Source organism: Candoia aspera, chromosome 8, assembly GCF_035149785.1.
Source record: "Candoia aspera isolate rCanAsp1 chromosome 8, rCanAsp1.hap2, whole genome shotgun sequence".
In the NCBI taxonomy this organism is placed as follows: domain Eukaryota; kingdom Metazoa; phylum Chordata; class Lepidosauria; order Squamata; family Boidae; genus Candoia; species Candoia aspera.
In genome coordinates this window covers 28,224,930-28,285,877 of record NC_086160.1, presented here as the reverse complement: position 1 = coordinate 28,285,877, position 60,948 = coordinate 28,224,930, and the positions used below count along the sequence as shown (strand labels likewise).

The following is a 60,948-nucleotide window of genomic DNA, read 5'->3' as shown; positions in this document are numbered from 1 at the left end:
GCCGGATGGTATTGTAACAAAGGCCTTAACCATTTAGATCATTTGTAGATACGGATGTCCTTTTGCATCAAGAAACTTGAACAGCCGATGATCTTGTATTTAATGGCTATTATTCGTACAAGTTGGAGGCAACCGATGGCAGAGGGCCAGGGCGGATGAAAGGTGGACTGGGAATTCTTGTTTCTACCGCTCTGAGAGTAGGCCATAAATCCATTCAGCCACTTAATCAAATAACTATGGCCATATTCTTAGATCTGGGAAATATTTCCTTATTAATTCTTAATGTGTATTTCCCGCCAATACAAAGAAGAGCCAAAATAGAGGCAATGTGGTCAGATCTAGAGCAGTATGTGGATAACCTCCTTTTGGAATATCCTAGTGCTTGGTACTACTCGGGGGGGATTTTAATGCCAGGCTAGGTCCTGATGACCAAACACTGTTCTCCAAATTTCAGCAGTACCCGCCAACCCATGCTCCTAATTTAACAGATGCCACTCTTGTACGCCTCTTCAAAGATAAAAGATCTAACTATGCTGGGATTTGTCTGGCCAAGTTTGCAAACAAGTTTAATCTATACATACTAAATGGCTCCATGAAAAGTGATCACCCAGGAGAATAGACATTTATGGCTGGAACTAGGAAAAGTACTTTGATTATATGCTAGTCTCTATTAACTCATTACATTCAGTGGAGTCCTTTAAGGTGCTTCCGCATCTAGAAAATGACCATCTTCCTTTATGTCTACATTTGAAGATACCTACTAGTCAGCTGTGGCCGGAGACATACTTTACCCATCATTGTACCAGCAGGACAAGTAAGTTGTCGTGCCAGATGGACCTTACAACTTGATCAAAGGGTGAGGAAGACATTGGCAGAGGATGATTTACAAACAATTCGATCATCGTTTATGTCTCCCAATACCTCACAAGACCCATTGATTTTGTATAAAAATTTAATACAAAAATTACAACGGTATTGACTCACATTACTAACCCTGGCAGCAAAAGGGTTGTGACTTTCTCTAAGACATGGTTCGACAAAGAATGTGTTGAAGCTAAGAAAGCCCTCACTGCAGCTTATCACTTATATAAATCTGAGACAGAGTCTATTAACAACGCAAATACAAAATCTTTTGGACACCTCCTTGCTAGCAAAAAACAGTATGGTGGCTGATAAGAAGCAGGAGGATATGAAAACCATGTGGAAACGTCTTATTGAAGCTGCCAAACTGAAGAACGCCTCTCTTTTTTGGCAACTATTATCCAATCAGACTGTCAGATCATCTACTATTCTAGACTCTCACATTTCACCAGAGGTGCAGGAATACTATTTCCAGAAAATGTATGAGGATCCTAACAATGCGATGTTGACACAAATGAACAAAGGTCTGAGTGGCCCCCAGTCTCGGTGGCTGAAATCAAATTTCTTATTGGACAACTTAGAAAAGGGAAGGCTCCGGGAATGGATTTTATTTCAGCGGAAGTATTAAAGAATAATGTTGAATGGTGGTCCCCAATTTTAGCATCACTTTTTACCTATATTGATAATTTGGGGAGAATCCCAGAAGATTGGGGCCTGGCTATTATAGTCCCGATTTTTAAAAAAGGGAAGACAAATGATCCTGCCAATTACCAACCTATTAGTCTACTGAATATAATTAGTAAGCTATATGCTAGACATTTGCAAGGAAAACTCAAAGACTGGCTGGACCAGAGAAATCTTATAGCGGACAAATAGGCTGGCTTTAGAGAGGGCAGAGGAACTATTGAACAATGTCTGATTCTTCAACACTTGACTGAAAAATATTGTTCCAACAAGATAACATCATTGTATGCTGCTTACATAGACTTAAAGGCAGCTTTTGATTCTATATCTAGGCCTAAGCTGTGGGAGAAGTTGGAAGCCGCCTCAATAGATAACAGGCTTCTCTACCTAATACGTGCCCTACACTCAGATACGGCCTTGAAGGTCAGGTGCAATAGATCTGGGTCACTGTCCAAGCCGATTAAAGTACAAAAGGGGGTGAAACGGTTGCATTTTGGCTCCCCTACTTTTTAACTTTTACATTAATGATATGGTAAGATGCCTGTCACCCAGACTTTCATCCTCCTAAATTAGAGGACCGAAGTATTGCCCTGCTGCTGTATGCAGACGATGCGGTCATACTCTCTAGAAGTCCTATAGGTCTCAAGAGAACTTTGACATCCTTGGCCCAATATTTTATTAATAATCAGTTAGAAATAAATTATCAGAAAACAAAGATAATGACCTTCGCTAAAAGGCTGAAACTTCGCTCCTGGCATATAAATGGGCACAGAATAGGGCAAGTGACGAGCTTCAAATACCTAGGGGTAGTTGTGCATGCCACTGAATCTAGGAAACCTCACTTTGAGTATGCAGCTGATTCTGGACAAAAATCAGCCAATGCCATTCTAAAGTTTTTCTGAAGCAAAGGCGGGCACTATATTCCAGCAGCTCTTAAGCTCTTCCAGGCGAAGTTATTAGCCCAGCTCCTTTACGGGTCCTGCGTTGGTGTTCCAACTTCAAGCATTACATTCCTGGAAAGAGTGCAGTCCAAATTTATTAGAGCAGTACTCCAAATGCCCAGGCGTGTGACAAACACTCAACATTGATTGGAAGTCAGCATGATAAAAGTCGAGGCAAGAGTGCGTCTAGCCTCCCTGAACCTTTGGCTAAAACTCAAGCATTATCCCCAAGGTTTAGCACCACTAATTTTTCAAGATTACTTCCAATCCTCTTGGTTAAAGGACATTGAATTTAGCCTCGCAAAGCTTGGATTTTCTACCGATCCAATTCTTCGGATGGATTACGAACAGGCAAAATTGACCCTGAAGCAAAGGATAAAGGATATAGAGACAAATGGACTTACAGAAGGCCTCATTTCCTATCTTCAGAGCACAATAAATATATTGTCAATACTGCTAACTACCTTTCTCAACTTGAAATTCCTAGCCAACGGAAAGCTTTCTTCCTAGCTCGAAGCCACGCACTCCCTTCTGCAGTTTTGGAAGGCAGATACAAAAAAATCCCAATAGCTGCAAGGCAGTGCCCTTGTAACAATGGAGATAGAAACTACAGACCACCTGCTTCTCCGTTGTCCTTTTTATAAAGAGCTCAGGAGTAAACTAATATTACCTTTGATTAGTAAATGCCCTAGATGGAAAGATATAGTATGCAAATGTTACTTATAGATGAATATCCAACTGTCACAGTGCAAGTAGCCAGATTCTGCGCAGCTGCTATGAAGATACATCATATTATGATTGGAAAAATGTAGTAATGTATCCTTGTAATAACTTTGTGGTCTATATAACACATTTTATATCTGGTATTTTACTTTTTATCACTTTTAATATTTTACATATATTTTTATAGACACTGATAGTATATTAGTCATGATAATGCAAATTAGTAAGATAGTTTTTAAACTTAAGGGGCTCACATTGTGATCCAAATGTATTTTAACACTTAATTGGAACTTGTAAACTCAAATTTAGAATTATTTTAATTTAGATGGCTCATATTTTATGGCTAATGGTTAATGTGCATATTTTTATAGAATTGTATCTTGTACTGGTCAGTGACGTAACAAAATCAATTGAATTGGAAATAACACTATAGTAACAATAATGTACATAATTTTATTACAAAATTGTTAAAAAATACAATGCAATATATGCATAAAGGTGACTATATTACTGTTTACTTTGCTCAAAATTAAGCAGTTACGGAATTTCAAAGAACCATTAAATATACCCAAGCATGTGACAATATCAGCTTTTAAGAAAAATCTAACAGCAGTGACATTTTTGCAACTACTTACATCAGAATACAGGTCCCTCTGCAGAGAATCGCTTTATCTATACACAATTCTGTACAGTTTTTTATACTGAAGCTAACATTGAAAAGCACTCGACCACATTCTCAGCAAAATCATGGATTTTTGAGCACAAAAACTTTACAGCAGGTTTTAACATTCTTCATCTCCTTCTTCCTCGTCCTCCTCTTCCTCGTCCTCCTCCTCTTCCTCTACTGGTTCCGCCTTTTTCTTGGAGCCTGCTGGCCTTCCTGGACCCTTCTTCCCTGAATCATCCTTTGCACGATATGCTGCAATATCCTAGAACAGCAATCCAAAGTTTGCATATATACTTAGTTTTATGACTTAAGATTCTATTTTAAAATTGCAAAGCCAGTAGCTATTCTTCCTTCTGTTACCAGGTAAAAAATGCAGGAGCATGAAACCAGACTAATTTTGGGGTTTTGTTGTGGTTTAGAAAACTGACCCAATTTCTCTGCCGAAGTGGAATTTAAAAAAAAAAATCCAGATAATCAGTAGAAGCAGTATCTTATTAGTAATTTTAGTATTAGCAATTAATATTCACTTTTTGTTATTACAATAAAAAAGCAGATCCTTCCTTTATGCTATACCCATAACACGCCATTTTACAATACCTTTTCATACTTCTCCTTTAGTTTTGCTGCCTTCTTCTCAAAGGGTAGTTTGTCTTTAGCTGTTTGCTCAGACCACATTTCACCTAATTTTTTTGCTGTCTCGCCGATAGACAAACCTGGATTATCACTTTTTATCTTTGGGCGATGTTCAGAACAAAATAAGAAGAAAGCTGATCTATAAGGAAAAGAAAAAGTTTATAAATTCTTCATCCACACAATGCTGTTTGTCCACAATATCAGAAAACCATTTGTCAGGTTTTACAGGTTGATGATTTAGTTACCAACTTGAAACTGGATTATCTGCTAAACATCAAGTTTTGTTATGACTAATGACCTTCAACTTACAGTGGCCTTTTGGGGGCATTTGGATCCTTTTTCTTTCTCTCTTTAGAAGGAATATAGTCTTTCATCTCTCTTTCATAGCGAATTTTGTCACCCTTTGCCATTTCTCCAAACTTGGATTTTTCTTTGTCAGAAATAGACTATGGGGGCAAAACGCAGCATTTTAGAAGGTGACTTTATACTGGCAGCACAGTATATATAGCCTACCCTTAAGGTACCTGTTCGTAGCCCATTAATTCAGTATTCTGTATTATAATGGCCCAATAGTCACCTCCTACACAATCAGAACATGGAAACTTCTACCCTTCTCAACTCATAGCAAGGAACTAATATTTTAGGTATGTTGCATTTGATTCAGAGGGAAGCATATAGCCATCAAAATAAATGGCCAGTGATAATCTCATATTTCACAAACTGCTTCAGTTCCCTTAAAAAACTTCCTGAAAAAGTACCAACTTCAACTTTAAAGCCAATTAAGTGTTCTGTACCACTCTACTCAGTGTAGTGGTTTTTAGACACTGTTCTAGTCTAGTCTTACCCACTGAAAATCATTGAGCAACTATGAGACAGTGAGTTTGAGCCCAAGCTATCACATAGGGCTGTTGTTGTGATGAAAATAGGAGGAAAGATTATGTATGTCACCCTGACCTCCTAAATGAAAGCTTCATATAAATCTAACAAAAGTTATTTAATAACACAAGCATCCATGTTACCCCTCTTACTAAAAACAGAATTGACTGTAGTGAACTTGCCAATCTTTGAATCACTTGTTCACAAAAATACAACTTACTTTCTTAGCAGCCATAAAAATGAAGAGGAACTTGCAAGTAGCAGAGTCAGAAAAGATTCATCAATATTTTGCAACTGCACAAAGCCAAGGCCAGAATCAGAACTAGCCAGAACTTTTTCAGAATACATTCAATTTCCCTTTAGTAGGAAATGTACAGGAGGCATAAGGAAACAGATATCCCAATCATGATAAATTTGTTAGTGATTATTTTCATTTCTTCTAAGTGTCCAAGGATTCTCTAAAGATGTGATTTCAAAAGCTCCCATGCAATTTTAAGTAGTACTGCATAAGGATCTACACATTACATTACTCCTATGTTGGACAGAAAGTAACAGTGCAGTTTAATGAAACGAAATACATTTTGTGAACACACAGTTTAGAAGATTATCATCTTTCACTATGGCTTTTGTAATTCCTTAATTTTTGACATTCAAGATAGAAAAGCAAGAGTAAATCTGCAACAAAAGCCATTTTCAAACCAAGATTTCAAATACTCTGCTTGTATTTTACAGCAGTCACTTAAGGTATTGCCTCAGAGGTTTAATGGCATATTCCCAGATATTCTGCGACATTTCTTCATGTTTCCAGACCTTACCGGAAAGCACCATTTTTTTTAGCATGCCTAAACTCATATGCTTGGGACAGAGCGTCACTTTGCCTATACTCCACGCTTAATTCTGAAGACAAGGAAACTCCGAGAGGGGGCAAAACAACCCAAGCCTATTTTGTGATAGCTAAACACTCAGGCCGAAATGAGCGACAGCGATTCCCTTCTAAGTACGCGGGCGTCCGCCTGGGAGAACACCGCGCGCAAGCTGCGCCGCGAGGAGAGCCGTAGGCGGCGGCTCCGTCAAGCGAAGCGGAGTCCTTCTTACCCTCCATCGCTCGGAGCATTTCTTGGAAAACTCGCTTAAGCTGACCGAGGAGTCCGGATGTTTTTTCTTATGTTCTTCACGGCACGTTTTCACGAAATATGCGTACGAGGACATTTTGCCCCGAGGCTTGCTAGGGTCGCCTTTACTCATGTCTGCGATAAGGATACCTGGGGAGGGAGGAGGGTGAGAAAAAGAGTAGTAACCACGAACAATTAGCCGCCGTTTTTAAAACGGCTGTGTTCAGGCCCTCTGTCCACACTCCGTGAATCCGTAGCAGAAACATTTTCCCGCTGAAAATCTAACTTCTTCCTCCCAGAACAAAGTGGGCTTTGCGCCTCCCAGTTCGTCTCGGTGCCGACTATGTCCGTATAAACTCCCCCCACTTAAAAATAAAACTTCGGCCTTCAACGGCCCGACCAACTCCACAAGCCCTCTTAAACAACAGCGTGCCCATTTCTCCAGGGCAAACCCACGTGAATGCTACTTAACCCCCTGCCTGGTGTCGATGAAGAAAAAAAAGAGGCAGCAAAAGTTGGCACCGTGCGGGCCTCAAGTAAACGCTTCCTTTCTTGGTTCCGCAAACCGAACGGATCCGCACCAGCGCACTTGATAACCTGTTGTTTTCCACAGCCCTGCCCGCCACAGAAACTTGACCGGCACAGTGCCTGAGAAGACCCACCCCTAAAGCCTTCTGGTTGGTGACTAGGTAGATTTGAACCTGGTAAAACCACGCCCCCATAACTTTCGGACTGCGTGACTGGCTAAGAGTTCAAGAGACGTGCCCAACAGCTTCTTGTTTGATAGAGAAAGGGGCGGGAAGAAGTATTGGATTGCCTGCGCTTCATACCCGTTGAAACCGGTTGGGTACCGTGGAGAGAGTGGGATTAAAGAGCTTCTCGGGTCGGGGGCATGGATATGCTTGGGAAAAAAACAAAAACTTCGGAGACAGTTATCATTGGACGAGGGAAAACCTCGGTTGCTGCCATTGGTCCTCGGGAAGTGAAATAGCGTGGTTTAAAAATACAAAGGAGGGGGCGGGAAAACAAATATTGTTGTAGAGGACGCACGGAATGCGGGTGTAACGATTTGTGGCCTTTGGGCAACAATTAATACAGCTAAATATTTCTGGCAAGGCTTTTCCTGTGTTTTATTGCTGGGCTTAGAAGTTGTACCAATTCGGGGGATGCGTTGTATGTAATGTAATTTTTCCCCAGTGCTGTTTTTCATCCCTTTAGAATTTATTTCCAAATAAGTGTGTGCAGGACTGCGGTTCATCAGGGCAATCTGAAACATGCTGACTTAGAAGGGCCACTGTATTCAATGAGCTTTCTTTAGGGTTTTGAAAAAGGCCCAATCTGATCAGATTGTTTGTTGGGAAATAACAGTATCAGTTTCTTACCGCCTTATGTGATAGAAAGAGTTCCGTTCTGCCTGGTCACAATGCAAGGTGTCTTTGAAGAGGTGTCTTGTTTTGCAACCATAGACTTAACATCACTTAAAGCTGTGAGAGTCCGTTTGGTTTATTTCCTGTGTATCCATCCTTGCCAAGCTCTAGATGGAGAATGCTTAAAAACAGATTTTTTTCAGATTGCTTTTGCCACCTGTTACTACTTCTAGGTTGTCAGTCTCTCTTGCACCCCGCCCTGCAACATGACTAACCAGCTGCCACTAGCACTAAAAAGTTGCTGTTTTATTTCAGTTACTTGAGAGCTGCTGTCAGTCACTCTTCTGAAGGAGTACTGGAAGTGAAGTGTTGGAACCGGCCCTGGAACAGTTCCCCCAATAAGGATCCAGAGATTAGTGGATGCAAAAGCTTCAAACCCTAATTATCTGTCTTACTCAATTTCACAGGGTTGTTATTGTGGGGAGGATAGGAAGAGGAAGCATGTACATTGCCCTGAGGTGTACAAAATAATAATAAATACCCAGCTTAAACATTGGCTTGTCCCTTTTCCTGTCAAATGGCACCATTCTGTTAGGCAGAAATAGAAATGAAGCAGAGCTACAGTATTGGCACAGTTGGATGTTCAGCAAGGGTAGCTGTTAAATTAACAGCAGAGGGTTGACTTTTCAAGAAGGTCTTGCAACACAGAGTGCCTCTTGTAGCAGTACATGGAGATTTGGCAATACTACAGGAAGAAAGGTGCTACTACCTTCTTTGGGTTTTTTGTTTACCTTTTGGTCTAGGCCTTGAGATTCTGAATGGCTTCCGTCCAAATATTAATGTGGCCTGTCCCTGCTTAGGATCAGCCAAGGTCAGCTAAACCATGGTGTTGTATATTGCAATGTTTTAAAAAGCAAAACAAATTATGGGAACTGAAAACTTGTCTAGTCAGTCAGTAATTGATTAAATATAAGAATCTTTTCTATCCTGAGAAAAGGGGGCAAGGTGATACAGACACAGAAAGATTGATGAGGCACTTCCAAGAGCTATTTTAGTACAGAGGGCTAAGGTGTCGTGTGCCTAGTTAAGTATCACATGCACTTCCTCTGTTTTGTGTTTGCCAGATGTTGAGGCAGAAATATGGTTTAATGTAATCCTAACTCAAGCTTAAGGTTTACGTTGCTGGTTTGAAACCTCACAATAAGCTACTATCAACGTGTTTGACTTAGATAAATTTGGTAGGCAAGAAAACAGGCAATGAGTGCATGATCTCTGACATCACCCGCAGATACTAAACTATGTAACTATCCAGAAATGTGTACTGTATCAGTTAATAAGATTAAGGGGAACCACAGGACAGTTTTTTTTTGGTTTTTGTATATATGCATTGAATCAGTGATGTTATAAATGGAGTAGTAGCTTCTAAAAGCTTTGCTTTAAAATCCAGTTGGATTGAGGTAACATAAATTTTCAATTTACAGCTTTCAGTTATAGAAGTGTATAGTTTGCTTACATTCTTAGTGGAATATAATCTATTTTCATCACGTTAAAATTTCAGAAAACTTTTATTACTACCATGTACATCACAATGTTTATTTCATAGTGGAGTTGAGATCTGGGAGACTGGGGTATTAATAGCTTTGCCAGCATCACAGAATTAAGAATAGGAACTGGATAGAAATCAACTGAATTATAAATAGAATTGGTGAGTTTTCTATTCTTTCCATAGAAAATATAATAAAATGAACATGAAATTAGACAACAATTGTGCTTTTTCATTTTGTTCCTATGTACATACTATAAACATATCTTGAAAATATGATTTTCCAGTCAAGTTTAATTCATGTATGCTTTGCATAGATTTAAATGATAGCCTGTCATAATTTGTATCAGATTAACCATTTGCTACTGATGTGTGGTGCTACTACATAAGTATTCTTCTCCCATGTTAATGACTGCATCCATTGGGACAAGCCCAATATTAGAGTATTGCTGAGTTAACACACATATAGGGGACTTTTAATCAATTACGTTTTATCAAATTGCATTTATTTTAAGAGATTTTTATCCTTAAATATACCCTAAAGACGTTTTAAATATATAAAAATAAATAGATGCTGCAATAATAATGAATATAAATTAATATGCTGTCATGCTCTCACATCAAACATTCTCAGAACACCTGATTGGACTCGCACGTTTTGTTTAACACGTGTCTTCTTGTGAGTTGAAGGAAAGGGGGGGACTTCTTGGAGTGTGAAATCATTTTGTTTGGACTATTGTGAAGTGCCAAGGTCATCTGCAAAGAACGTTGGAGACAGCTGCACATGCTTACACTAACTGGCATGAAAGGGAGTGGCATACCTGAGAGGGGAGTGGGGGAGAATTTTGAAGTCACTGAAGATTTTTAATGGGGAAAAAGCACCGGCTTTTCCATTCACAACTTTTTCTTCTGTACTGAATGCTACCTACCATTAAAGAGAATGATTTCGCAACTTTTTCTTCTATACTGAATGCTACCATTAAAGAGAATGATTTCAAACAACTGTTTAAGGTGTTTTGCTTAATGGAACAAATCATAAACTTCATGACATTGCTTAGGTTCTTCACGGCCAGATTTTAAAATTGTATTTAATGGACAGTTCTACTGGGAATGGGAAACCATGTTATAGTTTATATAGAAAAGTATGAAATTCCTTTTTTGTTTAAGAATCCCTCAGTTTTAATTTCATGAATGCAGCAACCTAGAAAGTAATTAACTGTCCAGAGTCTCTTTTTAGTGAGATGGACCGTGTATAAACTTAAGAAAGAGGCTTGTCTTTTATTAATAGCATTCGGATTAAGACAAATCTTAGAAGAATATTTTCCTGTCTATATTTTGGCATCCTTCACTGAAGATTTGAAGCATAGCTAGAAGCAAAAACAATTAGTAAACCATTAAATAACACTGAATTTTTGAAAACAATTCCACACTGTACAGTTTATTGGAGAAAAGTTTAAATGGGAAGTATACAACTAACCTAAAATCCTACCATTTTTGGACCATATCATATACCATGCATAATTTTAATATTAAAGTTTAAACATCACTGACTTTCAGATGGCTGTGTTGATCTGATGCAGCAAAAATAGTCATAAAATCAGAAGGGCCATGCAGACCTTTAAGTCAAGCCACCGTTCACTGCAAGGTCCAGACTAAACCATCTCAGACAGATTGCTGTCTAGCCTCCATTTGAACACATCTAACAAGGGGGAGCCCAGCTGCATTTGGATAATTAGTTCCACTGTCAAACTATTTATGGTTAGGAACTTTTTATTTAATCAGAATCTGATGTCTTGAATATTATATCCATTATTCTGTATCCTACACTGGAACAAGAAAGCAAAACTTGAGGCTTCTGGTGGGAATAATGGCAGCTTGAGCGGTTCAACTTGCAAGCTGAGATGGTGACACGGCACTTTTGAGGCTCAAGCGGGATCCCTGGAGCTCAAAGCATTCTCCAGAACCAAGGTAAATATAGTAAATCATCCCATCTGTTCTCCGGATGGCCGTTTCTCGCAAGTAGATTGCAAAACACAGCAATCGACAGGTGAGTGAAGTGGCTGGGAGGTGGGGCTGTCACCCTTTTCAAGACTGCGTTGAAGCTGAAATATGGACATGAGAACCAACCACCCCATTTCTAAGACACTTCATTAGTTGCTTATTTTTTTAAGACAGCTTTCTTCAGCACAGAGAACTGGATACTCTTGGTGATTTTTGATATTTTTGGGGATTACTTATTATTGGATTAATTTTCGATTTTGCAATTTATTCAGCACAAGGACCAAAGCTAGGATTATTAAATGACAAAAGAGATTTTTTTGGATGTATTTGTTATTGGGACAGTAGCTTATTTTAAAAACATGCAATACGAATAATCAGTAAAATTATAAATAGAATTAAGTTATGTATGAGCAGTTTGTAAGAGATGCTCAAGAGCGCTATAGGTCTGAAATCCTCCACAGATTTCCCCCATTTGCCAGGTTTTAAGATGGCAACTATTTTTGTTCTTTTAAAGATGTTAACATTAGATGTTCCTATGAGAAAGTGGTTTGTTGTTTAAAGTTCCCTTTGTGTGGATTGGCTAATATAAACAATGGTAATTGGAAAACTTTCGCTTGCCTTATTGGAGTTTTGTTTTGACTTTTACTTTCACATGGTCCTCTGCTTGTACTTTGTATCTTACAACACTACAGCAAGCTATAGACCATGGCATAAAGACGACTGCAAAGAAGAGGTTCAGGGGACATGGACTTTTTAAAAGCTATGTTTGAGGAGCTTACTGTGAAAATTATCCAATTTACTGAAAATAAATTTCTGGAATTGGAGAAACAATTTGATGACAAGTTGGAAAAGACTGCTGGTAATGTTAAACAAGTAACTGACAGAGTGGAAGTTTTAGAAAATAAGATGGAGACCAGTGTCTTGGAGAGAGAAAGAGAACTGGATAAAATTGCATTGGTTGAGCTTAGAGAAAAAGAATTTTGTTTGAGGCTGCAGGAGATCCCAGAACAGAGGGATGAGGATATAAGGGAAAGATTTCCCTAACATTAGCAAAGTCATTAAAATGGAAGAAAAACAGGATGGATGAGGAGTTGGACAAAGTCTTTCGTATTAATTCAATATATGCAACAATTAAGAAGAAACCAAGATACCTTCATTTTGCCAGGAAAAGAACAAGGGATCAAGTTCTGCAAAGTCACTTTGATACAAGATTAAGAATTGACAATGTGGACATAATTGTCTTTAAAAAAAGTCCTCTTAGATTTTAAAGAAAAGAATACTCATTTTTGACATGTTTTGAAGCAGAATAAGATTATATTCCATTGGGATAAGTTGGAAGGTATAATTTTTACTTAGCAGCAGAGATTTAGTCTAAGCTCAATACCAAAAGCTAAGGACTTTCTTGCCAAATAGGGGGCAGACTTGGAACCGTGCTCTGTGTAGGATAAAGAAAAAGCTCTACAAGATGACCAACAGGTAGAGGACACTGAACAGGATGTGGAGATGAGAGCCACATCTAAGGACTTGGATGGACTTTTTGCCAAGAAATGGAGTATAAATGCATTACTTGGAAGATAAATGGAGTTAATGTTCCTCAGAGAAGAAAGAAGATTTTTCACCATTTGAGAAAGTTAAATTATGATGTGATGTGCCTACAGGAAACTCATAAGAAAGAAAAAGATGTTAAACATTTGACAAACAAATTTTGGGGGAAAGAACTTATTTCTGCAGGTTTAAAAAAGATTAATGGACTTGTTTTATATGATAAACCACAACTGAAACCACAGCTTTTAATTTCTGATGAACATGGTAGATATGTGGCAATTGAAGTAGAGATGCAAGGATTCAAATCTATAATTCTTGGAGTATATGTGCCAAATGAGGATACAAGGAAGTTTTTTAAACATCTTATGGATCAACTGTCACGATTCTCATATCAGAATTGGTGTTTGTGGAGTAGTTTCCCCACTCCATTGGAATGGATTAGTTTCCCAACTATTAGATCAAGTAAAGAAATTAAACTTAAACAAGGAAAACTACCAAAGTCCTTTTTTGACCTGATTGACAGTTTGGCTTTGGTGGATTCTTGATGATAGAAGAATGGAATGGCAAGAATATACTTTTTTCTCTGAACGACATAAATCTTTTTCAAGAATTTTTATTATATGGATTTCAAAGAACTTGGCTAATAAGGTTCTTAAAGTGGACATTTTATGTAAGACTTTTTCCAATCACAATTCAGTCAGTTTAGTAATTAAAAGAAATTCTACCGCCTTCAGATGGAGATTAAATGAGGCAACATTACAAAAAGAAGATTGTAGAAGGACATTAAATGATTTTTTTAATATTAATTTGGATAAAGGAACTGATTTAAAGACTGGGACACTAGTAAAGCCATTATGAGAAGTTATTTTATTCAATATAATTGTGATTTAAAAAAGAAATCTCAAGAAAAATATGTAGACTATATTGGAGCAAATTAAAATAAAAGTGACTGAGTTACAGAAAAAGCCAATGGACACTAATATTTTATATCAACTTAAACTTTTGCATCAATAACTACCTATGTTAACTGTGAGAGAGACTTACTTGAACTATGTTAAGTAGAGATATTTTGAATCTGCAAATAAACCAGGGAGATGGCTATCCTATAAATTAAGGAAAGAGACAGAAAAGAAAATGATATTGAAGATTCAAGAAGGTGAGATCACTTTAATAGATAACGAAAGAATTCAAAAACCCTTTCATGACTTTTATTCTAATCTGTATAAAAAAACAAGAGGTCTCTTTGGAAAAGATGGATGGATATTTGGAAAAACAAGTTACCAAAACTCTCACAGTCACAAAGACAAATTATGAATAGCTGTATAACAACTTTTGAAATAGCTGAAGCCATAAAAAAGATCAAATCAGGGAAAGTACCAAGTCCAGATGGGTTGTCAAGTTTATATTATAAATGTTTTGAGGATCAACTTATTTAACCTCTTCAAAGGGTGATGAAGGGTGATTGCAGGGATCTGCAATGCCAAACTCATGGAAAGAGACCAATATTGCATTGTTACCAAAGGAAGGACAGGATCCTACTTTAACTATAGACCAATTTCATTGTTGAATAATGATTACAAAATATTTACTTCATATTGGCTGATAATTTTACAAGATTTTATTCATGATGATCAATGTGGGTTTTTACCTAAACGACAACTAAAGGGCAATGTGAGAATAGTACTGGACATTATTGAGTACTTACAACATCACAGTGAAAAGCAAGGGGCATTGATCTTCTTAGATGCAGAAAAAGCTTTTGACAACATGAACTGGTCCTTTATGTTTAAACTTTTGGAAGACATGGACTTTGGAAAAAAATTCATTCAAGGAATTAAGTCAATATATAGACCTCAAAAGGCATGTACGTTAAAGGTGGCATGTTAATTGTGACTTAGCCAAACCATGTGAGACACAGAAAGGGACAAGGCAAGGATGCCCTCTGACTCCTTTACTTTTTATTCTAGTTTTGGAAATATTAAATAGAGATACTAGACAAAATGAAAAAATGAAGAGTTTGAAGGTTAAAAAGGAAGTTTATAAATTGAGGGCTTTTGCTGATGACCCTACAAGATCCTTTGTTTTGACCCTACAAGATCCTTTGAATGATATTGAGCACCTGACGAAGAAATTGAAAGATTTTGGGGCACTGGCTGGCTTTAAAATAAATAAGCAAAAACCAAAGATACTGGTCAAAAATATGACCCTTCAAGACCAAGAGACATTGATGAATAAGACTGGTTTTAACATTTGAAAAAAAGGTTAAATATTTGGGAGTTATATTATCAAACATGAATTTATGATGTTTCAGAACAATTATGTTAAGGTGTAGAATGATGTAAAAAAAAAAGACTTATTAAGATGGGATAAACTTCAACTATCATTGTTGGGAAGGATTAAGTGATTAAGATGCATGTTTTACCTAGGATGTTTTTATTTCAGACAGTACCAATATTGACAATGGATGTATCTTTTAAACAATGGCAAAAAGATATTCCTAAATTTATATGGCAAAGTAAAAAATGTAAATTTATATGGCAAAGTAAACATCAGATGTAAGTTGGAAATGTTCCCAAGGTGAAGGTTCCTTTTACCACCTTTGGTGGACCTGTAAGAAAGACTTAAGTATAAATTGTTACAAGATGCTAAAGAACCAGCGGGATTAGGATTACCTGATTAAAAATTGTATTTTGATGCTTGTTGTTTGCTTTGGGTGAAGGACTAGGTGACTTTGAGGAATAAGGAACTGGAATTGGAGGGGCATGAGTTGAGATTCAGATGGCACGGCTGTTTATGGTATGACAAAGTTAAAGTCAATATAGATTTTAAAAATCATTTTATTAGATGTGCCATACTAAGACTTTGGAATAAATATAAAACAAGACTATCTCCTGAAGTACCTTTATGGATATCACCCCAGGAAGCTTTCTTTAGAAGAGAGATGAGGGTGAAACCATCTTGGTTGAAATATGCTGAGCTATTGAATTTTGTGGAAGGAGAGCCTAAGCAAAAAACAAGAGAACAACTAGAAATGTAGGGTCACATTTGTCATTAGTTTACTTTTGCACAATTGACAGAGCGATTTTTTTAATGAAAAAACCCAATTTGAAGTGGATTTATGTATTAATGAGCATAGATGTATAAAATATTGCAAATGAACTTGGAGGATAAATATGTTGAAGACTGTATAATCAAATGGGCAAAAAAAATGGGATATAATATGCTTGATCAATGAGATAATATGTGGAACAAAGGTTTGAAATTTACATTAAATTACAATTTGAAAGAGAACTTTTACAAGATAATGTACTGTTGGTATTTAACACCTGATAAGTTGTCAAAAATGTATAAGGGCATATCAGATGTAAGTTGGAAATGTTCCCAAGGTGAAGGTGCCTTTTACCACCTTTGGTGGACCTGTAAGAAAGCTAAGGAATATTGGGAGCAGATATGTATTATAATTCAGAAGATTCTTAAGACGAATGTACAATTGAAACCAGAAGTTTTTCGTTTGGGTTTGATGGACAAACAACTTGAAACAAAATTTGGGACTTTTTGTATATGACAATAGCGGCAAGACTTTTGTATGCGCAAAGGTGGAAGGATTCACAAATTCCCACAGTAGAAGAATGGATTGTGAAATTAATGGAGCTGGCAGAGATGGCAAAACTGACAGCATTGATTAGAGAAAATAATTTGTCTGGTTTTGTTTCTATGTGGAAACCACTTTTGAACTTTTTGCTTGTAACTGAAAAAAATGAAGTTTTGATTTTGGGTTTTGATGATTAGGTTGTTACTGATTATAGAAATGTTTATTATAGTTAGAAGTAGAGTAAGAGGTTGTATAGGTATTATGTATTTGTATCTGCTGGAAAAGGTTGAAAGTTATTCCTTTTGTATATCTATTTCTTTAATGTGTATGTTTTCTTTTAGTCTTTCTTCAATCTTTTTCTATATTTTTGTATTTTACCTATATTCTGAAACTTTAAGTTTTGTTTTTTTTAAAGGAAAACAAAACTTGACCTGTGGAATTTGAATCCTATCTCAGTCCCCCTCATTTAAGTTAAAACACACCTGTACCCTTCAATATCAATTCATAGGATTTAATTTCCCTGATCATCTTTGCTGCTGTTTCTGATCCTATTGCATTTTCTCTGGATTTGTATTAAAGCATGATGCTCAGAAAGGGACATTGTACTTTGAGACTGACCAAAGCAAAGTGGAACAAGTACTTCCTGTGGTCTGGCAATTATACTGCTTTTGCAGTAGTATCACACTGTGAAGATGAAAGTGAAGGGTCCCCTGTGCAAGCACCAAGTCGTGTCTGACACTTTGGGGGGACCCTGCTTTTGCAACATTTTCTTGGCAGACTATAGAGCGGGGTGGTTTGCCATTGCCTTCCCCAGTCGTCACCTTCCCCAGCAAGCTGGGTACTCATTTTACCGACCTCAGAAGGATGGAAGGTTGAGTTGACCTGAGCCAGCTACCCAAGAATCCAGCTTCCACTGGGATCGAACTCAGGTCATGGGGAGTTTCAGTTGCAATACTGCCACCTACCACTCTGCGCCACACATGGCTACTATCACACTACTGGCTTATATTCAGTTTGCAACCTGTTATATCTGAAAACCCTTTTTGTTATGATCCTATACCCTTGCAGTGGATTTCTGTTTCCTAAGGGAAGAATTCTGCACTTTTCTCTATTTTATTTTGTTACTTTCAGGCGATTTCTAGAACCTATCAAGAATGCTCTAAATTTTATTTCTGCCTTTGAAGATATTTGCTATCCCAACTAATTTGGAATCATTTGACCTTTCTTTCTGCCACTTCATCCAAGTCACTAATAAAAGTATTGAAGCTTACAGAACCAGGAATACTCCTTCCAGCATGCCATTTAAATACTTCAATGTGCTGAGGAAGTATCAATGATTTTTCAAGTCAACAGTGTAACCTCCTAAGCAGCATGCTATCCAGCTCACACTAAACTAACTTGATAATCAACTTGTCATGGGATACTTTGTTAAATGTTTGCTGAGCTCAGTGTATGTCTCTAGGATTCCCATAGTCTATTAAAGAAGCTACCTAATAGAATTTAAAAAAACATGCTAAGATTTGTTCTTGAAAAATCCATGCTGACTTCTAATTCTGAACATTATTTCAAGGAGCTAACAGATTGATCTCTTTATGTTTTGCTCTAGGGACTTCCCATGTATCAATTTCTTGTAGTTGGCTAGATCTCCTTCCACCCTTCTTTTCAGAATAGGGACAACTAAAGTTGGAAAAGCTTCATAAATTCCAAAAGCACACAAATATTGTAGTCTGAAATCATATGAGTGCAGGTGGGTTTTGGCTTGTACAGCATTTCAAAGGCAAACATTTGTTTCAGAAAATGCAACTGCTTATGTAGCATGTCAGTAACTCCTTAAAGCAAATGCATCTTTTCCCAAGATTGTGTTGCTATCTTCTGTATTTGCCACACAATCCCAGGAACAGATGTTTAAGGAGTTGAAGATGGGTATTATATGTACACCCACGCAAGCTCAGAAGCATCTTTTTACCTTCAAATTTGAAGTATGGCCTTATCAGATGATTTTATTCACTGGTCCGAAAAGTATTAAGTATAGGAAATTGGAGTCATTCAATGTATAACTCATTTTATTTGCACATATCTATGGAAGTGGACCAGAAGGAGAATCATAAGAAAACACTGGTTAATACAATTAACAGATTTATGATGCATTTCCTTAAGGGATGAGAACATAGGCTTATATTCCAATTTTACTTCTAGTTTATGAAAATTATTCATATCATGGCTTTTAAATGGGTTGCTTCAATTGAATTTACATAGAAATTTATGTTATATAAATATATAAATGTTTATCAAAGTATTTGATTGCTATCCAACCAATTTTATTCTATTGGTATTATACATCACCAACGGATCTTTAAAACAAGAACTGCTGAGGAATTAAACTAGTTCTAGATGTATTCAGTTGACAACTAGGAAACACTTGGAGATATGTTTGAGGATCCATGGTAACATCTTATTGTTTTTCAGAACTACTGCAGATGTCGACATGTTTTTGTAATATCTATGCTGGTTCTGAAGGCAATCAGAGTAAGTATATCCTCACTACTAATGTATATCTTGAACTTGAGCTGTTATTTATAGCTGTAGTATGAATGTGACTTAAGCAGGAAAGAGACTCTCTACCCATCTTTAAGTGACATTGCTATCTATAAGAATACCATTCAAATAGCACTTGCCAAGGTTGGACTGAGGATGTTTCCTTCTTCACCTTGATAACCTTCTTGGTTACCTTGAAGAAAAGGTAGTCTGACACTGCTCTTAGCATGTTTCTGTTCCTCATCAAACAAGAATTCATACCAGGAGGATTTTCCCTTACTTTGCTCAGGGGCATGCCCTGATTACTTTTTAGATTGTGGGAGCATCTACAGAAGAAAATTGGTGTTAATTGGTGTTTTTTCATGGTTTTTATGTTGTATAAAGATCCAGCTACAACTCTCAAGAAAGTTCTGTTCAATGAAGTAGGACATTACTGTAAGGGACTGTGTACTGTAATGATAGTATTTTAAACAGGTTAGCAACAGCAAAATAGAAAATAAAAAACTAAATGATAAACAGTGTCACTCCAGTAATAATAGCAGCAAACGCTAGGGCATAGCTATTCCAATCTTATTTTTATACCATTTATACTGTCTTTTTTAAGAGCTCCTACTTTTTCCTTCAATAGCCCTGAAGACAGGTTGCACTAAAAGTGACTGGCCCAAAGTCACCTAGTGAACTTCTGTGACTAAGAATGTATTGCCTTTTTTATTTTCTTCCATGTCTGTCATTTTTGCTGGGCTCTTGAGTGTTTCCAGGCAATCTCTGTGAATGGTGCAATGTATATACTGGACAGTTGAGAGATAACTCCAGTCAAAATGATTACAGTACTTTACCAGGAATTGCATCTTCTGAATTACTGCTTTAAATTATCATTATATAAAGTGCAGCAAAGAAACTGCCCATCTAATCATAGACAAGCAGTTTCTAGCTTAACAGGTCTGTTGTCCGCAAAAAACAATTTCATGGTTAGTTTAAATGCTATTAGTTCTTTTTGATGAACCAAATTTAGCTATTAATACAAAACAATGGAGAAACACTGTATTTTAATGTTTTTGTGATTGGGCAGGGTTGTTGTGGCTAACTTATTCTGTGCAAAAAATATTCTGCAAATTCAAATACAATTCTTAACTTAAATTCAGTGTAAAAGAAGTGGCTGATAAATAGCACTTTTCAACAGTTCAGTTTAGTCCATCGTTCAGTTTAGTCTACAGTTACTAGTTATTCCTAATTACATGTGCTTTATCCTTTTGCCTGGCAAAGATGTGCTGCAGTGGAGATGTCTCTCTCTTTCCTCACCATACATGCAGTCACTTTCATCTGACAGCTGCTTTGGATTTTGAGAAAGAGCACTGTCCAGACTGCAGTTTTCATCAACTCAAAATCAGCAGTAAATTAAATTAGTGTTCCTTGTACTCCATTCACTTTGTTGCAGTTGATATGTTTTACCTCTTATGCTCTAAATTGAGATGGAAAATCAAGGAAAGGAAAGAACATGTCAGGTTCTCTTTCCCTCTTTTTTCCATTTTTAATGTTAAAACAGGAGTCCTTTTACTGTCAGGGAATCTCTTAGAGGAAAATGAGAGTCAGAATAAGTACCATTTTCAATCTTGTTTAGGAAATAGTTCTGTAGTTCTAGTGCACAACTGTTTCCTGGAATTATTCTTTGCTGGAATGATTTGCAATTCCTGAAGAGCAGTTCTCGGTCACTGCTTCTTACCTGCTCATGTTTCCTGCTTAATAGGAAAATATTTCTAATTTATCTGCATGCTGAAATTAAATAATATGCTCCTCACTTAACTTTTTTTCTCCTTGGATTGAGAATCTATTTCTGACTAAAACATTTTATATTCATAGGGTGCAATCTTGCAGAGATCTACTGTATGAATAGCTTTTAGTGAAAGGGGACTTCTAAGTAAACATTTATAGAGTCAAAATGCACATATTTAAACATCTGTACTACAATGCTTAAACAAATGTATAGTTATTTTTCCCAGGAGACTTAGGCCTGTTTATTATTCAAATTTTGTTACCGCCCATCTTCCCCAAAAGAGGGACTCTTTTGGGGGAGATGGATTGCTGGTTCATCTATAGCAAACTGCTTTACAAATACAAGTTTAGTATCCAAAAGGCAAAGATGGCAACCATAATAACGCTGAAAAGACTACGATAAAGGCCCTTGTATACAATTTGGAACTTTCAATAATTTTCTTTGTTCTTATTTCTATTACGGTATTGTAATTCACACAGACAAGTCTTATTTCACTTCCAACTCTCAATTTTATAAAATACTTTCATGATGTATAATATTTATTTCCAAAAACAGAAACCAACAATTATTTTCCCAACACGTTAGAATCCCTGGTAGAATGCAGCTCCGTTACAGTACAAAAGAAAAACAGGAAGATTGGAGAAACATCTAATAATAAAAGGGTAGTCTAAGGAACATTATGCTTATATCCCTATGTCCTGTAACATTTCTTAAAAGTAATTTTTAGAATTTGGAAGCCTCTAAATTTTGAACAGGAAAAAAGATAGCATCAATCACAACAGTAGTAAAGGTATCATTGCTACTTCCAGTTTTAACTATTTTATCATCTAGCACTTGATAACTTATGATAATTTATTACATCATATTTATGTAGCTGCCCATCTCACATATATTCATAATATATTTATATGATATTCATATTCATGCCAACATACTCATTTTGTAAAGTCAACTCCTGCCATGGCAGCCATTTTATTATTTCAATACCAGATGTGATCAGTACAGTAACTCCAAGAAATTGTGTAACCTTATAGTGTAACTAGAATTCTAACATTAGCAAGTACTTTTTTCCTCTTCCCCCATTTTTTCCTTGGATTTTAACTATCTTGACAGATACAAGTACTATCGTTCTTAAGAACTTCAAAACTATCTTTTGTCCAAAGGCATTACCTGATCATGTTATTTCAAATTAACACTGCTAGGCAGCAATGGGGTTGTCCTATGAGTTTTAATTTTTTCATTCTACATAGCTAATATATTTCATAATATGTAACACTATTAGAAAATACATTTTTAAAAGTATGTACTGTACTATATATTAAAAATAGAACGATTTATGAACAAGTTACTGTTTAGTTGACTAATGGCCTTATTTTCCTATTCAAACGATAGCATTTTGTCTACGAGGAAATAATTCTGCTCTATTTCTGTTAAAATATTTTCTACAAGACCACCTCCCCTTGATCCGAAAAAGAAAAGGCCTCCATAAGGCAGGCTCAAACGAAGTCTACACCAAGCTTAAGCCACGGGTTTAATGCGCTTAGAGAAAACGCAGCAAGTTGGAGATTTGCTCAGTCATCGAGAGAAGCAATTCCAGGCTCCGTGCTTTATGCCTCTAAGAGGCAGACTGCAGCAAAAGACGAGGCAGCTGCTCTATTTTCCCCCTCCCCAGCCGGCAGTAGATTTCAAATATCAACGGCTGCACGAAGCGCCGCCTCTTCTAACGAGGTGTCCTCCGCACACGTCAGCTGCATAGACAAGGGAAGAACATGGTAATGCGCATGCTGTAGCGTAAGACCTTTCTGTGTCGATTATAGGATAAGTCGAAGGGAATCTTGTTTTTTTTGCCTTACCCGCCTAGTAAGAGGAGGGGAGCGAAGTGACACCCCTCTTTCGGCGCCTTTCCGAAGGCTACTCTCACCACATCCAGTAAAATGGCTTTCGCGCACCCCCACCCTCCGCGAGGACTGCGAAGCCGCCGCGTTCGTTCGCTTTGTAAATATGCTTAACGCTACGGCTTTGCGCGGAGATGCATTTTGGGAATGGTAGTCCTTGCTCTCTTGGTTCTTTGACGGAAGACAGTACAGGAAAACCACTCTTCCCGTGAACCTCCGGGGACGACGAGAGAAGGCGGAGGGGAAAAACAGCACACTGGGGCAGGTTGTTGCTATTGCAATCTGGAAACAGCCGAAAAGTCTACAACACGTTGAAAAGAGTGTGGAAAGGAAGAAGCGGAGTTGACCTGCTCGTAGCTTTACTGAGGAAGAAGACGCAGTTTTAATTACTTCGGGGAGGGAAGATTCTGGAGTCGCGGCTGCTCAAGGGGCAAGGCTCGGCTTCGCTTTTTACAGAAAGAAAGGAGGCGGGAGGGTGGCGTTTCCCGTTCTCCCTTCAGTGTCAGTCTTGGGGCAAACGGAACGGGCATTTTCTGCTACTCTCTTCAGCAGGACTCGGAGCATGTCGGACTCAGGGCGTCTTTCCCACGTTGCATTTTAGCCCTTCTTGCGCGCCAAGAGAGCACGGCCCAAAGGACTGCAAAAGGCCGAGTGGCCTTTCCTCCGTTCCGCTTCTCTCCTGACAAAAGGAGACGGAGGCGGTGTCTGGGAGTGTGTGGGGGAGCAGCCGCAGCTGTAGCAGCAAAGCCGCCCAGTTGAGTTTCTTAACTTTAGCGGTAGCCGTATCGGAGAAAGCCCGCAGTTTAAGCAGGCGGGCAATGAACGGCTTCGGCCCCGAAGAAGTGACCCGAGGCGGGGGAGAAGCCGCCGCCGTCCCTGCCGTCGTAGCTAACGCCACCGCCGCGGTGGAAGTCCTTCCGCCCCCGCCGCCTCTTCCGCAGCCGACGGCCGGGCTCGGAGCTACTTCGTCGGCTGCCGCAGCGACAGCCGCGGGTTCGGCTGGTCCTCTTGGGTCTGCTGGACCCGGCGCTGGGCAGTTATGCTGCCTGCGGGAGGAAGGCGAGAGGTGTAGCCGAGCTGCGGGCAATGCTAGCTTCAGCAAGCGGATCCAGAAGAGCATCTCGCAGAAGAAGGTGAAGATCGAGCTGGACAAGAGTGTAAGTGTCTTAAATCCGCGGGCAGCTCCTGGCTCTGGTTGATTAGGGATTATCTCTTGGCTCCCTTAAAAGCCGCCTCCGCCATCGCGAGCCCCATATAACCCTCAGATTTATTTGGGTCGTGGTGATTACAATGAGGAGGACAAAAGCGAACTGAAGACAATGAATGGGAAAGATGCTTTCCCCGAGAAGACAAACGCCCCACGTTTTGGTTTTGTTTGTCTTTCGTTCCCTTAGTTTTAGGACGGTTTGGCTGGCGTATCTGGAAAAACATCTTCATTGAATAAAGGGAAGTCCGACTAATTTGCCCTTTCCTTACAACCCATTCCAGCTTTTTGTGGCGACTTGTGTTACGTCCATATTAGGGACATGTATTAAATATTTATTTGCGTGGTGAAGGCTTTAGCCCACGTAAAAAGTGTATTTTAGGCAGTGGTGATTTCTTTGATTCCCCCTTCCTCTTTGCAGCCCTTTGAAGGGTTAGCAGTTATACAGCTTTTTGTTTCTGTTTTTGTTTGCTCTTGCTGTGTAGTTGGCTGTGGGCTGACACTGCAAAAGCTGAGCCGCCTCAGCTGCTGGCCTTTGTGAGTGTGGTTGGAAGTAGCTTCTCTTGTTGCTCTTTTACGCTATTTTCTCTCTTCATCTCATTCTTTCTTTTCCTCTTCAACGTGGTGGTGGTGGAAGTTAGCATAAAGTCGTGTGAACGGCTCTTGGCAAGAAATTGCAAGTATTGTTTATAAGGACCGATTGTCTCTGTGAATATGAGAGTGTTTGTTTTCCCCCTGGAAAGGACAGTACTTGACTGCTCCGCCTCGTGCTGCAGCATTGCACGTCCCATTTTGCCACTCTGTCGTCTTCCCCTTGGCAGCCATCAAGCTCTTAGAAAGCCTTTCTTTTTTAAATACAAAATGCCCAAAATATATTTGCGCTTCTGCATACTAAACAAAAGGAGAAAAATCCAGTCGGTGCGAGACATTCCTAAAGTCGAAGCACGTAATCCAGACAGTAGACGTCTGTCGGCTTATAGCTCTCTAATGCAGAGCGGATAATTGTGACATAACCGGAAAGAACAAGCCTGGGATATGTCTCGTTATTGGTACTGATGGAGTTAAAGAGTGTTATTAAATGTTGGCAGCGTGTGCAGTGGTTGTTTTGAGAAATCAAATGGAGGCTCACATTTTGTAAAAAAAAAAAAAGTGGGGATGATTTTAGTGCTTGCCAAACATGCTGCTTCCTGGTTTAGGAGTAATAAACTCTTCCGGTGTGACCTTTGTAGATTAATAGCCCAACTAGATAATTTATTTTTACTAGAAATTAGATAGAACTCAATGAGATGTTCTATCCTTAGCAAATGGATTTAGAATTTTACTGTATTGTGCACTTTCTTGGAAGTAAGCATTATTGGGTATTGTATAGTAAGTAAATATGGTTAGACATGTAATGCTAATTTGTTCTAGTACTTTGTGAGGAAGAAATGTCCTGGGCGGGTGTATATAAATTAGTGAATTCTTCCTGTTACTTGGGGTTAATCAACATATCCATATAGAGACTGACATTTCATTGATCCACAAGCAGGCACACTTGGTAAAGCCCATGTCCTAGAATATAAATTACTGTCACACAGTTTTTCTTCTGTATGGATCTGGATAAAGGACATTTTGTTCATTGGATTTCTGTTTCTTCAAATAGGCATGCTTATATATGTATGCATAATGTGTGGACCATAGTGCTGTGGAGTTTGTTGTACAGTTTGTAATTCCTGCTGTCAACTGTGTAAGACCCCAGGGTGGTCTGCCTATTATCAATCTCCTTCCACTTTATTGTACACTGAAAGAGGGAGAAAAGAAATTGGGGAATGTGGGGGACAAATAATATTCTATCCTGATATATGATCCTGAAGTGCATATGAGAGCAGGCAAACTGAAACTGCCTGATGACCCTGAGGAAGGAGACAGATAACAAAAACCAAAACCAGGTTGTTGTCTTGAAGGAAGTCAATACAGTATATGATACAATAAAGGACATTGTTTATGTTATAAGGTGCTAGTATCAGTAGAAAGGGCAGGAAGCCTCCTTAGAAGAGCAGAACATAGAGGTTCCAGGTCAGCCCATAATAAGGTCAACCCATGTTACCAGATTCTATGTTCCTGCTGTAAGAGTCATGTTATAATTCACACTGCTTTTGTAGGTTCTGTGTATCATTTCAGAGAGTATATAACCTGTAACCTTGTGGGCTTTGGGGCTTTTCAGCATTCCTTTGGTGAGCAGCTCAGTGATCCCTGTAGTTGTGCAGGCCAATAAAATATACTTTGTTGCATTTATCCCAAACTCTAGTTCTTTACTAAAGTGGGCATTTTTTTTTGCAACAACTTGTTTCTGAGGTAAAAAAAAATTCTAACATTGTATATATATCATTAAATTACCCATATATTCTTTTTTTTTAATTTACTAAATGGCCATTACCATTTTTATAGCTTCATTCTTATTGGATTTAATCCAAAATATCTATTTTGATTAAAATACAGTCAGAAATTCTACTTTTGCAGTTTAGTATTCTAAAACATGTTAGAAGCAATGTAAAATTGCTGGGTTGTTAGAGAATTGAAACTTCCTTTTTTTGTACAATTGTCATTTTCATGTCTGTACATTCTGTATATAAGTAAACATAGCATCACTTGGTTTTCTTTGCAGTTTACTTAGCCAGTAGGATTAACATAGGAATAAAAAACATTTGCTGAGCCGTGTGGGTTGTACTGCTAACTAAGTTTCCAAATTTCCCCTTATATGAACTAATGCAATCAGATGGGTTTGTGATTTATATCATTGCTTTTCTTACTATTTATTATAAATCCTTTGGAATTGCATGTGAAATATGACTTTGGAAAATGTTAGAGATGTATGTTAAACTACCTCTTTAAACTTTCAGGCAAGGCATCTTTATATTTGTGATTTCCACAAAAACTTAATTCAGAGTGTCAGAAACAGAAGAAAGAGAAAAGGCAGTGATGATGATGGTGATTCACCAGTGCAAGACATCGACACTCCAGAGGTAGATTAATATTAATATTCTTCTCAGCATTAATCTCTGCATGAGTATGCTTGTATGTGATGTGAAAGCAGTACTTTGTTCAAAAACTTGGTGGCTTAGATATTCATTGCATCTTTTTAGTGCTAAATACGTACATACATACATTTATTTATGGTTTACATAGCCATCCCAATTTGCATGATTGTGATTCCAGAGAGTGTACATAAAATAAAACTCCAAATATAAGGTTGTTTAGATAATTGTTTTTATATTTGACCTTCTAAGAATGAATGTTTTGGGGTAAGAAAATATTAATGCCAATAAAATATGAATTATAACTTGGAGACATATAGAGCTGTATTTCAACAACATCTGGAGCATCATAGGTTTTATCTATCTTGGTTTATATGATGGATAAAGAATGGTTGTTGAAGAGTTTTGTATTTTAGGTTTTGCTCACCATGTGTGTTTTGCTGTACCGTAAGCTTATTACTAGAATGAGAAAGCATGCTAACTTTACCACATGAAGCCCACTGTTTAGTAGTCTATTCTAACAGCAGATTTCTGGATTTGTGGCGCTTCCCTACCCTCCCAGTTCCTTTAACTTGTGATATTTTAAAATAGAGTTTCTGGAGACTGAAATGGGGACCTTTCATTGGTTAAATATGTACCTTCTTTAATCAAAGACTTCCAGTGGCACCATCCTGATAGTAAAGGATGGGCCAAAAACACCCCATGCACTGCAAAGCAGTCATGTGCTACACGTTAGAAAATGAAAAGCATATTCAAAATTTCATACAATATTTGCATGATAAAATAGGTTGACGATTAGCCTTCAGGTTAAAGTACCGTGTTACTTCCTTTCTAGGTTGATCTCTTTCAGCTGCAAGTAAACACACTAAGAAGATACAAAAGGCACTTCAAATTACAGACTAGACCAGGACTTAATAAAGCACAACTTGTTGAAGTATGTGGAACTTCTCTCTTTATTTCTAGTAAAAAAAAAAAAATGCTATAATATTTAGCTTTTCTGTTCATAGTTCTTAAATGTTTTAATTCTGAAGACTTCTTTTTGTCCTGATGGTAGCTTGTATCTCTCTCCCAATTCATTTCTGCAAATCTATCCAAATGCTTTGCTGTTCTTTCATGTTGATGGCTATATGGTTTTCCAGTAAAGTCAGGGACCAAAAACTTCTGATCACTTAATGAGTTTACCTGTGCAGATTTGGGAGGAAGAAGAATCTGTTGTTTTGGAATATGTTGGTACTACATCTTCCTGGTCTCTACCTGCCTGGGTGTTAAGGTCTACAGAAGAGGCTCTTCTCTGTGTTCCACCTTTGGAAGTTATACATCATGTGCAGGTGCAAGGAAATGTCTTTTGGCTAGCCTCCCCACCTTTCCTTTGAGCTTCAGAAGGTAGTTCAAGACCTAGCTATTTCAAATGCCCTTCAGTCTTGTTAAATGAAGCTCAAAACAATAAGGTAAAAGAAATAGTTTTATAAATAAATTCAAATGAAATTCTATGCAGATTGTGAAGAACTTGCAGAGGTGAATTCTGTGCTGAAAATAGATGATACTCAGTATAATTGCAAAATGAAAAGCATGGAAGCAAGCAACTGTAACTTGTCATAAATAAACACAGCAGGAATGTGAATTGGGTTTAAGTCCTAGAAAGACAACTTGAAGACATAGTAGAAAAGTCATTGGTAAATGTTGGCTAATAATGTTACAACAGTGGAAAAGCAAATCTCATCCTGGAAATTATCAGAAAAGAAATTGGAAAATAAAATTTCAGGTATTGGCCAACTACATTTGCAGTCTGTTTAATTGGCTGCCTTTTCTCAGATGTTTTAAAACTGAACTAAGGAGAAATGAAATTATGTAACAGAATTGATCAAGCTTGCTCATATTATGCATATACAGTATTACTGATTATCTTGTGTATATTTTATTTAATTTTTTGGTTGATTTTACAGTCTTATTAGTCACCCAGACATCACAATGGAGATATGGGTGGCCATGTAAATTGAAAAACAAATAAAATGTATGGCGAGAGAGAGCAGAAATAGAGTTAGTAGAATAGGTTAATAGGTTAAATAGAGGTAAAGGTAAAGGTTTCCCTTGACGTAAAGTCCAGTCATGTCCGACTCTAGGGGGCGGTGCTCATCTCCGTTTCTAAGCCGTTAGAGCCAGCGTTGTCCATAGACCCGTCCGTGGTCATGTGGCCGGCATGACGACACGGAATGCCGTTACCTTCCCGCCGAAGCGGTACCTACAAATTTAACCAGCTATATTACCAAGTAAACTGATAAGTTGTAGGATCAAGACAGCCCAGATGTAATATGTCATGAACAGTACTTCTGGTTTTCAGTATTGTAAGATTATTTCAGTTATTTTCAGCAAGCAATAGTTGATTGAATCAAGCTCACTTTTTGTGTATCTTGGGGATATTTCAAAAATTTGGAGAGCTTTTTGGAGTTCTTCTGTCTGCCTAGCATAAACTCAGTATAGTATAGGTGTAAATGGAAAATTTGGCTACCTTGTCAACCATGGTAACATATAATTGTCCCAATATGGACCCTTGATATTTCAGTGTACTTTTTTCTAATTTGTACAAAGAACAGTACAAATTAGATCCTTAACTATATCTTATTCCATGACTGCTAAAATATTCTAATTTTTTAAGGAAAGCTTTGTTGATTTTTTTAACAAGCTAAAAAAATAAAGGAAGATGGCATTGTAGTTGAATTCTCAAAAGTTCCAAAAGGTTATAGAGACAAATAGTCCATATTTGATAGTTGTATTAAGCTTTTTCTACAGATCACTTTGACAAGCCAGTCTTTAAAACATTGCACCATTTCATTTAAGATACAGGGTAGCCTAAAACAGGTATCTCACTTTTTTATTACTCCTTAATCAAAGCATAATAATTATATATATTTTTTAAATTTTGAATGCACTTTTCAAGAAGATTGGTATCTTAATGTGTCCATTCTTGGATGAATTCCTTAAAATATTAATAACTTATGTTGTTGGCTTGGTTCTGAGACACTTGTCTAAAACTTTTGTTTTTCAATATATAGACAATACTTTTTTTTTCCCCCTCCAGATAATTGGATGTCATTTTCGGACTATTCCAGTGAATGAAAAGGATACCTTAACCTATTTCATCTATTCAGTGAAGAATGACAAGAACAAATCTGATCTAAAAATGGATAGCAGTGTTCACTAAGCAAACTTAAGACTCAGTAGAACTAAAGACTGTTTTGGATGTGCTGAGCTTTCTTTGTATGAGTATTCAGAAAATTCTGATGTTATTTTTCTTGGGAAAAATACTGCTCTGATAAATTAGGTTTCCAGGATAAAAGTATTTTAAATAAATACTGTTGATATTTCTGTGCCTACATCTGAATAATATCTGACATGCGTGTAAGCTTTAATGTTAAAGCTCCGTTTCATTTATTGAAATCAGTGGTTATGTCCAAAGAATATTTTAAGGCCTTTGTTCATCAGAGCTCTTATACTTTCTCAGGTATATTTTTTTATCCTTAATATCTTCCTAAGAAAAATTTAACGATCATGTAAGCCCATAGTTAAGAGTACTTTTCCATTCTAAAGATTTGTCTCCCGACTAAATTAACACCTGTTTGTGTAAAAGACTGGGAAACTCTGGTTTGCAAACAGTGTTTTATGCTAAGTAGTTTTGTATGATGTCTGAATTCATTGATTGTTGCATCTGCAATGCAGCTGCAGAGGATCATCACCTTGGAAAGAAAGAACTTAGAACTGAAATAGTAGAACTACTTGCTTTTGTTTTCCAAGACACACTTTACCCATTTGAATGTAGCTCATGCTTTTTAAATGCATACAGATTTTATAAGGAAAGAGGCTGAACAAGGGTAAGTGCATTTAGCTATGACATTTCTTGGTGGCTTTGTATGATTTTGAATATTTAATCTCAGAGTGAGTGTCCTCAAATGTTCTCCCTTGCACACATTTGTCCTTTATCTATGGTGAATGATAAAAATAATGATAAAGACGGTGCTTGTGTTTTCATCTCAAATTTCTCTCATTGTGTGTAAAGTCTGTATGCATTTAAAACTGATGCAGGCTTATTTGGAAACTCTAAACATGTTTTGCTTTCTAAGTCATCCTAACCTAAATCACAATTTAATATGACATCTGAGTTGAGCCTTAATGTTCATTTGTAAGCATCAACTACTTCAAAAGGAACCAACTTTTGTCCTTTATTTAAATAGGCTCATAATTAGGGATATGCAGCTCTTTGGACAGAAAGCAAAAAAGGTGTTTTTGGGAGGCATGGACATGTATTCTGAATTTGTGAGCACTTCTTAAAAGATGCTGCATTTTTTTTTCTGGGCTTGCCCAGTATCTGCAAAGACTCAGAAAAATACATGTTTAACTAGAGAGGCACTGGCATGGATGTGCTTGGCACCTTACCTCAAACACATATTTTCCTGAAATTATGTGACTACTATGCAGCTTCTTTTAGGAGGTACCAAGAGGTATAGTATGCTCAGTCATGCTAGCACCTTTTCTTCTTTTCATGTGAAGTGCTGGAAATCTGTACTTATTTATTATACTAGAGGTTATAATTAATGGCAAACCATTTGATTTTGTGGTATCCCATTTTTTCAGAAGCTCTATCATTTTACTGGGAATATCTTGAATTGCTGTCTTAATTGCTGCATTTTGCGTAATTGATTTATTTTCTTCAGTAGCAGACAAACAATAGTTCCAGTTGCCTTAGGTGAACTGGAGTATGAAAACTAGCTATTCACAGTTTATGCAATCACAAATACAGTAGACAGGTGCTAGCAGCAGCAGTTCGCCAGTTGACTCTTAGATTGCCGAATATTGCAAGGCAATATATTCCAGGAGTGTTCATCAGAGCTGTGACAAGATTTGTTTTGGGAATTAATTGCAGATATTTTATTTATTTTTATTTCATGCATTTGTAATGCCACCCAACTCACACAATGTGACTCGGCCACAGACAACAAAAGTAAACAATAACAAAATACAACAATAGAAAAGAACCCAGTATATAAAATATAAATGTTAAATGGTGAGCAAACAGGATAATTGAACAACGGAAAGGAAACTCCACTTGACCCAAATGCTTGGGAAAGGAGTCAGGGCATAGTAGAGGTACAACTGATGGACCATGGTCAGATGTGAAAAATATTTTGTTCACCCAATGGTATCCTACCAGATATTCCTGCAAAGTTTAAACCTTTATGTCTCACAACCTCATGTATCTCACTGCACATTGTCTCCCAGTCTTGAGTTGCCTTCAGGTATAGTTCTTCCAATGTGCATAATAAGACATAACCAGGGAGTGGGCAGTGCTGAGTAATTATGTTGGTATCATTAGAATATCAATAGTTCGATAAGTTGACAGATTAATAATGAAACTAATGTTAAAGAATTTATATTTGAGTGGGCCACACAGTCATATTCATGTTTATGTCCCTTTGTTCAGTATAGCTTGTTCCCAGTACACTACATTTTTAGGCTGAAATTCAGTAATTACAATTCTGATTTCTTTCCACTAATTCAAAGTACCCACTTTTGGTGTTAAAATTGATACTGAAGTTTTTACAGGATTCTCTAAATCTATTTTCTTAGGCATAAACCCCTTTGATGCAAATGGTATGTAAGCAAGAAATTGGATTATACAGGCCTATTTGTTTTGTTTGATTATTGCATTTAGAACCTTGGGAGCTCATGATGGGTCTCCCTCATTTCTGCAACAGTCATATGAAAGTAGGCTGAAGAGTTACTCAGTGATCTTCATAGTCAAGCTGAAACTTGAACCTGAATCTCACAGTCCCTGGTTTCAGTATTATAACTACTACACTTCATTAAATTGCTTATTTGGCTACGGCATAATCTCTATCCATGAAGTTACTCTGCAGTGTTCGCTATTTGGTGTCATCTGCCTTAGTATCAGTGAGATATGTGAAAGATACACAGACCTCCATAGGAAACTTTGTGCTTACTCTTAGAATGATTCTAGACAAAAGACAGAGCAATACTGTAAAAATTAATGCCTAATAAGCAGGGCAGAGCAGGCTTTATTTACATTTATATTTAAAAAGCAATGAAAGGCACCTGCAATCTGGCACCATCTAAATTATTAGGGGCTACAACTATGGGTTTGGTTTTTGAGATTCCTGGCTTGATCACATTTGGAGGAGTTCAAGCTAGGTAAAGCTAATTCTGGCAGTAGGTCCTACTGAACCCAGTGGGGCTTAATTTTGCATAAGCATGCATAGGATTACCCCAACAGTTTTTAACAGGAAAGCTGCCTATAGCAGGCTTCCTATTCTATGCTAAGAAGCTAGGCAGACTATTTGCACATTATATAATTACTTGACCTAAAAAACAACTTCAGTAAAAACCATTTAGCAGCTGAAAAGTAATAGAGTGAAGAAAAGCTGTTTTGCATGAACATCTTCAGTCAAACTACTGTAGAATTTGTCGTAGATTAGCAATCTCATAAGGAGGAAGACTACTGTAGAATTTGTCGTAGATTAGCAATCTCAAAAGGAAGATTTTTTAATGGCAATTTTTGAAATCCTATTCAACAGAGAATCTGAAAGAGCAATAGGGGTCTGTGATATTCCATGTGGGCAAGGGCATTCTGAAGACAGAAGCAATGTCATCGCAGCCTTTCTTCATATCTTTTCTACATACATATAGAAATGAAGTGGGTGACATGTGCAGTGTTTTCTCTTTGCCTTCCATTTCATGAATGTTCATTAGTCCTACAGTAGATGTAACATTTCAGATGATCTTGGACTGTGCTGATTGATTAGTGCCCAAAGCGAGTCTATCACCACTAAAACTAATTAGTTCTGTAAATATAAATATGTATTTTGAAAAAGGACTTTATAACACTTTTTAAAAATTCTTAAAGCATTTTGGTTTTGTTCCTCATCAAGCTGTTTTTCTATGAAATTTAAGTTTCTCTGTTCCTCAAATCATGATGGGTGCTAATATGAATGATCAATTGGATGGTCACCAATGTTGCAGTTCTGCCTTAAGATTCAAAATTTGAATATGACTACAGTATGTATGTATGTCTATTCAGAAGTAAGTCCTACTGAATTCCACACAGCCCTACTTAAAGAGAAGATGTATAAGACTGCAATCTAAAAAGTAATCAAATATATTGAATTGTTACAGTATTCAATATGTGTGATATTTTGATTGCTACTGAGATTTTCATTAGTTTCTATTACAGTTAGAGTAACATAGTGAGTAGATTAAGGTAAGGCAGATCTTGATCTTACCCTCCCACTTCTTCGTAAAATAAAACACAGAGCAGCATCAGCATTTCAGTTAAATTATTAGATACAATAATACCATTTAAAATGCTTTCAAAACAGTTTGCATCATAATTTTATTTCAAAAATTATAATGCAAGCTGCATTATAATTAAATGAATTATAAAGTTCATTTAATTATAAATATTTAGACAATACAATGCTTTGTTACTTGTTGTATAAATATTTTATCCCCAAGCAGTTGTTATGTTACCATTTGTATAGAAAGTTGATGCTTATAAGTACTTCAGGGTTTAACCAAAGTTCCTTTTTTTGTTCTGATCTTGAAGTGGGGATTAGTGAAAAGCAACAACAGCAAAAAAAGGACAGATGTACTGTTCAGAGACTCAACTACAACAATGGCTAGTAAAAATTCATGATTATATAGTCCAGAATAATAGGTTCTGCAAAGAGATACGTGACTGGAACTTGTTACCTATAACACGTAACGGTATGGTCAGAAAAGAAAAATTGCTTCAAAATAAGAAATATTTAATGTTTATTCATAGATGTTCAATAGAAGCAGCAATGAGGTCATTCTTGCCATGATGCCCTCGTGCATAATTTTCATGATGAAAATAATGTGATTTGCATAAAAGAAGTAGTGCATAGTTTGCATGATGTCATGATATCACTTGCCCTTGTGGGCACCCAGGTATTTGTCCTACCCACTGCTCTAAATTTTCCTTGGAAAACCAACACTTCTTCATTCAGTAAGCACCTTATTCTTTTATTAGTTCACAATAATAGAATTAGAAACATCATTAGACAAACAAAAAGAATACATACTGCATAAAGCATTGAACTTGGCAGCCTAGTCAAAAATCAAATTCAGAAGTCCTCCAAATGTCTGTTTAAGTAACAGTCTTTATGGTCTAGCAAAAAATCAATAGGGAGGCTGCCAGGAGTACCTTTGGGGGCAAGGTAGATATTCCAAAGCACAGTGGGTGTTAGAAAAATGATTGCCTTCAGGTCCCCCCTCCCCTCGGTTTTCTTGCAGGCACTGGATCCTAAGCATTTCTTTTCTACAGTCTTGCACGGGCTGGATAGATTGTGGAGGGGATGTTTTGTAAAGTATCTTGCAGCCAAGCCATGTAGGACTTTATAGGCCAAAACAAACACTATTAGCAATGGAATAGTCATGTTTAATTGGTGACTATCACCTTCTAGCATCTTGGCTGCAGCATTTTGTCCCAATTGAGGCTTAAGATCTTTTCCAGAGACAGTCTTATACAGAGGGCATTATTCTCATCTAATTGCATGGTGATCAATGCAAGGGTTACTGTTGCCACAGCAGAGATAAGATAGCTGTGGCCTTTCAGATGTTAGTGAACTAGAGATGATAAAGTTCAGCATCTGAGAAGCAACAGATTCCCTATCCTGATGCAGTTTTCCTTTAGCTAAAGCAGTCATTGGGTCCTTGTTATGTGCATTTACATTCATTCAGTCCTTATTTTTCATCAGCAATTTTTGTGTTCAAACATCTGTTTTGAAAGGAAGGGCCTTTCTCCATTTGGCAGAAATTTGCCCTGGATTGCATCCTGATATCCTAAGCAGAAGATAGCCAGAACTGATCCTATGTCCTTCTCCATAGTGCCTATAAAACTACATTGTAAACTCAACACTGAATTTATAAAATATGCTAAAATTGTTCAAAGACGCTGGATGTACATGCAATGTAATTCTGTGCTTTGTTGGTTGAATGTAAATCCCATTGTATTCAATGAAGTTTTAACTAATTGTTTTCCATTTAGTTTGGTATCTTGTGTTGCTTAAAGTAGAATTTATACTAAAGGTGTAAATTATTTAAAATTATTAGTGCATGTATTTTTCACATGAGTTTTCATAGAAGTTAACTGAAGTCAGTGGTTAACATATATTGTTCTTATACTTTGATTCAAATTCCTTCATGGTTACCTGGTGTTTTTTTTTTTTAATAGGAGCTTCCATTTGTTAGGTAAGCAAAACAACAACAACAATCCCTGATACTGGATGAAGCCTTACAATTAATTTTAATGTACATTTAAAAAAAACTGGCTAAATTGAATGAAACCTTTATTTCAAAGAGTATATCCTTCCTTGATAGTTTATAAGGTGGCTGAGTAGTTAAATATACAGTAATACTAACAATAGTAAACAAGCCTAGTCATATTAAATAAACTAAGGGAATTTCCCATTAGATCTTTTTTGAAAAGGTGTAGAGTCTGTTCAGTTTGAATCAAATTATATGCCAAGTTAATTTGGAACCTGAAAATATCTAAACTGAACTTTTAAAATCCATACTTATTTGGAAATCATATTGAGGATGTAGTTTTCTTTTTTTTTTTAATATACATGTTTTTCTGTTAGTCTTGCTTATCAAAGTACCAGCGTATGAATAAAAATAGCACAAGGTTGGAAAGAATAAAATTAAAATCCAGATGACCACTAATTTCAGCAATGAATTACTTTTTTGTATCTCTGCTATAATCTAGGGTCATCAGGATTTTTGCAATCCAAGAATTGTATGTAGTCCTAAATAGTGGTAAAAATATACTTCTTTATTCTTTTAGAGAAAGGCCATGTAGCTTAGAAAGTATCTCCCACCCCCCACTTTTTTTTTTTTCTGTAAAGAATTACAAATGATATATTTGGCCAAAAATATGTCTCTGAAAGAAATTAATAAGTACTTAAGCTGGAATATCTATAGCAACTTTTCTGCTTGATCTTTAAGATTCAGTAGATCTGACCATGATTTTAATATTTTAGAGCAGCATTTCTCAACCTTGGTAATTTTCAGATGTTTAGACTTCAACTCCCATGCTGGCTGGGAAATTCTGGGAGTTGAAGTCCACACATCTGAAAGTTGCCAAGGTTGAGAAACGCTGTTTTAGAGGATATTTCAATTTGTCTGGAAAATATCTCAGATTATTAAAAAGGTGGTATTTCTGAGTGAGCATTGATTGAATAACTTAGTTTCATAAAAATAACACAATTGTACCATACAAGGATTAAAAATGTGTTATCAAGAGTCATTTTACTTTGTTGTAAATAGTTATAACACTGTCTTGGATATTGGTTTTGAATAGATTATGAAGTTAATGAACACACACACAAATGAGTTTCCATTCTTTCAGGAAATGAAGCAGGACTTTAGCCAGGAGGACCGTGCTTCTCACCTTTATTTCTGATTTTTTTTTTTTATTTAGCAATCCTAAAACTTTGTGTCTGCCTGCCATATGTGTTAGAATACCACTTCCACAATTTCTAGCCAGCACTGGACATGCTGGGAGGGATGGAACTTGTGTTCTGATATCTTCAGAACACCAAATTGGTAAAATTTGCTAATTCACTTTCTAAGCATTTCTGAGTGTGCCTTATTTTCTTGAGTCATAGAATCTATTTTACCATACAGTATCATTTATTTTTATTATAACTTCTCCTCAGCATCTCTAGGATGTCTCAGTTCCACCCCATGTCTTCTTCCTTTATGCTTCCTTATCTTACATATTAAGGGCAAAAACATGCATAGATTATTCATATAATAACAAAAGCTGTCTCAAGAATTATTAATCCTGTATCAAATTCCACAATTATTAAATGGAATGCCTGACAGGTACTTTCTCTGCCCTCTGGAAATTTTTTTAACTAGCTGAGAAATGTTTTTAACCCTTCTAGAGAACCCCAGATTAGAGAAAGCCAAGTGAGTACTTGACATAAATGGCTTATGCCCTAATTCTTGAATGCTTATTAAGTATTTTTTTAAAGTATGATCTAAAGTGGAAAGCAAAATTCAGAACAAGATCAGTAAACATTATTTCTTCCAAGTATGTTCTACTTACATTACATTGTAATATACTAATAATACTTTTATTATAGCACTTTCCTTTTCTCCATCATAAAACTCAAGGCAACACACATCCAGCTGTTTTCCAGATTTCGATGACAGTTACGGCGTGAACCACTAATGAGAATTATAGTTTATTTTATGCAATTATTGGCCACCATTTTTCCAGTCCCTAGAACTTCCCAAAGTGGTTAAGTCCAAAAAGATTGGCACTGTTTTCAATGATTTTAGAGTTTGGGGAGAATTATAAAAAGCCAAGGGGTCACTTATTAACCCCACCTAGCCTAAATAATTAGCACCATGGAAGATGTCCTTTTGCAGCTCTCATCATGGCATTTAAAGCTTGGATGCCCACACATCCTTTTATAGGAAATGTGTGCAGTGACAAACATGTTTATCTTTTTATGATATCATGGCTCATTGCTTGCCTTACTTAGAGCCTTCCCTATTTTTCTTACTAAAAGGCTAAGATATAATTTCTGCTGTTGACTTCATTGTATTGTGCACAAAAGAATGTGACCTCGGGAATTTCCAGACTAGGTTTCTATTATGATCTTGTCTTGCTTTGTTCATAGACTTTTGCAGGCCTGCCTGTTGTGATTTCAATCATATTTTCCATTCATAATACTCTCCTCTTTACATTTTTTTAAAGCACAAGTACAAAATCCATTAATGAGGGAAAGGTGGAATAGCTACATATTATACAGGGCATGTTTTGACAGGAGATAGCCCTCTGCCTACATACATTCTTTGGCAAGGATGAAAAGAAAAGAAACAGATATGTGACTGACTTGGGACAGTAGAGCAGTTCATTAAAACTCTGTTGGGGTGCCTGCATGTGGTAAAAAAGGCAAGATGGTGACCATGATGGTGTAATAGAAGCTCCATTTTTATTTGTGTCACACATGAATCAGGGGTGCTTTGATCATACCATTGTTGCTGCCATCTTAACTTTTTGACTTCATCCTATGGACACATTTTGCAGACATTTCTTTCCCTAAAGGGATCTTGAATGTGGTTGAACTGAGCTATTTTCTCTGGGATATTGTGGAATTTGTAACTTCTTAATATTTTTGTGTAACAGGAGATGCAGGTCTATGGATTCATTAGAAAAATTGAAATAGTGAAATACAAAAAACTATAATAACTAAGTAGGGGGGAGATAATATAAATGGTGGTAATACAATGAAGCAAATAAAATAAAATTCAGTCCTTAAGCTTGTAATTAAATCAAGACCACATATAAACATATTGCTTCATCTTCTCATTTTTAGAATACAGAGACTTTTCAAAAATAGAAAGCAGGCTCAAACCCGAAATCTGTTCCTTAAAATCAGGAGAATAAGTTTCTTTTCATTTACATAAAATTATCCTCCTGGCCATGCTCCAGGCTCAACTGAGCCAAAATTCTTCAAGAGAAAACAAATACCATGTTTTAGGAATATAGTTGAACATCATATTAAGGTCCTTAACTCTAATACTTCTTTCCAAAATTGCACTAAAATGAGTAATAATTTGAAACCAAAGCAAGGTCAGATTATACGAGTTAAAGAGTCTTCAAATTTCCCTCAACACCAGCATAAAAAATCTAATGTCCTACTTTAATAACCATTCTTTGAGGAATTCTGAACACAAAATAGTATTTTTTGATGAATGAATTTCATTTTTAAATCATAAATATATTTTACATTTCTTAACAATTGGACCTATTGATTCTCCAAAACTGGATATTCCTGTTTTTCATTCCACAACTTAGATATTTAATTAATACAAACTTTTATTTTACTTTTTAATTCCTTATCAAATTCTGTGAGTTGAAGTTCACACATCTTAAAGTTGCTAAGTTTGAGAAACACTGAATTAGACCATTGGTTTCCATTTGAAAGCTGCACCTCTTAAGGACCCTAAAATTGCAGGTTTCTCTGAAGATGCTAAAGCATCTGGCCATATTGTTTAGTTAGTACATGTTTCAGTTGTAGTTACAGTTAAATGAATGTTGTTGGTAAATCATATTCAAAACACAATCTCTTGAAATCTTTGAAATGTCTATTAGAAATCAACTGATTCAAATTACTAATTCCTTGTTTCACCCAAACTTTCCAATTTTATTTTCCTGGGAAATGTCTCCATTTCAATATTTCCCAGGAAATTACTAATTTCACTTATATAAGTCCCTAATTTTTATAACTCAATAAAAATAATAAAGCTGATAATTAATAAACTCTGTTTCAGTAAGTATCTTCTCATTAGTGGCTTAGAATTCCAGATATAAAATTTTGTTGTGTTTCTTGTTTCAAGTTATGAATCAGTAACTTTCCAGTTTTCTCACCTGCTCCCAGCTTTCTTCATTGTCAGTTTTAAGACTGGCTGCTGAACTTGTTTTGATTTTGGTCTTTTTTATATTTAATTACAGTCCCCCCCTTTTTTTTTTTTTTACTGTGCTCCTTATTACGAGAGCTTGCAGATTATTTGCATTTTCAGCTATCAGAGTAGGGTCATCAGCACAGCACAGGTTATTAATTCTTCCTTCAATTTTAAAGCCACACTCATCTTTTTCCAGTCCAGCATCCCTCAATATATATTCAGCATATAGGTTGAATGAATAACAAAAATTTGTCCCATTCCTCTGCCACCCTGGAGCCAGTTTGCTTTACCTTGTTCCATTCAGATTGTGGCTTCCAGTACTGTGCATAGGTTGCAGATGAGGAAAATGAGATGTCCTGGTATTCTCATTTTCCTAAGGATTCTTCACAGCTTGACATGTTCAACTCACTCAAAAGGCAATGAATCACACATTGGCTTCTCTTTAATGTTCATTTTAAAAATGGTCTGTGACTACTTCAATGAGAGACAGAAACTCCAGTTACTCAAATTTCCAAACTTTGGCATTCCAGACTCCAGCCACAAACAGCCTGTCTTGCCTGCAAGCACTGATAATTTCAGATTGAACTTAACCATAAAATTCATTAACCTTCTTTTCCCCTGTATCAGTGGTTGGAACATAAACTTGGATAACTGTCATATTAAAAAGTTGTCTGTGATGTCTAATTGATATTATTTGACATTTACTGCATTGTACCTAAATATGGTCTTTGCTATATCCTCCCTGACTATGAAAGCAACTATGTCCCTTCTTTGTTTTTTTTGTGACTTCCGACCGAAGATGTCCAATTCCAGTTCATTTCAATTAGCTGAGGCCTAAGATGTCAGTTTGGAGTCAGTTCATGTTATTTTTCACTGTGTTTGAGCTTTCCCCTGTTCATGTGTCTTATGTTCCATGATCCCACCATAAACCTGTCTTTACAGCTCTGGGTCTTCTTTTCCAGCCTGGCAACATCATCAACTAGGTGTCCAGAAGGCTTTAATCTAGTCATACCATAAAACACCATTAGTATTCTGAAAGATCCTCAGCTGTTCCTCAGTAGTATGTTGAGTGCCATCTGACCCGAGTGGCCCATCATCTGCCACCAAATCATCAATAACTTTATATTGTCTGTCTATGTGGTTTTCTTAGTAAAATGCAGGAGTGGTTTATTGCTGCTTTCTCTGGGACAGTATGAAATGAAGGCTTTGCTGTGGTCAAGTCATTATAGGCCTTCAGCATCTTCTAAATGGCTGTTGCCCAATATAAATGCCTGCTTGCTTTAGTTGGACAGTTGGGATAACCTTGGGTGATCCTACTGAGAGTAAGGTCTCTTGCCTTACAGTCCCAACATTCTTTGCTCACCCCTCCCAAGAGTATCACCCTCCCCCCAAATGAGGCAGCATAAAAGGAATTGGGGGGGGGAAAGGACCAAATCCAAACTTTCTTATTATTCCAACCAACTCCAACAGTTGTATACATCCATTTCAAATGAATATAAATCCCTGTTTATAGGGAAATTGCATAAGAAAACATTTTGGAAAGCATGCAGGAAGCATTACTGGGCAAATGCTTCTGCAAAAGCCAGTGATCTAGTCCTGCAGCCCAAGCCACACAGCAGATAGGGCAGTGTCCAGTCATTGGAGGGACAGGTATTGTTTTGGGAAAAGAGGGAAAGTACTACCTTAAACCCGGAACAGCTAACAGTGAGTTTAAGTTGCTGCTTCAGCTGTGAGCTGAGGATGAGATGAAGACAGAGCATGAAGATATGACATTTAAGCAGGGATGTGTTTGTGCTGTAGTGAGGTGATCTTCGTTTTGGCATAATACACCCTATGGTGTATTATGCCAAAATACACCATAATACACCCGAATACACTTGGTCTTTGTTTGGCATAATACATCCTATTGTGTAGGTGGAGCAAGGAAAAATAAGTCGGGGGGCCAGGACAAAACAAAAGTGAACTTAAATTAATTTTTTAAAGTTAATCTGATTTTTTCCTCTATTTTTAATGTTTTTTTTCCCCTTCTGGTTAATTAATTATGACAGCAGCAGCTTTAAGAAGCCTTGAAGGTCCCATCCAAGGCATTCAGGGACTGCAGGTGGCTCTGGAGCCTCACTCCTCCATTTCTGGTGCAGATCATAAGAAATATGAGAGAAAGGTCACATTCAGTAAAGAGCACTTTCCCAAATCTTGTTGAAAATCACTGCATTTTTTCCTCTTAGTTTCTGTGTTCCAAAAGAAAAAGTTTTTAAAAAAAAGTTAAACACACTTAGCAATTTGAGGTTTGTTTTTTTTTTTTTTTAGAAACAAAGGAATCAGGAAATGCAGACATGCAGTAGCTAAGTTCTACAAACAGGAATGAGGGAGATGGGTGGTGATGAAATTTGATAGATAGATAGATAGATAGATAGATAGATAGATAGATAGATAGATAGATAGATAGATAAATGCCTTTTCCTGCATACTCATTTATTAACTTTTTCTTCCATGGTTTGTAAAGGAAAAAAAACCCTTAAGATTTCATACTTTGTGATACTCAAAATAATTCTATAGAATAGCTTCGTCTGAACTGAGTACCCAAGGCCATCTAGTGAGCTTCATGGCTGACTGGAGATGAAAGCCAGCTGTTCCAACACCCACCCTATTGGATCCATTAAATGACGTTGTCTGTACCATTGATCCATAGAGAACACTGTCATAACAGCTAATGGGCTCATTGAGTCTGCTGAACTTTGAAGAAAAGAAACTCTGTTAAAGGACTGCTTGTGGCAGAAAATGGGGCATGAGGTCCTGTTCAGGATGAAGAAGTATTGAAAACTGTCACTAGAAAATAAGGAAGATGTGAGAATCTGTTTGCCTTGCAGAAAGAAGCCAGTTCAATTAAGAAGCAGTTAAGTGGGGAAAATGTTAAAAATACAAAGGTATAAATTAACAGATTAGTTGGCAGAGAGGTATTAGATGCCAGAATTATTTTATGTAATCATCTCTTGTAATAATCAAGGTCATGCTTTCAACACACATACTGTTCATTTCTTGGTTATCAGTAGCACATCAAAGGTCCTCATTCTGAATGTTCAAATCCTGATTTTAAGGTTATCTGGCTCCACCTGGTGGTCTTAGAAAGCAATGAATTTTTATTTATTTATACACGCATGTATACTTACATATAAATTTACCCTGCGTATTTCTATTGGAAAGTGTTGCTAATGCAATATTAGTAATATCTAAAACAGGCAGAATTTGGGTGCTAGGCAACAAATACACATCCATTTGCCACAAAATTTTTATCACCTTTTCCTATTTATTTTTGGGTAGGCATACTAGACTTAAGCACCACATTTGTTCAAGGCTTGCCTTATGTCATAGAGCAAGAGGAGCAACCTGAGGTAGGGATGGTAGATTATTGAAGCCAGAAACTGGTTATTGGAGGATACACCAAGAGGTAAATAACTGGTCTTTGCAGATGATGATGGGAGATAGGATTTAGGTTCCACTTTGGGCAACCAATATGGTTCATAACTACACAATAGGATGTGAATTCTGTGCCATTCCATTCAGTTCCCATCTTTTCTAACCAGTATGGTCAAATATCAGGATGGTAACTGTAACTGTCCTCCAACAGTATCTGGCTGACCAGAGGTTTTCCATACTTGAAAATGTCAAGGTTCCAGGCAAATAAAGCTTTTTCATAAAGATTATTATAGAAATTGTGTCCACAATTTCCTTCTCATGGAGTAAAATTCTTTCTCTGAGAGGTTTCTGATTCTATGAAATAATTCACTTCCTGGAAATGGAGGTGGTGGTGGTAGGGAAGCCAATATTAAGTGATTTATCCATCTTTGCATTTCCTTATGTCCTGCTACTTCCAGCTCTGTTTCTGAAGATGAAGGACTTTCTGGCTTGGGGTTTAATTGTTATAACTGAGAACAAGGAACAAGATCAGTGACATTTCCATCTTCCTCCCTGCACATTGGCTATACCAAGAATCAACTGGGTATTTCTTGCCATTTAAGTTAAATATTTCCATGAGTAGAAAAAAATTGGAGACACTTTTATTTCTGCTGTATACATTTTCAATAAATTATGTGAAATGCCCAGGTTTTTTTTTTTTATCACTCTCCGATTAACCACTTTCAAGCACCTTAGAATAATGGTTCTATAAGTAAATGTATAGCTATAGTTCCCTGTTCTTTTGTTTTAAAAATACCAACAAAATATGTGCCATTATTAGTGGTACTCATAATTGAACTCTTGTTCTAAGGTGCAGAACATATGCAGTACATTTGTTATGAATGGAAGAATTCTGACAGCACCCAGTCAACTTCTGGCTTAAACCAAAAGACAGCACAGAAATGTCGTAACAGCATATTTGTTACATTTATAAGAAGAGTTCAGTTGCATAGAAAATAGCACTCTGCTGAAACTCCTTTGAAATCCACATATTTTGTAAACCTGCATTACTGATGTCCCAGAAAGATCAGGCCGGTATAGGCATTGCTTTGCTTTGCTTTGCTTTGCTTTGCTTTGCTTTGCTTTGCTTTGCTTTGCTTTGCTTTGCTTTGCTTTGCTTTGCTTTGCTTTGCTTTGCTTTGCTTTGCTTTGCATGCCTGGTTCCCAAAGGTTCATATAACAAATTCCAGGCATGGTAGCAGATCCTTTGGGCAATCTGAAGTCTTGCAGATTCTTTTTAGTCTGTGAACAAACCATAACCTAGTTGTTTTGGTTTCACACAATGCGTGGTGCCACCCATTGTGGCTTAATGTTATATGTGAATTATGACTTATTCAATAACCTACAGCTTTAGAAAGTTCTTAGTTAAGCAGGATGTGTGAACCCAACCAATTGTTTTAAAGAATCCACAAACCATACAGATAACTTTGCATTAGGAAATGATTTCAAGAAATCTGCCTTAGTAGATAGTGGGTGTGTGAACCATTGTCATGTGAATCTAGTGACAAGAGGCAGAATATCATAAGAACTGGGCTTATAATGTATAAGTGGGAGTCATAATCCTTTCCACTCCACTATGTCCTAATTGGTGTTCCTTTTTAGGGCCAATGTGGTGTAAATTTTGGAAAAATGTAAGAGAAAGCTCGTACAAACTCCAATCTAGCCAGGAATTTTAGTGCGAGTCACCATATCTCATCACAACTTCTTTCATAAAGCTCTCCTGTGGATAAAAATGAAGACATGAAAAAGATAGACTTTTCAGCTGCTTGAAGGAAACGTGAGCCATCACGATAAGAACCCAGTATTGTCTCATAAAAGGTACATTGGCCAGTGCAAAAGAGGGGACACTTTTCTGGGTCCTAGCAGCTGGGATAGAAGGAAGATAAAATTATCACCGACAATGCAACAGAATAAGGTGCTCCCAAACCAGAGTTTCCTTAAATTAATCTCTAGGGTCAGATTTAAAACTAAAGTGGATAGACTTAATAAGAAAAATAAATCCTTTGTCATTCATACACATAACCAGTAGAAGGCATTAAGGAACTCTTCAAATGCTACTGTGATTGCCACCAAATTTACAAGAAGAACCATTGATTACAGTGCTATTTTTATACAACCTGAAAATAATTGCAATATGTACTAATGTAATGATTAACTTGATTAACTTTTAACACTTTTTTCCCCTCCAGTTCTGTGTGGCCATTTTTATGAAATGGAATGCCTTATGCACAACACTGGTGATAATGATTCCCTAACTTTCTTCCATTACTTAGAAAATAGTTATTCAGTAATTTTCAGAATAACAGAAATTTAAGGCTTCAGATATGATTCCAAATAATGCCCTGGAGTGTGCAGGGGCATGGTTCTGGGGAGAGACATAGCTGTTTCAAAAACTTGCAGACAGGTGCTCTATTCACACCCAAAGTACCTTTCTAAAAATCATACTTGAAACAGTGCACAGCCCTACTAGAACAGCACAGTTGTGCTGCTTGTGTCCTTCTTCTTCTTTAAAGAACGTTTTAGCAAAACGTTAAAATACTTTCTGTATTCTGTGGGGGAGGCTTACGCTACTTGAAAATAGTTTAGGATAACATTTGACAGAAATTGTATCTATTCATTTATTTTTAGAAAGTTATTATGTTTCTCAGTATTTTAAAATAGTGTAAAGGCCACATCATTCAATGTGACCAACGTTTTCATTAAATCAAACAATAAAACAGTTAAAAATTAGCCAGGAGGAAATGATAAAAACAGCAAATAGCAAAATAAAATGTCAAAGGTGCACTGGGCATGAAGGACCATTGGGTGGATCTAGTGCTGGTGTGAGAGAAGTAAAACAGACAAGCAGGAAAGAAGCAGATGAAGATAAAGTTCTGGCTCTACAAACACCACTAAATCAACAGGTGGAAGACAGAAACATCAAAAGGCTGATTTATGTAGAGAGATGGTCGGCAAAGCAAAATGCAAGAGATCTCAGTGGCAGCAAAAAATCTTGATCACCTTTTCTTAGTGGGGAAGAGAAAGATGAGGATTGTCATTGCAGGGAAAATTTGTATCCAAGTAAGCCAGACCACTCAGGACTATAATGCTCAACACCACCATAAATTGTGTCCATAAATGAATTAACTGTTAGTTAATTCTACTTGAATCCTTGACAATCACCACTGTTTTCTTAGGGGGGTGGAGGTGGCAAGGGGGCAAATGATGGCACATACACAATGATATCAACATGCAAATGCTGCAACTTATGTACTTGTGTCAGACATAATGATGCAAGTGTGTAATCACATCAGCATGATAATGTGCATATGTCATTTGATGTCATTACAGTTCGTTAAGCATACTGCCGATTAGCAATATTTTGTAGTAGCCAAAGACAAAGCCTCAACATAGCATCAAAAATATCCAGTCTGAAAGTAACTAAATTATGAATGAAAGCCAGTCCATATCTTTTAGTAGAGAGCATTTCTAGTGTACCAACTGATTCTAGAAATAATGTTGGGTGCAAGCTGGGAAACTTATGTTGATCAGGCACATCTTAAGTAACTGGCATCCTGAACAACTGATTGGCACTGCATCAACTTAAAAACTCTGATTTATCTGAATTGATCTTGCTTTCATTTATCATAATCCTGACAATAATGAATTTTGAATGAATGAATGAATGAATGAATGAATGAATTGTATGCATTTTTGTATAGGAGTTAAAGTTCAATCCTTAAGACTCTCAGGAAGGAGTCGTTTTCCTTTTGGACCACATGGACCTATGTTTCAGAAGGGAGCAAAATTGTCCTGATATAGTAACCCCAAATCCAGCCAAATTAATGGGTCTGAAAAGGCACCACAGCTGCTGGTATCAAAACCCTCTCCTAGACTTCTTGGATTCATCCCTTATCTATTTCCTGGGCTTTGCCAGCCCTGTCTATAGGATACCAGAGATTTAACTAAGGCTATCAGTTCATCAGTCCAGTCCAGAGGTTGGATAGATTTTTCCAGCTTAGAGATACTGTATAACATGCAGCTACTGTATAGCAGCTACTGTAAAGTATGTAGCTACTGTATAACCTCTTCTCATAAGAATCCTAAATATGTACAAACCAAAGTTAATCCACTGTAATTTAGGAGCTGTCTACAGCTGTTCCATATGGTGACACTTTAAGCCATAAAATGAAACATGTTACTTTCGATAAATGTACTACAGACAATTTCTGCCTCTGCAGTGTTTTTAGGACTTTATGAGTTGACAGATTCACCTACTCTCCACTACCCAAAAGACGAAGACAATGGACAATGAGACAGGCCCGCAACTACGGTCTGTGTCACCCAGAGCAAACATGGATTCAGTGCCCATTTTGGCGCCCCCCAGCACTCATTTTGGTGCTCCCTAGTGCTCATTTTGGCACCCCCCCTAGCATGGCACCCGGGGCACATGCCCCGCTTGCCCCCCACAGTTGCAGCCCTGCAATGAGGTATAAGTGTTTCTTGCTGATCAGTGCAAGGAAACTGATGAAGAACTCCTATAGTGGAAGTGGAAAATACCACTTCAACACTGGAACAGGACATAAATCATTTGAGGCTGCCTAATCCATGGGTCAGGAGTGAGTTAAAGATGATTTTTTTCCATTCATATCTTCCAGAATCATTTGGTGAAATATCACTGAAGCATGATTTTCTGGTCATACAGGAAAGTCCTCAATTTGTTTCTGTGTGGTGAGAAGAAAAATGCCACAGGAGCTGCAGAAAAACGATGGAGAAATTTATGTAGTCATTTACATAAACATTATGGAAAGAGGGGGAGCGTTGGACTATGTGACTGACAGGTCTGCCTTTAACTCAGACCAGCCTATGCAATCTGACCACAGTTGGTTGCCTTAATTATACTACCTTGAGAAGGGTAGAGAGTCGTCCATTTACTTTACCTGCTTGTTACCAGTCTCTTTTCTTTTACCAGTTGTTAATGTTTTATGAGTGGTGTTTAAGTAGCTGACTGGTTTAATGACTGATGTATTTATGGAAAAAATGAGTTACTCTCTTACACTTCTACCTCAACTTCTGCCAATCAGTGACTTCAGTCTGTTTTTGTTTTAAGTTTATTCAACCCAGCTTATGACAAGCAGGATGTAGGAGAGGCACAGGAAAGAGCCTAGAGATAAGGGGCAGAATCCTGCAACAGACTAGCCCCTCAACTGGAGTTTGCTTTGCCTGATTTTTATGCACAGTCAGGTCAACATAAATTGACAGTGATTCAAAAGAAAGGTAATAGAGGCAGGGTAGGGATAAACAATAGGGGCAGCAATTTCATACTAGTATGGTTTACTGCTGTCTTCAAGGGTGGGTAGATAGTCCTGGAGTGAGGAAAGCCTCTTTGCTTGTATGGTGCAGAAAATGGAGTAACTGTTTCTCTTTGAATTGCATTTTACATATTGTAGACTCTACTATATAGAGAGCCAATCTGGTGTAGTGGTTAAGGTATCAGGCTGGAAACTAGGAAACTGAGTTCTGCTGTAGTCCCGCCTTAGGCACAAAGCCAGTGGGTGACCTTGGGCCAGTCACTCTGATTCAGCCCTAGGAAGGAGGCAATGGCAAACCACCTCTGAAAACACTTGCCAAGAAAACTGTAGGGACTAGTCCAGGCAGTCACCAGGAGTCAACACTGACTGGAAGGCCAAAAAAAAGAAAGACTTCACTATAGGAAGACCAGATATATCTATTTCAAAATGAGTGTAGCAACATGTGCTGAACTGGCTTCTGCTGTAACATAGCTAATCCATATATAGACGGTTTGCTATGGCAACCTGACAGCTGGAACCTTGCTATGTCTTATTATAGTGAGATACAGAATAACAGTTAACATAATAAAGCAATTTCCAGAGTTCAAACATGTCACATGCATTGTCTTAGTAATCCTTGCAATAAACATATGACACTATCAATCTTAAGTCGCTTATTGGCCCTTAGCTTTTGCTTTGAAAAATTAGATGTTAGGTGGACCACTAATCTGGGCTAGAGCCAAATGTAGCTCAAGTGCTAAGATTCCATTATTGATTAGAGTCCTCTTCCAATTTCTGATTATAAGTGAAAACCAGGCACACAAGATGTGAAAGTGACAAACTGAAAGGCCAACTTCATATCTTCATAACTTCATATAGGTTTCAGGCCCGGTTATGGGATGGAAACGGCATTGGTCGCACTTATGGATGATCTCTGGCGGGAGCGGGATGGAGGCAGTCCATCCATCCTCGCTCTCCTTGATCTCTCAGCGGCTTTCGATACCATCGACCATGGTATCCTTTTGGGGCAGCTCAGGGAATTGGGGGTGGGCGGCGCAGTCTTACGCTGGTTCACCTCCTTCCTCCAGGGCCGATATCAGTCGGTGTTGATAGATCGGCCCCACGGCCCCTTCTTTGTGGAGTGCCACAGGGATCAGTACTCTCCACTCTCCTTTTTAACATCTACATGAAACTGCTGGGTGAGATCATCCGTCACCATGGGATGAGGTATCATCAGTATGCTGATGATACTCAATTGTATATCTCCATCCCGGGTGAAATAAGTGATGCCGTGACCACCCTCTCCGAGTGTCTGGGGGCTGTGGGGGCCTGGATGGGGAACAACAGGCTTCGACTGAACCCTGGTAAGACCGAGTGGCTGTGGGTTAATGGTTCTTCTGTAATGGGACATTAACATCTCTGGTTCTGGATGGGGTTGCACTGCCCCAGACAGACCCGGTGCATAGCTTGGGGGTCCTCCTGGACTCACAGCTCCTGCTCAAAGAGCAGGTGGCAGCCATGTCCAGGAGAGCCTTTGTGCACCTACATGCTGTGCACCAGTTATGCCCCTTCCTGGACCAGGAGGCCCTTCGAACAGCCACTCATGCCCTTGTTATCTCTCAGATAGACTATTGCAATGCGCTTTATATGGGGCTACCCTTGAAAAGTATCTGGAGTAGCTTCAGCTGGTCCAGAATGCAGCTGCGCGAGCTGTTTTTGGTGCCCCCAGAAGGGCACATGTAACACCACTGCTGCGCGAGCTGCATTGGGTACCAGTTTGCTTCCAGGTCCAATTCAAGGTGTTGGTTCTTACCTTTAAAGCCCTACATGGCATGGGATCAGGTTACCTGAGGGACCGCCTCTTCCCCATTACATCAACCCATCTCACCCAATCGTGCAGAGAGGGCATGCTACGGACCCCGTTTGTAAAAGAATTTCATCTGGCGGGGTCCAGGAAGCGGGCCTTCTCCGCAGTAGCTCCCACCCTGTGGAACATGCTGCCCTCGGAGGTGAGATTGGCCCCATCACTCCTGGCCTTTTTGGCGGAGTCTGAAGACCTGGTTCTGCTGCCTCGCTTGGGGTGGAGAAGGGAATAGAGTTACATGGGGATGGTTGTTATAGACCACTTCTCGCACACTTGGACTGTTTTAGATCTTTCATCACTTGGATTTTTATTCTTTATTCTTTATTTTTATTTATAGTATTTTTATAGTATTTTATTATTCTGATGGTTTTAATCATTTGTTGTAAACCGCCCAGAGGCCTCCGACAGGAGGAGATGGGTGGGGATAAATTAGATAAATAAATAAATAAATAAATAAATAAAACCTTTTTCCATGTTAGCCCCATATTGGGCATGGATGATTAAGGTTATCTGCAAGATCATTTATTTTATTATTTTATTTAGTTATTTTAGGAGTACAGTGGTCCTTAAAAGTTTGTGAACCCTTTTGAATTTTCAGTATTTCTGTATAAATGTGATCTAAAACAAAGTCTGTTTTCCACACATCTTAAAACAAGATAAAGAGAAGCCAGTTAAACAAATGAGTCAAAAACATTATGCTTGTTCATTTATTTATTGAGGACAATGATCCAAAGCTACATATTTCTTTTCCTTTTCCTTTTTTTTTTTTTTGACTCAGGTGGCTTTGGTTCTTTGGTATATCATTCTTAAATAAGAATCTGTAATCTTACTGAAATGTATGTCATGGCTTTTTAATTTATTAGATCCTAGTCACTCTTAGAAGTTAATTTCATATGCAACATGTCTTGAAGGCTGAGGAGTAACTGTGGCCATAGATCATTAAATAGATCTTGTTCTTTGAGACACTGAAGCTGGCTTTTAACAACCTAGAAAAGGTGCCGGCTTTTTGAACAGAATGTGCAATATTCCTGAGATCTAAATCTGCTAATGGGAGTAAAGTGGCTTACCTTGTTATAGAAGATGACTACATGTAACTGCCCTACTAAGCAGAGGTGATGGTACTTGGATGGTACTATCAGAAACTCCCAGGATGATAGGCTAGATTGGGAAGTAAAATTTAAAAAATCCTGCAAGATGATTATGGGAAATCACTTCCATATTATTGTCAAGAAAACTACATAGACATGACCATGTAGTCATCAGGTGTTGATTTTAGGGAATATTCTGCTGATCACAGTTTTGTGCTTCATCGTTTGGCTATACAAAATTGGCACCCTTAATACAAAATCACGTTTCTAAAAACATAAAGGGAGTTTGTCATCCATTGTGCCTGGCCTGATATAGGACATACAAGACTTTTTAGGCCCAGTGGGTATATCTGGGATTTTGAGACAATGTTATCAATAGTCTTCCAGTATGGCAGCACTGAAGATATTCGCCTATTCATGCAATGGCTGCTGTGGTGGGTAAGGCACTCCTTCAGCACAAGGCAAACTGGTGATCTTTTTCCTGGCCACCCTGTCTAGCATCACCCAGGATACTCTTTATTCTCCTTTCCAGCTTACCTAAGTCTCTTTTTCTAAACCAGTGAGCACACTTCTTAATAAGAGGCATTTTTAGAAATAATAGTGATGCTAGCTGCTGGTGACTTGCAGCCTGCTAGGTTTCCGTTTTATTTCTTATCTATTTATTCATTAGAATTACATCCCATATTTTCCTCAGGAGCTCACATGACCATATATTGGGCTCCTCTTCTAATCATGTCCCTGCAAAGCCTTGCATAGCAAGTGAGACTGACTACTACTCTACTACGCCTTCTTCATACAGTTATTAAGTCATTTGAGGCAGGGAGCCTGATGAGTGCCCAGCGGATGTCTCTGGGAATCCTTATATCTACAGCCACTAAACTGCCTATAAATAATAAAGAGAGCAGATTCATTAAGGAATCCCAGTGACTCTGTTCAGTCCCAGCCTTTTTATTTCCTTCCTGAATTCTCCTGGAACAAAAGATGACCCAACCTTGATACACCTATTTTCATGGGTTTGTTGGCTTGCCTTATTCAGAACCTGCCTGCATTATTTTATGAAAAGCTTGTTTTGTGTCCTAATTGCCTGGATATAGTGTGGATTATACATTATATAATGATAACACGATTAAATACTAAGCCAACAGTCTGCATTAATTATTGTATGAAATAGCAGTTCCAACTGGAATGTCTTCCCTCTTTTCATTGATGTGAAGAGCAGTCCGTGTGCAGTACATGCACAGAATTCCCATCCACTAGATACAGATGGACAGGGACACACAATGGTAACTCATGCATCCAGGCCTGCGGATTGGAGTAATTGTATCTCACCCTTGTAATGTGCTCAAGGGGAAGAGCTGTCAGTTTTAAGTCATTAAGGACATTAAGGTGATACATATGTCTCTGTAGTTTTAAAGTGGGGCAACACCAATATGCTCTAATGTCAGACTGGGAAAGTTTCCTGAGTCCTAAATGGAAGCAACATACCTGCTTGTGCACTGCTCCCAACTTCTGCCTGTTGATTGGAGGGACAGCTTCCCATAGTTGCATACCATGCTCCCTGTCTTCCAGCAAGATCCAGAAAGCAGCTTTTAAATTGCTCTGGATGAGAAATTAACTGGGCCAGTTACGCTCTCCATCAAATACAACTTGAGTTCCCTGTAATTTGTGGAATGGTAGAGTTCAAATGAAACAAATAAAATGTGGCAAGAGTTATGGAAACCAGCAAATGCTTTTCTTCCAGAGACTTGCTGCAAGCTATGGAAAGTACATTAGACTCACTTCTCTTTTTCTCTTTGATCTTTTGGCCATTAGGATGGCTAGAGGGACTAGCGGAAAGCCAAATAATTCATTACATGGGGGCATCTGATCTATGAACTAAGGATAGAGGCCAGTCAGTTACTACTGCCATTCTGTAGCAGTTGTTTCTCGGTGCTAGAATTCCACTTTGTGTGCACTGGCTTTCTACAACTATAAACCTATTGACCTAGTAGAGACAATAGATGAAGAGGTAGTTAGCAGAACTGTGAGTGTTTATCTCCTTTGCTCGTCTAAGAGACTTACTTTGATGTCTCTATATAAGAGACATTGCCTCCTACTGGTTAGACTATATTCTCAAGGCTTTAATCATTTCCTTCCTCTCTCAGTTTGGTCTTCTTCCTCTTCTTCCTCTGTACAAAAATCTGTACAGTTTTTTTATTTCTCCTCTCTCTCTACAATGGAAAAAAAACACAATACAGGTTTTTAGCTGTAGATAGGCTGAAGTAACTCATGTTTCCTATCACCATGTTATTTTCTAAACAAAACATATATTTATTTTAATGCAAGCACCAGTATCAAAACTATTTTCCTAAAAAAGTTTTACTCATAATTTTAGCATCTCTCTCTCCACATATCAGTTCTGTTACATAAAGTTATCTGCTATTAACACTGAGCCTCACCCTTGCCCTCCTATCCCTTTAGATATCACATATTTTGTGTTAGATTGAATGGACAATCTGGCTGCCCAAGTACTTACACCATTATTGGCACAAACTGATCTAGGATTTGATCATAAACATGCAAATTATATTTCACAGGGAATACTGAAGCAGATGACATCATTCCAATGGCATATTAGAAGGTCTGAATCAAGTTTTTGTTGATTTTTGTTGATAATGCTCAAGGTTTTGAACATCAATGAGGCAGGAGAAAAAAGACCTAATGATGCTGGACTGACACTGTGCATTCAGCATCTAAAGGAAGGGAATATTCAAAAGTCCATGGAAAGTCTCCATGGAAAGTCTCTTTGACTTTGGTGGAAAGAAATAAAAAAGAAATGGAAGCTGAATATTTTAAGAAAGTAAACTTGTAGACTGCAGACCAGAAAAGCACTTTGGTGTTTGCTTATAATTGTTGGCAACTAGATGGTGATAAATCAGTGGAATAATCTAAATCCATTTTCAGAAATGAATTTAGCAGGCTTTTTACACTATTTCTTTTCTTAAATTAGGTCCTAGTTCTACCTCTGACATTTATATTAATGGGACTAGATAGAAAGGATCAAAACCTAGCTCATAGATCAGCTTGCAATAACAGAAGGGAAGCTTAACGTCACAATAAGGATTAGCAAATTGAAGAGCATAGAAATAAGGCAAACAAGTTATATTTCAAGATGCAGAAATCCATGAGGTCCAGACATAAAGAATCAAAAGGGCAGAGACTGGGCAAACACAACACAGTACAACAACAAAGAAGGTCAGGCCCCAGGCTGGTCTCAACTGAAAGCTTCTAATGGTTAGCCTGCAAGTCTCCATTCAGCACTAAGTGCTATTTATAGGAAGTTACCTGTTCAAAGAATCTGCTTAGAGGTAGGAACTTCTGCCTAATTCCTGTTCCTTTAGATATCACATCACTAAGACCCATTACTCTCTTAAAGCCTTTCCATGGAACTGAGCGCTCTTGCCTCTTGCAGTTCTGCAGTTCTGAAGTTCTGAATGTTCAGGCATCTACATTCTCTGGAACTTGGTTGGCCACAACTTCTGGAATGAACTGTGATACCATGATCTTAATGCTGGCAAGGGTAGTCATGGCTCTGCCTCCCTGGAGTGTCCTGAGTTAGCAGGTTCTTGTGGTTCTGTTTTAGTCTCAGAGAACTATTCTGGAGAGCCTGTGACATCACCTTCTCACATCAATTTGTTGTAGTCTCCTAGTATAGCTACGGTGTCTCTTCCTAACTGTTTTGTGTCACATCAGTTGGAAATCTGCTGTACTAAGCCAGACTGATAACATTCTGTGATGTTTTCATGGGCCTACAGCAAGGACTGTAAAATGAAAAATGATTACAGAATGAGGAAAACAGGGTGGTTTTTTTAAATATATGTGGGCAAGTGTAAACAAATGGCAAAATGAAATCTTCCAATATTTTATTTATTTATTTATTTATTTATCACATTTCTCCACCGCCCATCTCAGCAAACAACTCTGGGCAGTTACTGCAGGATAATATTGCAATACTTGCAGGAACAATATTGCAGGAATCACATTCTCAAGTTCTGCAGTTTATGTGCCAGCGAAGAAAACATGAACAGAGCTATAGAAAAGAATAATGCTCATGAAAACAAATCTGGCTTTAATATTGCATCTGGAGTGTTGGCAAGCCCTTCCTTCCTTTCTTCTCTATTCTAGAGTCCAGTCTATTAGGGAACCACCCTGTTGTCATGATAGAACTATCCTAGCTTTCTCCATTGCAGTTTCAGATGGCTGCCTAAGGCACAGCAGCACTTGGCTGTCCTTGGGATCTAAATTTAGATGTGGTCAGAGTATAACATGAAGTGCCTTCATTTGACTGTGTCATAGTTCCCGTTTTGCAGCAACTGTGCCTGATGCAGCACAAGCGAACATGACAGCTTGTAACTTTTTAAATAGCTAATTGTTGCTCATATAAAGCAGATAATTTCACTTGCTTGACATATCCCTGAGGACAGATTATTAAAGGCAGATTAAGAGATGGCTGCTAGCATTAGCTTTGGTTTCATGAGCCATCAGCCTGCATATTCTCTTAGATTTGGAGTCTATTGCCAGGCATTTCTGCCAAGCTCTAATTAGCAGCTGATTTCCAAAGCATCTTAAACTTTAATCAGATTATATAATTCCCACTGAATGTAGATGTCTGCTTTCCTGACAGTTCAGTTGGATCTTCGCCTGCTTCTATTTATAGGGAATTTTTATGTGGAACTGCTTTATTTCCAGAGTCCTGCCTTTTCAAATTTCAGCAACCAGGAATTATTGCCTGTGTTTTCTACAGCAAGATCTCGGGCCGTAATATATCCTCTGCCAATACCATATAGTTCAGATGAGGCAAGGTACTAAGGCTGGTATTGCCATGAGTTCCTGCATGAGCAATTTCAGTATTTAAGGGAAGGGGAGTCAAGAATCTGGAACTTAGGAAGTAGTTTGGGAGATAGTCAACCACTCCTGCAGTCATTCACAGGACGTTTCCCATAGATTATCCATGCCTACCATATGGAACTGAATACTGTAGTTCCTTTTATCCCAACTGGTGTGTTTGTTTATTGGGAAGAATTTTAAGGCACAGGTCTCATATTAATAACCTTGGCAGAATACGGGTCATGCTTTTGTAGTGGGCTTTCCTTTCAATCTGAACTGCTGACTGCTACATTTACTGCTGATTGGAAACCTCTCATAGACTCTTTGTATGAAACAGAAAAAAATGAACTTTCAATTTGTGATTTTGATGATTAGAAAAAGTTAGATAATAGAAAAAAGAGAGCCTTTTTTTGAACCATAAAGCAAGAGATAATTTTGTAATCTTACTTGTATTTGCTGCAAAGAAAATTGGAAGCTTCTCTTTGTCTTTTTCTTTTTGCACTTTTCTTTTTTTCTTTTTTGCCTTTATTTACTTTGTATTAGTTTTTGTTAGTTTTATATTCTTTTTAATTTTTTTAATAAAATTTATGTGTGTGTGTGTATGTATATGTATATGTATAAATAAGACTGCTGACTGCTAGGGCAACATGTGCTGCTCAATAATGATTTTCACTTTCTCTTTCATGTCCCCTGGCAAGTGCAATGATTATGTGGAGTCTCTAATTTCAGGTTTATCTGAATGTGCTCTATGTTTTTCTGGCAGGTTGCTTAGGATGGGAAACAAGGATTGGGGAAAATTTCCTCTATACTGAGCTCCGCAAGCAAATCTCCATGTTTCCTTCCTGTCGTCCTTCTGCAATTCCCTTCCTCCTTTCTCATGCGCTCTTTTCTGTTGATTGAAAGCCATGATGGACTTGGGCTCAGTGGCCACAAACTTAATTTTGCTGTGACAGTTGCTCTAATGGATGAGTGTGTTTGATCAAGAATCTCCTTCCTTTATGAGAGAAAGCTGACAGGATTTTGGATCCTATCTTTCATTGCATGGTTGTCTTCCCACCACTGCCCATTGTTGATTCCAGTTTGCAGGCAGTTTTCCTGCAATTCATTATTCACTTTTCTGGACTGAAGCTTCATGCCACCTACTCTATTTCACCTTGGTCTCCATTTATTTTAACTTTAATTTAGCATCTTTCCTAGCCCAGCTATGTTCAGTTCCGCACTCTACTATCAGCAGTGAGGACAAAGAAATGGCTCCCACAAGAGCAGTTTATCAAGGTCATTAATGTCCTTTTTACCAGGAGGTCATCCAAGGTCATAAAGAAATGGAAACATCCCAGCCATGCTCTGCATTTAGGACTGCTGCACTGTATTCTGTATGCGCACACAAATAAATGTGTGTTCAGCAGATTATTTTAAATATTTTACAGGGGTTTTTTTTTATGTGTGTGCAAAGAATATATGGGATTGGTATATTGGTTGTCAGGTTTTTTTTTTTAAAAAAAAGGCGAAACTATCGCCTTGATGCCTTCCTGTTTCCCAGGATGCACTGGGGCTCACGCAGCTGTCCACAAAGTTGGTAATGGCCAAATACAGGAAACCAATTCATTATGACCTCCTTGCTTTTCTCATCTGGCATTTACTTTAGCTTTATATCAGAGCGCATAACATTTTTTGGCTGAGAATGAGGCTCAAGTTCAATCTTTCAATAAAACATGGAACAGGGACAGGGTGACACACTCCAAAAAGTGTTGGGGTCAGACAGAAAGTTTGATTTATGAACTGAAAGGTAAATTCAGTACAATTAATATGCTTTCATCATTATATGGGTTTTAATCTCCTCTTACTGAGAATGTAAACATTACAGTGTATAGTAGCCTTAGAGGGCCATGTATATTGCTGGGACCACAGGTTGTACAACTCTGTTTTATACCAATCAAGTCTAACTATAGTCCTGAAATTTAATCCAGAAGGATTTGAATTTTGAAGTTGTTTGTGTTTGGTGATTTTGTCAGATGAGCATTGTAAAGGTGTGTGACATAGATAGGGGCCGCTTTGGGACCAAGGACACAATTTGTTCTTAGACTGATGCCATTGCACAATGATGAACTGTACCACATTTCAGTCTTTTCTCCATCCTTCCCATTTCAGTAGCCTGACGTCTATGATGTCCTCTATGTTTGGTATCATCTTCTGGCAGAACCTTTGGGGATCCAGCCTCATCTCTTACCTGGCAGGTTGCTCTAGCAGTGTAGGTAAGCAGATCTGATTAGTTATCCAAAGAAATAACAGTTAGCCCTTGACTGAAAATGGTCCAGTTATCTTGGCTGTGGAAGGAAGTTTTTCTTCCTGGCAGCAATGAAATTATCATTTATGTTTTTCTTTATCTAGAAAATGTCCCATGTTTTCATCATTGAAAATAATCCCAATTTATATAAAATTCAACTCCATTGTTCAGATATTTGCATGAGTTAATATAAGCAACTCAGACAATTAAAAAAGAGAGCAAATTGCCTCTAAGCATCAGCCATTATGAATTGGTTTGGTTCTAGAACCTATATTATATCATGGCAACAACAGGAGAACAGAGCCTTCCTTTCCATAACGTTCTTTATATATACCCATACACATAAACACACACACACACACTGATTTTATTTATTTTCTAACAACTACAAAGACAGTGAATACAATTCAGACAAATACAAAATCTAAAGAAAACTAGTTAATAATCTAACAAGGAAAGAAAAAAAGAAAAAAAGAATTATTTATTCTACTTTTATACACTAAGGTAAAATAATTACAGTGATATGAAAATCATTACAATTTTTAATTAACCCTTACCCTAGCAACAACTTATGGGTAATTCCTGCCACCTGAATAACCTGAAAAATACCAGGTCATTTTATTAAAGATGCTAAAGATTCCAATACCAAATTAAATATTAAATGAGGTAGTGGAACTACTAGTAGTCATTTTATTTATTATACACTTATAAATAAGCATATTACAGAATAAAATAAATGAAACAATAATATATCACAATTAATCATAATATAATACAAAGTTAGGATCTTTAAATCTAGAAGTCCATAGCATATAAAAATAACCTCTATACATTTGAAATGATAGGTATAAATTTATTTTTAATACATCAACTTCATCCTTGACAAGTTCCATTTCACATCCTAATTATCCTTGATGGGAATGTGTAGGCTCAGACATCCAGAAGACTGTCAGTCTGCTGGCAGATGCTTGATCCACATTCACTTGAATGTGGCATGGCTGTTGATCATGTACAGAGTCAGATAATCCCCAGCCCCTCCATCTGGTGGAAACAACATTTAGTTGTTGTTTTCAGAGTAGTTGAATTTGGAAGAAGCCAGAAGACAGATGCTGCAAAGAAAATAGGGGCTTCCATTGTTGACCTAAGCAGCCTCTGAGTGGAATTTACAAGAAGCAGAATAAGTCCAGATTTTTTTTTAAAAAAAGCAGAGGACATTTACTTCAGGAAATCTATTTCTATAGAAATAGACAAAATGTACAGCCAAGAAACTCGTGCTAGGATTTTAAATTTCTGTTTGCTGTCTGTATTAGGTCTTTTTTTTTTCCTCTGTAGAAATTAAAGAATTGTAAGGAATTCCAGGCTTGTTCATGAAGTAATATTATTTCTGTAGAATCTTCCTGTAGTAATTATTTGAAAATATGTTCACTACCTCCTTATGGATATTTGAATAAGTTAATATGTCAATTTATAGTAAATCAATGGCATCCTATGGTCTGCTATTTATTGTGGATTTTTCTTTTTAAACTTCTTTGGAAATGGCTGACCAGGAATTGGAGAGATCTGTAACTGAATATCTTCAACATTAAGTATTTGTATTTTAATATTTAAAGTTAACAAAGGTTATTTACATTTTATTTTTTAAAAAAA

General features: G+C 37.4%; 2 protein-coding genes across 2 annotated transcripts; one reads left to right on the top strand and one right to left on the bottom strand.

The window, feature by feature from the left end:
* Window positions 1–3,708: 3,708 nt before the first annotated feature.
* On the bottom strand, window positions 3,709–7,120 carry HMGB2 (high mobility group box 2). Its single transcript, XM_063310172.1, has 5 exons — window positions 6,970–7,120; window positions 6,481–6,647; window positions 4,819–4,955; window positions 4,474–4,648; window positions 3,709–4,138 (listed from the first exon to the last, which is right to left on the bottom strand). The coding sequence occupies exons 2-5, from the start codon at window positions 6,628–6,630 to the stop codon at window positions 3,992–3,994; spliced, it is 609 nt and encodes a 202-aa protein (XP_063166242.1). The 5' UTR covers window positions 6,631–6,647; window positions 6,970–7,120; the 3' UTR covers window positions 3,709–3,991.
* A 15,846-nt stretch (window positions 7,121–22,966) lies between these two features.
* On the top strand, window positions 22,967–30,325 carry SAP30 (Sin3A associated protein 30). Its single transcript, XM_063309911.1, has 4 exons — window positions 22,967–23,903; window positions 26,830–26,952; window positions 27,800–27,898; window positions 30,041–30,325. The coding sequence occupies exons 1-4, from the start codon at window positions 23,565–23,567 to the stop codon at window positions 30,161–30,163; spliced, it is 684 nt and encodes a 227-aa protein (XP_063165981.1). The 5' UTR covers window positions 22,967–23,564; the 3' UTR covers window positions 30,164–30,325.
* Window positions 30,326–60,948: the final 30,623 nt, after the last annotated feature.

What these genes read in the sequence shown, in the direction of transcription:
- HMGB2 (XM_063310172.1), bottom strand. Translation starts at nt 6,630, where the DNA reads ATGAGTAAAGGCGACCCTAGCAAGCCTCGGGGCAAAATGTCCTCGTAC. An exon ending in AATGCTCCGAGCGATGGAGG is followed by an intron (nt 4,956 to 6,480) that starts GTAAGAAGGACT and finishes TTGCCCCCATAG; the next exon opens with TCTATTTCTGACAAAGAAAA. An exon ending in TAAAGGAGAAGTATGAAAAG is followed by an intron (nt 4,139 to 4,473) that starts GTATTGTAAAAT and finishes TTGCTGTTCTAG; the next exon opens with GATATTGCAGCATATCGTGC.
- SAP30 (XM_063309911.1), top strand. Translation starts at nt 23,565, where the DNA reads ATGAACGGCTTCGGCCCCGAAGAAGTGACCCGAGGCGGGGGAGAAGCC. An exon ending in AGATCGAGCTGGACAAGAGT is followed by an intron (nt 23,904 to 26,829) that starts GTAAGTGTCTTA and finishes TTAAACTTTCAG; the next exon opens with GCAAGGCATCTTTATATTTG. An exon ending in AAGACATCGACACTCCAGAG is followed by an intron (nt 26,953 to 27,799) that starts GTAGATTAATAT and finishes CTTCCTTTCTAG; the next exon opens with GTTGATCTCTTTCAGCTGCA.